This window comes from Grammomys surdaster, unplaced genomic scaffold (assembly GCF_004785775.1).
Source record: "Grammomys surdaster isolate TR1022 unplaced genomic scaffold, NIH_TR_1.0 310, whole genome shotgun sequence".
NCBI lineage: Eukaryota > Metazoa > Chordata > Mammalia > Rodentia > Muridae > Grammomys > Grammomys surdaster.
In genome coordinates this window covers 1,526,214-1,598,302 of record NW_021604729.1, presented here as the reverse complement: position 1 = coordinate 1,598,302, position 72,089 = coordinate 1,526,214, and the positions used below count along the sequence as shown (strand labels likewise).

At 42.9% G+C, this 72,089-nt stretch overlaps 1 protein-coding gene across 2 annotated transcripts; it reads right to left on the bottom strand.

The window, feature by feature from the left end:
* Window positions 1-27,417: 27,417 nt before the first annotated feature.
* On the bottom strand, window positions 27,418-63,796 carry Incenp (inner centromere protein). Of its 2 annotated transcripts, XM_028777551.1 has the most exons (19): window positions 63,652-63,796; window positions 59,806-59,956; window positions 59,265-59,378; window positions 57,648-58,396; window positions 53,462-53,513; window positions 52,396-52,453; window positions 52,161-52,275; window positions 51,169-51,220; window positions 50,642-50,756; window positions 50,436-50,570; window positions 49,954-49,965; window positions 42,967-43,076; window positions 42,774-42,894; window positions 42,292-42,411; window positions 41,043-41,248; window positions 33,088-33,166; window positions 32,811-32,918; window positions 32,195-32,345; window positions 27,418-30,634 (listed from the first exon to the last, which is right to left on the bottom strand). In XM_028777551.1, the coding sequence occupies exons 2-19, from the start codon at window positions 59,943-59,945 to the stop codon at window positions 30,438-30,440; spliced, it is 2,634 nt and encodes an 877-aa protein (XP_028633384.1). In that variant the 5' UTR covers window positions 59,946-59,956; window positions 63,652-63,796; the 3' UTR covers window positions 27,418-30,437. The 2 variants fall into 2 exon arrangements, with proteins under 2 accessions (XP_028633384.1, XP_028633385.1); XM_028777552.1 differs by lacking the exon at window positions 49,954-49,965 and having other exon boundaries at window positions 30,110-30,634.
* Between the last annotated feature and the right edge of the window lie 8,293 nt (window positions 63,797-72,089).

The window sequence follows — 72,089 nt, the reverse complement described above, 5'->3', positions numbered from 1 at the left end:
GGGCAGGGAATCTGCTTGTATTTTTGACACAAAAGAAGGGGGAGCCCAATGGCTCCCTGAACACTTGGTTAAACAAATGAATGATGATAAAAATGCCTTAGATCATGATGATAGTTCCAGGGAGTAACTTTTCCTGAGACCTTTCTTTTCTCTCTCTCTCTTCCAGATAATTACTGAAAATGGCCACAGTTTTCATCACTCTTGGATGCATCCTACAAATGCTGAAAACACAGACATCTGAAGATTCAACGTCTCCCTTTGCATGGTGATTTTATTTAGCTGAGAATTGGACAGATCATAAACAGACTGAGTCTAGAAGGGAGACATTGGCTACTGACAATTGCCCCCCTTCAGGGTGCTGAAATGCCATATATCTAAATTTTACAGATTTCAAGTTCAGGCCAGGCAAAGTGGCACCCACCCTTTGTTTTCTTTATGACAAATCTTACTTGCCATGCTCTATCAAATGGATAAATGAAAATGTGGGGTGTCCCCGGAGTAGCTGCCACATACATACAGCCATTCACTTGAGAAACAAAGAACTTATCAGCCAGCGATGTTATAATCAAGATAAGTTCTTCAAGACATCCACAGGATATACTTGGGTTATTTGGGACCCCTGGGATAGCCACTGGACTACTCCTGTAAGAGGTACCATGTATATGACCAAGTCAGAAAGATGGCCTAATAATAAAATTTATATCTGGCATTCTCTTGTTCAACTATAGTCCACCATCTATTTTAACATTCTAAATAAGGAACAAGAGCATTCTAAATAAGGAACAGCAGCCATCTTTCTCTTTCCTCTGCTACCCATCCATTTTCTTGGATTTCCCTTCTGACGGAGGGGCTAATGTTGGCCAATAATATTACCAGACTAGGAAACCTATCCTCATGTTTTCTTTGTGCCATGCTGGGCCGTCCACCCTTGGTGGCTGTTTCCCTTTCTTTTGCATTTAATTCTACAACAGTGAGATCCATGGTGACTTCTCCTATTCCTAAGGTTGAAGTCTACTGGCCACTTCCCAGATCTCCTTTTTGCTATTCAGATTCTAAAGGAGGGAGATGCAACATTACTCATCCTCCATCTTCTGATACTTTTGCCCCAGAAGGATACTTTATTTGGTGCAATGGCACCCTCACTAAAAATCTGTCAAGAAACAAAGATCCCTCCAGGTTGTGCCTCCCTGTTACCTTAATTCCCCAACTTATTTTTTGTAGCCCTGCAGAATTTTTGATGTCCTCTAAAATTTCCAGTAGAGAAAAACATGCCTTATTTTTACCCTTTTTAGTCAGTCTTTCTATGACTACAGCCATGGTGGCTGCTGGGTTGGTGGGTGGAGCATTGGGACATTCCATCCTGGCCACCGACAAGTTAGCTGAACAATTTCAATTAGCCATAGAAGCTTCTGCTGAATCGCTAGCCTCTTTGCAAAGACAAATAACCTCGTTTGCCCAGGTTACCTTACAGAATTGCTGTGCCTTAGACCTTCTCACAGCAGAGAAGAGTGGTACTTGTCTTTTTCTTAATGAAGAATGTTGCTATTACATTAATGAAACAGGTCTGGTAGAACTACAAGTGCATAAACTCCATAAGCTAGGTGAAGATCTACAGAGAAAAAACTTTTCTAGGGTTGCCAATAATTGGTGGGAATCCCCCATGTTTTCCCTCCTAATGCCCCTTGTTGGGTCCTTGATTTGTTTGCTTTTGATAGCCATTTTAAGACTCTTTATTTTAAATCAGTTAATAGGCTTTATAAAACAACAAATTGACTCCTTGGCATCTAAACCTCTACAAGTATATTATCACAGACTTGATCTGGCTGATAGAGGCTTGGCTGAACCATGCATTGACATAGCTCCTTTAGGAGCTGCATAGAACTCAGATCTATGCACATTGGTTTGCATGGCATGAACACAACATGGGTACCTGCAAGGGGTGTGTGACGAAGTATTGCAGGGGGAGGACCCAAATTGTCCGCATCTGAGCCCCCCAAAAAGCAAATGTGATTGCATAGAGGTTGATGTTAATTTCTTGTGTCTCAAAGCGGCCCACTAGGACCCTCCATATCCTACGAAGTCTATGAGACATTTAAGCCTCTCCTCCCCAAAAAGGCACAATTTCTAATGATACTGGGAGGATCAGGTCAATCTTCCCACCTCTGGTTAATTCCTGCTCATGTATCAATGAGATTTCCAAATGTCCACTTTCTCAGACCAGTCTCTTTAAAACTTGATGAAAGAGGAGATGCCAGGAGCCAAGACTCCCTCCTGCCTGAGAGCAAATGCCAGTTAAGTAAACAGCCTGAGTTAAGATACACTTTATTGCCCTTCTGCCTGAAAGCAAATGTCAATTAAGTAAATAGCCTGAGTTAAAGAATACTTTATTGCCCTCCTGTCAGAGAGAAAATATTAATCAGATAAGCAACTTGAGCAGAGAAATGTTTTAATTGCCCTCTTGCTTGTGAGAAAATATTTAGATAAGTAATTTGAGCTAGGAATCCTTGTGGGCTTAGAGAACTTTGCAATTATGGGATGACCCTGGACCCTGACTGTTAGATGACCCTCCCATCTGCTTGTCTTTATAACAGCAGCCCGAACAATAAAATTTAAGCACTTGATCGGACATTCAGAAATGTGCTTCTCTTGGCCTTTCATTATTTTGCCCCCTTCCCTAGGATCTCATCGAATCCCTGTAGGCCAGAACAATAAATTATCCAATAATAATTAAAAAACAAAACAAAAAAAGAAAAACAAACAAAAAACAGACAATGGAACTGGTTATCATAGACAAGCATTTGAAACGTTTTCAAAACAATTTAATTTTACCCATATTACTGGGATTCCTTATAATTGTCAAGGACAGGTACTGTGGAAGAGGCCCATGAAACTTTAAAAAACAGTATCTTCATAAAATAAAAAATGGGGAGGTATATCCCAGTAGACCACAAATTTATTTCAATCATGTTCTTTTTATTTTAATTTTTTTTAATTTTGGATGTCAAGGAACTCTCTGCTGAGTGTCTATGGCACTCTACAACTAGGGATATTTATGCATATGTTAAAGGGAAGGATCCACTTACTGGCATATGGCATGATCCTGATCTGGTATTTAATATGGGGAAGAGGGCATGTTTGTGGTTTTTTTTCTGCAGGATGCTGAAGGAACATGGTGGCTGCCAGAGCAACGGGTGAGACATGCTGTTGCCCAGACAAAGAATGATGCTGACCTGTGAGCTTGCTGAGTGCCCTGACAAGGGTGACTGGGAAGCTGCATTGGACATATGTTCCTGACCCACCTTTGCTTACCTATACCCCTGATGGGACAAGTTGCCTTGCCTCTAGTTTTTAGACCTTGTGGAACATAGAATCAAAAAGAAATGTTATAATGACTCTTGTATTGTTCTTAAATGTGATCATTTATTCAGACTCAATCATGTACTGGTCTAGAAATCAATCCAATATTGGAAATAACAGTCTTCATTTGGAAGTCTGGTTGTGGACATTTTCTGAGACACATTTGGAAGTTAGCTGCAGTTCTCTATGATGTTACTGTAGCAAGAGATAAAGTTGGGGCAGGATCTGGATTTCAAACAAGTGTTAGTACAAGTATTAAGGCTCTTTTAATTGTCAAGTTAAAAATATTTTTGTTTATTCTACAGTATTTAATGTAAGTTGTATTGACTGAACACTTTCTAATTGTGTTAGTGTGTTGAAATCTGGCATGTCAGTTATGGAGATCTATCATCTAGCTTTTGTTTTAGTGCCCTGAGTATCACAGAACCTTCGTCTTCTGAAAAAAGCATGCAAGTACTGAAAGAAGTGAGTCAGGCTTTAAGCATAAGCAAAAGGGTAGTGGGCTTGATTATTGCTGGTATAACAGCTTTCATTACATTAATTGCTAGCACTACTACTTCTGAAATTGCTTTTCTTTGATGCAAAAAGTTAAGACAGCTACTTTTGTTAACCAGTTAGCAAAAAATGTTACTAATGTTTTGAGTATACAAGATGATTTATATAGGTGTTTGGAACAATAGATTGATGGTTTTTAATCTTATTCAAATCATTGGGAGGTTCAGAGTTTAAGAGTAAGGAGCCATCTCAAGTGTCATTTCAAATACCATTAAATTAGGGTTACTTCTAAAATTTACAGTGGTAGTCATCATAATTAGGAAAAAGTTTAAAGACACTTCCAGTGTATTTGACATAACACCTCTCTGGATGTTTTAACTTTGCATAGTGAGATTATGAATTTAAAGAATGCTGCTTTGTTGAGCTTTGATGCAGCAGATACTGCTGATAAAATTATTCATGGCCTGAGGTCTGTATTTCTATTTTGGTCAAGCTTCAAGAATGACATATTTAGCTTGATCATGCTAGCCCTTTTTTGTACTGGGAATAATTTATTCCTGCCCATTGTGTTAAAGCTTGTCTTTAATAACATCAACATGTTGGCAACCAAAGTATATGACTTGAACCTGAAAAAGGATCCCCAGACAGAGTTATTAAATTAACAGGCTGGCAAGCTAAGGACTGGTAAGATTATACACAGAGCCTTACCAACCTAAGACAGAAGTGTGTTGCTTTTGATAATGCATATTCCTTGATGGGTAAGGAAGGCATTCTTGGCAGAACAACCTAAGATAAACTCAGTCTTGTTAATGAAATTTTAAAAAGGGGGGGAGGGAGGCGGAGAGTTTTGGGTCTACTCGGCAAGAATCTGACATGGGCCAAGGACAAGGAAATAGGCTTCAGGCAGGAATCTGACATTAGACTAGAACAAAGAAGTAATTTCAGGCAGGAATCTAAATTTTAGGCTAGAACAATGAAGTAGGCTTCAGACATGAAAATGACTTTGGGCTAGGACAGGGAAGTAGGCTCAGACATTTTGGTCATCCTGGTAAGCCCTTAGAAACAATGATCATGAGAGTGATCATGGGACTTTGTTTATTGCCTTGCTTGCTCTTTGACTATTTGTGTTTATTGTCTTGCTTGTACCTTGACTATTTGCATCTACTGTATTGCTAGTTCCTCAACCTAGAACTGACCTTAATACTTGCATGTAATTAAAATGGTATAAAAACAAAAAAAAAGAAGTGGGATGGCATAGGGGGTTTCTAGGGAAGGGAAATGGGGAAAGGTAATGGCATCTGAAATATAAATAAATAAAATATCCAAAAAGAAAAAGAGTTCCCTGATAGAATACTTCAGGTTATTTATGTATATGCTTATGTATCATCTGTGAATAGCAATACTTTGCCTTCTTCCTTTCCAATTTGTATCTCCTTGATCTCTTTTATCTTGTTGCTCTAGCTTGAACTTAAATTACTATATTTAATAGATATGGAAAGAGAGGGCATCCTTGTCTTGTTCCTTATTTTAGTGGGACTGCTTTTTGAGTTTCCAGTTAATTTAATATTGGCTATAGGCTTTCTCTAAATTGCCTTTATTGTGTTTATGTATGTCCCTTGTAATCCCTGATCTCTCAAAGAATTATATCATGATGGGGTGTTGGATTTTGTCAAAGGCTTTTCCAGCATTTAATGAGATGATCATGTGTTTCTTTGTTTGTTTTCATCTAGTTTTCATGGTGGAATACATTAACAGATTTTCATATCATAATGAGTGATCTTTTTGCTGGGTTCTTGGACTCAGTTTGCAAGTATATTGTTGAATATTTTTGCATTTATGTTTGTGAGGAAAACTGGTCTATAATTCTCTTTTGTTGTTGCTGCTGCTGTTGTTGTTGTTGTTGAATCTTTGTGTGGTTTTGGTATCAGGGTGACTGTAGCCTCGTTCAATAAATTTGGCAATATTCCATTTCTGTTTTGTTTAGTAATTTAAGGTAGATTGGCATTAGCTCTTCTTTGAAAGTCTGGTAGAATTATACACTTACACTGTCTGGTCCTTGGCTTCTTTTGGTTGGGAGACTTTTAATGACTGTTTCCATTTCCTTAGGGGTTAAATTGTTTATCTGGTCTTGATTTAACTTTGGTAAGTGATATTTATCAAGAAAATTGTTCATTTCTCTTAGATATTTCAATTTTGTGAAGTATAGGTTTTTAAAATATGACCAATTCCCCTTCTGGCTGGTCATTTCTGCTGGAATAGACTGCTACCTAGTCTGCTCCCCTGAAAACACCACATTCTGAGGCATCCCAGGAGATCTGCTGCACTCAGAGCATTTGGTAAGAACCTTTCAGAAGTCCCACAGCTGCTTCTGGGAGCCCAGTGGACTACGGACCCATCACCACCCAAAATCCACCAGTCGAATTCAACTCCCCCTCCAGCCAGACTTTTCTGCCAGCAGACTTCTAGCTAGTCTGATCCCCTTAAGACACCACATCCTGAGGCATTCCAGGAGATCTGCTGCACACAAGACAACTGAGCAACTGATCACCAGCTTGTCTGTTCTCTGGAAGACACCACATTCTGAAGGCATCCCAGAAGTTCCTCTGTACACAGGGAAACTGACCATCGAACACTACAGTCTGAAGAACTCCCAGGGGCTCTGTGACAGACTCCAGACAGAGTCGCCCAGACCAGCAAACACCAGGGATAACCATATGGTGAGAGGCAAGCACAAGACTGTAACTAAAAGAAGCTAATGTACTTGGGCATCATCAGAACCCAGTTTTCCCACCACAGCAAGCCCTGAATAAAATCTAAAAATCAGGAAACTGACCTAAAATCCTATCTCATGAAGAAAATAGAGTCCTTTAAGGAGGATATAAATAACTCACTGAAAGAAATACAGGAAAACACAGGTAAACAGGTAGAAGTCCTTAAAGAGAAAACAAATAAATCCCTTAAAGAAATACAACCACTCTGGAAATCAGTTCCTCAGAAAATTAGACATGATATTACTTCAGGACCCAGCTATATATGCTCCAACATATAACAAGGACACATGTTCCAATATATTCATAGCAGCATTATATATAATAGCTAGAAACTGGAAAGAACCCAGATATCCTTCAATAAAGAAATGGATACAGAAAATGTGGCACATTTACACGATGGAGTACTACTCGGCTATTAAAAACAATTAATTCATTAAATTCTTAGGCAAATGGATGGAGCTAGAAAATATCATCCTTAGTGAGGTAATCTAATCACTTGAGAACACACATGATATGCACTCACATATAAGTAGATATTAGCCCAAATGCTCTCAATACCCACGATACAATTCACAGACAACATGAAGCTCAAGAAGAAGGAAGACCAAAATGTGGGTGCTTCAGTCCCTCTTAGAAAGGAAAACAAAATACTCACAGGATCAAATACATAGACAAAGTGTGGAGCAGAGACTAAAGGAAAGGCTATTCAAAGACTGCCCCACCTGGGCATCCATCCTATATACAGTCACCAAACCCAGACACTATTGTAGATGCCAAGAAGTTCATGCTGACAGGAACCTGATATAGCTATCTCCTGAGAGGCTCTTCCAGAACTTTATGAATACAGAGGGGATGCTCGCAGCCAACCATTGGACTGAGCACAAGGTCCCAAATGGAGTCCCCAATGCAAAAGTTACAGAAAGGACTGAAGGAGCTGAAGGGGGTTGCAACCCAGGGACTAAACCACCAACCAAGGAGTACACATGGAGAGACCCATGGCTCCAGCCACATATGTAGCAGAGGATGGCCTTGTCATGCATCAATGGGAGGAGAGGCCTTTGGTCCTATGAAGGCCCAATGCCCCAGAGTAAGGGAATTCAAGGGCAGGAAGGCAGGAGTGGAGGGGGCAGTGAACACCCTCATAGAGGCAGGGGAGGGGATATAAGATAGATGCTTTCCAGTGTGGAGGGAAACCGGGAAAGTGGATAACATTTGAAATGTTAATAAAAGAAAATATCCAATAAATTTTTTTAAAAAAGGAAATACAGGAAAACACAATCAAACAGGTGAAGGAATTGAATAAAGCAGTCCAAAACCTAAGAATGGAAGTAGAAAGAATAAAATACAAATGGAGGAAACCTGGAAATGGAAAACCTAGAAAAGAGGCCAGGAATTACAGATGTAAGTATCACCCTCAGAGTACAAGAGATAGAAGAGAGAACCTCTGGTGTAAAAGATACTGTAGAAGAGATTAACATAACTGTCAAAGAAAATTCAAAACATAAAAAATTCCTAATGAGGAAAGTTAGGACACAATGAAAAGACCAAATCTAAGAATAACCAGAATAGAAGAGAATGAAGATTCCCAGCTCAAAGGACCTAAAAATGTCTTCAACAAAATCATAGACGAAAACTTCCCCAACCTAAAGAAAGAGATGACCATAAAGGAACAAGAAGCCTACAGAACACCAAATAAATGGGACCAGAAAAGAAAATTCCCTCATCACATAATAATGAAAATACTAAACCCAAAGAACAAAGTGAGAACATTAAAAGATATAAGGGGAAAATCTCAAGAAACATATGAAGGCAGACCTATCAGAATTACACCAGACATCTCAACAGAGACAATGAAAAGTAGAAGATTCTGAGCAGATGTCATACAGACCCTAACAAATTCCAGCCCAGGCTACTATACCTTGCAAAACTCAATTACCATAGATAGTGAAACCAAGATATTTCATGACAAACCCAAATTTACACACTATCTACCAACAAATCCAGGCCTACAAAGGATAATAGATGGAAAATTCTAACACGGGGACGGGGGGAACAATACCCTAGAAAAAGCAAGAAAGTAATATACTTTCAATAAACCTAAAGAAGATAGCCACACAAACATAATTCCACTTCTAACAACAAAAATAACAGGAAGCAACAACCACTATTTCTTAATATCTCTTAGCTTCGTTGGACTAAATGTCCCAATAAAAAGGCATAGAATAACAAGCCAAATACATATACAGGACCCAGAATTTTGCTGCATACAGGAAACCTACCTCAGTGTCAAAGAGAGAAACTACCTCAGAGTAAAGGGCTGGAAAACAATTTTCCAAGCAATTGGTTCCAAGAAACAAGCTGGTGTAGCCATTCTAATATGAAATAAAATAGACTTTCAACCAAAAGTTATCAAAAAAGATAAGAAAGGACACTTCATACTCTTCAAAGGAAAAATCAATCAAGATGAACTCTCAATTCTAAACATCCATGCTCCAAATGCAAGGGCACCCACATTCATAAAAAGGAACTTTAATAAAGGTCAAAGCACACGTACCTCACACAATAATAGTGGGACACTTCAACACCCTACTCTCAGCAATAGACAGATCATGGAAACAGAAACTAAACAGAGACACAGTGAAACTAAAAGAAGTTATGAACGAAAGTTATGTTTTTGTCATCCCAAAACAAAAGAATATATCTTCTCAGCACCTCATGGTATCTTCTCCAAATTTGACCATATAATCAGTCACAAAACAGGCCTCAGGCCTCAACAGATACAATACATTTGAAATAATCCCATGTATCCTATCAGATCACCATGGAATAAAGCTAGTCTTCAATAACAACAAAAAACAACTGAAAGCCCACATACACATGGAAGATGAACAAAGAAGAAAATTAAAGACTTTTTAGAATGTAATAAAAATGAAGGCACAACATACTCAAACTTATGGAACACAATGAAAACAGTGCTAAGAGGAAACCTCATAGCTCTGAGTGCCTCCAAAAAGAAACTGAAGAGAGCATACACAAGCAGCTTAACAGCACACCTGAAAGCTTGAGAAGAAAAAGAAGCAAATACACCCAAGAGGTGTAGATGGTAGGAAATAGTCAAACTCAGTGATAAAATCAAACAAGTAGAAACAAAAAGAACTATACAAAAAATCAACAAATCCAGAAGCTGGTTCTTTGCAAAAATCAACAAGATAGATAACCCTTAGCCAGACTAACCAGAGTATACAGAGACAGTATGCAAATTAACAAAATCAGAAATGAAGATGGGAATATAACAACAGAAACTGGGGAAATTCAAAAAATCATCAGATCCTACTTAAAAAGCCTATACTCAACAAAATTGGAAAATCCAAATGAAATGGACAATTTTCTACCAATATAAATTAGGATCACATAAACCATCTAAACAACCTCATAATCCCTAAAGAAATAGAAGCAGTCATTAAAAGTCTCTCAACCAAAAAAAAAGCCAGGACCAAATGGGTTTAGTACAGAATTCACTCAGGCCTTCAAAGAACACCTAATACCAATACTCTTCAAATGATTCTATGAAACAAACACTACTCAATTCGTTCTATGATGCCAAACTACACAAAGACCCAACCAAAAAAGAAGAGACCAATTTCCCTTATAAATATCAATGCAAAAATACTCAATAAAATTCTTGCAAAACGAATCCAAGAACACATCAAAATTATCATCCAAAAAAAATTATCATTCATGATAATCAAGTAGGCTTCATCCCAGGGATGCAGAGATGGTTCAATACATGGAAATCCATCAACATAATCTACTATATAAACAAACTCATAGATAAAACCCACATGATCATTTCATTATATACTGAGAAAGAATTTGACAAAATTCAACATCCCTTCATGATAAAAGTCTTGGAAAGATCAGGAATTCAAGGCCCATACCTAAACATAGTAAAAGCAATATACTGCAAACCAGTAGCCAATATCAAATTGGAAAGGAAGGAGTCAAAATATCACTATTATCAGATGTTATGATAGTGTACTTAAATAGCCCCAAAAATTCCACCAGAGAACTCCTAAACCTGAAAAATAGCTTCAGCAAAGTGGCTGGATATAAAATTAACTTAAACAAATCAGTAGCCTTCCTCTACTCAAAGGATAAACAGGCTAAGAAAGAAATGAGAGAAAAAAAGAAATGAGGGAAATGATACCCTTCAAAATAGTCAAAAATAATATAAAATACCTTGGTGTGACTAAGCAAGCAAGTCAAAGATCTGTATGACAAGAACTTTAAGTCTCTGAAGAAAGAAATCGAAGAAGGCAACCAACAGATTGGGAAAACAGCAACCAACAGATTGGGGAAAGATTTTTACTAATCTTACATCTGATAAAGGGCTAATATCTAATATATACAAAAAACTCAAGAAGTTAGACTCCAGAAAAACAAGCAACCCTATTAAAAATGGGGAACAGAGCTAAAGAGAGAATTCTCAACTGAGGACACTTGAATGGCCAAAACCACCTAAAGAAATGTTCAACATCCTTAGTCATCAGGGAAAATGCAAATCAAAAAGACCCTGAGATTCTAACTTACACCAATCAGAACGGCTAAGGTTAAAAACTCAGGTGACAGCAGATGCTGGCAAGGATGTAGAGAAAGAGAACACTCCTCCATTGCTGGTGAGATTGCACACTGGCACAACCACTCTGGAAATCAGTCTGGTGATTTCCAGAAAATTGGTGATCTCAGAAAATTGGACATAGTACTACCTGAGGACCCAGCTATACCACTCCTGGGAATATACCCAAAAGATGCTCCAAAATATATAACAAGGACACATGCTACACTATGTTCTTAGCAGCCATATTTATAATAGCCAGAAGCTGGAAACAACCCAGATGTCCCTCAACAGGGGAATAAATACAGAAAACATGGTACATTTACACAATGAAATACTACTCAGCTATTAAAAACATGAGTTCCTGAAATTCACAGGCAAATGGATAGAACTAGAAAATATTATCCTGAGTGAGGTAACCCAGTCAGAAAAGAACACACATGCTACGTAAGTGGATTTTAGCCCAAAAACCTCAGAATAACCAGGATACAACTCACAGACCCTATGAAGCTCAAGAAGAAGGAAAGTCAAATAGTGGATGCTTCAGTCTTTCTTAGAAGGGGGAACAAAATAATCACAGAAGGTAGAGTGAGGGAGGAACTTCAAAGGGAGAGAGGAAGGGGATAGAAAGGGGGTAGGATCAGGTGGGGGAAAAGTTGGGGTACAAGTACAAATGCTAGGAAACTGAACAGAGGTGTGTAGCAGTGAGTGAGGGAAGGAGAATTGGAGGGAGCCACTAGAAAGTCCCAGATGCCGGGGCAGCAAGAGTTTCCCAGGACCCAACAGGGATGACGTTAGCCAAAATACCCAACAAAGGGGAGAAAGAACCTGTAGAGACCATATCCAGTGGCTAGGAACAGCACCTGGTTGAGGGATGGGGCCACCCACCCATCTTAAAAATAAATATTAACCAAGAATTGTTCCTATCTAAAGGAAATGCAGGGACAAAGAGTGTAGCAGAAACTGAAGGAAAGGCCATCAAGAGACTGCCCCACCTTGGAATTCATCCCATCTTCAGACACCAAGTCCAGGCAATATTGTTTATTCCAGGAAGTACTTGCTCACAAGAGCCTGGCATAGCTGTCCCCTGAGAGGCTCTTACAGAGCTTGACCAATACATATGTGGATGCTCACACCCAACCATCAGACTAGGCACAGGAATCCCACTGGAGGAGTTAGGGGAAGGATGGTGAAGGGGTTTGCAACCCATAGGAAGAACAACAATATCAACCAACCAGACCCCACCCCAGAGCTCCCAGGGACTAAACCACCAACCAAAGAGTACACATGGAGGGACCTGTGGCTACAGCTGCATATGTAGCAGAGGATTGATTGCCTTATCTGGCATCAATGGGAAGGGAGGCCCTTGGTCCTGTGGTGACTAAAAAATGCTCCATCATAGGGGATGCTAGGGCAATGAGGCAGAAGTGGGTAGATGAGTGGGTGAGCATCCTCATAGATGCAGGGGGAGGGAGAGGGGATAGCAGGTATGCAGAGGGAAGATTAAGGACACATGCCACAGTCACCTTCACAAAAGTGCATAGGATTGTACTTTCTATCTTCCTCTAAATAACTTTCATTCTTGGCAACTTAAACTTCTACTGAATGATGGAAATCATCACAGGCAATCCACAGAGAATAATACTTTCATGACTAAACAAATGTGTCATGTGCCCTTTATGTTCTTTTTTTTCCAGTTAATTTTAATAAATTTTTATCTTCTTTTCCTATTTTCTCCAGTTGTCCCCAACTAAACAGAGAGAGGTTTTTCTATCACACGAGGCCATCTGATCTGTTCTTAATTGACCATGCATGCTGCAATACCAACCCGCCAGCCAGGCAAGATGTGCCTACTGGTACAATAGAGAAACTGTTACAAGATAGCTAACTATTTTCTGATTGGATGTGAGGCCTGTTCCACATGAGGAAATATCAAACCTGTACTATAATCCTAGAAAAAAGGTCATGGACCTTACAGTAAGTAAAACCTATTAATGTGATTTTTCACATCCTTTTCAAATTACCTTCTTTTACTCATAGACCTGGGCTTCTCTTAGCCTTGGTCAGAGAAGCTTCATTACTGCAGTGGGCAGCAGTCAATAGATGTCCAACACATCAAATCATGAAGAATAATATACTTAGTGCTTAGCCTTAAACAAAACACCTACATTTATCCCACTACCACCAAAACTCAAGAAATACCAAGGAAGAGATACCAGAAAGAATGCAAGCACAAAAACTTGGGAAGGAGTGCGTTCAGATCCTGTCTCCCAGACTTGACACAGCTATCAACATTCATGAGCTCACAGCAGTCGTGGCTGTTTGCACAGACCTACACAAAGCCAGCCAAACTCCTGGCACAGAAGGCATAATCTCCAGGCTGCATCCCTTACAAACTAGCTATTGGCAGTTAGACAGTTGCTAAGAGATCAAGAATCATTTGTTAATGAATGTGTGACCACTGATAGTTTACCTGTGCTTTAGTGGATGCCCCTACACCTATAAACACATAGGCAGGACTAACTGGACTCAGTAGTTTATCCACAAATATTAAGATTTAAAATGTATTATTGTTTGTACGTGTATGGATGCTTTGCCTGCATGTACGTCTGTGTATTACATGTTACCTAGCAACCACAGGGGACAGAAGAGTGCTTCAGATCTCCTGTACTCCAACCACAGACAGTTTGAGCCACTACATGGGTGCTAAGAATCCACCTCAAGTTCTCTAGAAGAGCAACCTGTGCTCCTAACTGTTGAGGCATCTCTCCAACCCTCTAAAATTTTATTTTTAAAGACATGAAGTTGGGAGGAGGTTCAGGGATAAAGAGGAGGTTGAAAGTGAGAAATCAGGGGTAGATATGATTACCTTTCAGTTTGTACAGGTATAAAGTGTTTGGTTTTAGACCTGGGACAAGGGACTGAGTTGCATATTTTACATACCAAAGCAGACCTGGCCTCCAGATTCTTCCAACATCCTTCAGTCCCTACCTAGCATAACCTGGCCCCAACCTTGAATTTTCCAGTCCAGGGACTAGGCTGCCCTTCCCCTAGAGGCTCCTCCCTATATGATCCAGACATGTTGGTCTCTCTCTCTCTTCTTCGCTCTCTAAGCATACACCCCTTTCTCTCTCCCTCTCCTAACTACTCCTTCCCTTTCTCCATGTTGACTTCCCAAGCCTTAGTCCTTGGGGCCAGTGAACTTGCCCATCCAAGTGCAGCTTCCCAATAAACCTGCATTTAATATGATCTAATCTGGCTTGTATTGGCTCATTTCACCACTGGCAGAGAAATAACCTATCATGAAGTACTAAAAAATACTTTGAAAACATAAAAAGTAAAAATACATAAACACTATACTGATTAATATGGGGAAAGCTATGGGCTTCCTGGACATGGCATTTTACTTCAACTTCAAGAACTGGGTCTCAGGAGTGGTTAATAAAATCTTCCTTAGAACATTGCAGTACTTGGCAAGTCCGGGATGTGATATCACACTTCAGGCTATAGATATCAAACGAAAAGTTGTGGGACAGTGAAAGGATAGCATGGTTTCTGGTCGAGCACTGGATAGAGATGGCTGGAGACTCAACAGGTATCCCTGCAAGGGACAGCATGCATTTAGCCATGCTTCCAGACTCCAGGCTCTTGACACAAGGCCAAAGACCTCCATTGATCTGTGCATTTCAGTAACTACAGTAACCACACATGGCTTCAGATAAAATAGATCCCAATGTATTTGCCAAGTCACTAAGCTGGTGGGCCAGAATAAATTTATATGGCCATCATTTTTATTATCAGCATGATCTATTTTCCTGTTCTGCTCTATTTCTCCTACTCTTATTCATTGTCCATGTTTTTTTGTCCAACTTTAAGTACAGCAGCCTCCTGTCATATCTGAATCGGCAGCACTGGCACAAGGGACTAGACCTGGTACAAGATTTTAATCATCAACTGGGAGGCAGAAATCACTCAACTATAGATGCTTTCAGAGGGGTGTTTTCAGTTTTCTATAGAAATTATTAATGGCTATTAATGTCTAACATTCCAAAAGGTATGTATGTACATATACACCATGCAACGCGTTTAACTTCACAAATTTATTCTGTTGCAAGTTTCAGCGCTTTAAAAAAAATGTTGACATTTCTGCTTTGTTTTGATTCTTGCTCGTTTTTGAAAGAACATAAAGCTAGGTGAAGAGGAATGAAGTTGGGTGAGAAGGTAGATAGAGAGATTCTAGGAGGAATTGAGAGAGGAAAACATAATCAGAATATACTGTATGAAAAAATTAAGTGAAAACTAATAAAATTTAAGAGAGAAAGAAAGAAAGAAAGGAAGGAAGGAAGAGAAAGAAAGAAAGGAAGGAAGGAAGGAAGGAAGGAAGGAAAGAAAGAAAGAAAGAAAGAAAGAAAGAAAAGTGGTGCTGAATGTGAACAGGAATGGAATTTGTTCTCATGTAAATGTAGATCTAGAGGAGGGATGTGGGACTGCGTAAGGGTATCCTGGTTCTTGGCTGGGCATAGGCCTGGAACCCCAAGACTCCAAGGGAGAAACGGCAGGAGTTCGGACACGTCCCCAGAACCCAGGGTCCTTACACACAGTCCAGTCTCCATGGACCTACATTGTTCAGTCACGTAGGCCATTACAGCCCCTCCCAAAGTGCACAGGTAGAGGGCATGACCACAGGTCTCAGGCCCTAGGGATTTACATACTAATGAAGGCCAGAGGGCGGAGCAAATTAAGCATTCTTCCCCAGATCCTCCCCCTTTCTCCCTCCCTATTTAACTCAGGTCTGCCCTGAATTTCAGGGGGGTACTTCCAGATCCATCCACCATCCGCCATGACAATAAACCCTTTTGGAACCAAGGACTTTCTCGTGTCATTGGGGCCTGCTGTCACCAAAGCCCCAGCTTTCGGAACTCCAGACGTTTCTTGTATATGTGGGACCTGCCATCGTGAAAAGTCTCCAGGCTTCCTCCGCCCACTGCGGCCCCATTTTTACTCACAGAGGGAGGCACCACATTGTCATAATGTGACTTGTACCAACTATAGGGCTGCTCTCTCTGAACTTTGTTTCTCATTTGTAAATGATGCTATGCTACATTCTGTAAGAATGATAGACGCTCTAGGTAAACTCCCTTATATTATAGCATGAGACAATCATGAATAAGTGATCACTCATGTACAAATTTTGTCCTACTGGACTCCTCCAGCATGGCAGCCCTAAGGAGGCAGAGCAAAGGGCAGTACAGGTAGTCCACAGCCCATGTTTCCCTTTGGGCATCAGATGCAGTTACACACCAGAACAGACAGGAACAGTGGTGTCTGAAATGAATGTTGTGGTTCCCAATGGTCTCCTTTCTGGTTCAGGAACAGGGGTCTACATTTCCTGTCAGGGCATCTACATACCAGGCAGAAAAGGGGAAGCAGAGCCTAGATGAGCAGAGTTCGATCAAATTGGGAGTGAGTGCCTAGTACCAGAAGGGAAGGAAAAAAAATCCTTCGGGAGTCTTAAGAGTGACTCTTTAAGCAAAGACCTTACCTGTGGCGATCTAAATGAAGCAGCTCTCTAGGACGATCCTTGCTTGCTCATATTGCTTTATATAGAATGGATGTGGGACATACACTTTATTAGGGGTGAACGCTTGAGGGAAGAGGGAGAGAAAACCCAGGAAGGGAAGATGATTGGCTGAAAGCTCAAGGCTACCTAGATACCTCATTAGTGAAGTGGCAGCCTCTGGTTTCTTTGTAAAGTTATGTCAAATGATGTTTGCTGAGGCAAGACCAGTAGAGCACATGTGATGTTTGGAGGGAGTATAAATAGGACTCGACAATGCTGGGAGGCTTGAAAGCTAGCTTTGCAAGGCTTCATTGGAATGGAGTCTTCACTTCACTGATTTTCACTTAGTTGAGGCACAGAAAACTTCTCATGGTATCCCTGCTGATCCTGGTCACTCCCATTGACTCATTCCGGTTCCATGGAGGCCTAGGGGTTTCTGCTGTGTCATACCACCACTGCTGATTCATGTTTGCTATTCCGACACTACTAAACTGGACTGTCGGCATGCTGACAATGCAGACTGGATTTGTTCCAAAGAACGTTTTCTAAACAATTTTACTTTCCCTGTATCCTAATAACCTTTCTTTTCCACTGCCTCTGGTAGGTGGTGAGCCAGAAGAGAGGATTAAGCATTTAAGAACCTTTATTAAAATTAGGATTTGAAGTTTTTAAGACAACACATTAGTATGGAGAAGAATGCCAGGAGCTATTCTATGTGGCTGAGTACCCACTGTTCTCTTGGTTAGGTGTGTAGTTACTTATTCCAGAACAGATAGAGACTGTAAACTGCCATTCTCATATCTCTCAGATTCCTGGGACTTGTGCTCACTCAACCTTACCAGTTCTTACGCTTGTCGGGTAGCATGGTCCCACATGCACTACAGAAGTGTACCTTTTTCAGTATGTAGATTATATATAACAGCCAGAAGCAGTAGATGACTAAAAGGTGTTTTCTGAACAAAGCAGGGCAACCGCACATATAAAATAGTAATTGGAAGGTATACACAAGCTCAACCCATCATGAAGCCAGAGGACTTATGGAAATGCTTAGTTACTGAAAGAAGTGTCAATTTCCTCTACAAGTATAGCTTCTAATAAGTAACTCAACCATGCTCCAGTGGAAGGCTATATCTCCAAGAATATTTGCAGAGCAGGAATTCATCTTGAGGTTTTTTTTTTTTAAGACACAAAATTGTATGGGTAAATGAGCAGATCTGGGAAGGTAAAATTCTTAAAGAAATATGCATACTAAGGTCACTCCCACTGAGTCCTGGGAGTCTCTCACATTGCAGGTCTCTGGGACTTTCTAGAGGGTCCCTCCCCCCACCTCAAACACCCAGAAGCTGCATATTTCCAATAATTCTCCTAGTCCTCTGGGCTTCTCTGTCTCTCTGATATGGTGTACCTGATGCTGTTCCCCTTTTCTCCTCCCCCTCCCACTCTCCCATCCAGACCCCTTACGCTCTCTGCCTCCTGTGATTATTTCCTTCCCCATTATAAGCAGAATTGAAGCATCTTCACTTGGACTTTCCTTCTTGTTAAACTTCTTATGGTCTGTGGGTTGTATCCTGGGTATTCTGTACTTTTTTGCTAATATCCACTTATCAGTGAGTACCTACCACATATGTCCTTTGGAGCATGGTTACCTCACTCAGGATGATATTTTCTAGTTCCATCCATTTGCCTGAAAAATTTATGATGTCCTTGTTTTTAATAGCTGAATAGTGTTCCATTGAGGTCTTCATCAATTTCTTTTTTCAGGGATTTGAAATTCATGTTGTACAGATCTTTGACTTGCTTGATAAGAGCAAGATATTTTATATTATTTGTGGCTATTGTAAAGGGCGTTGTTTCCCTAAATTTCTTTCTTTGTCTGCTTATCATTTGTATAAATAAAATATCCAATAAAAAATAGAGAGAGAGAGAGCTGGGAATATGCTGTTCTGTCAAATCTTTCTCTGATTCATCACTTTGTCTGCCACTCGATTAGACATCACTTTCAAACATGGGTGCTTCCTTCAACAAACTAATTTACCTTCATTGTTTGGGATTAAAGGTGTGTGCTAAGGGCTGGGTCAAATCACAACTAGAAACAATTTTTTTTCAGTAAATAACTCAATCTCAGGGTTCACAGTGTGATCAAATATCCTGTAACAATAGATCAACAAAATTCTTTCAGTTTGTTGGTCGGGGAGTCCCAGAGTCTCCCAACACAATATAGGCTATTGTAGTTGCCCTTGGTCATCTTCTAGAATTCAAAAGTATAAGGCCCTATTGTTTAGGTAACCACACACTTCAGACATGAGACTTGGAGGAATCTAGTTAGAACTTACCTGGAAGTCTCCTCCCAGAGAATCGGCTCTCATATTATCCAAAGATGCTGGGTACTGTGCAAGTTGCCAAAAGAAAATGAAACTACTTGTCCTACCCAACTGGAATGACATGGACTGTAACAATAACCAGACTGGCAGGATATATTGAAGAGTAGAATAATGGTGCCTATATGTAGGAGTAATCAATGCCCATCTAATTATACTTAAGACCCATTCAGTAAAAGGGATTCATGCCTGTTCTTACAAATGGAGCCAACTACTCATGGCTGATGGGGGTCATGGACCCTATTACCACCACTTTCTTAAAACAGAACAATCACACAAGGAAGATGGTAGTGCACACCATTAAACCCAGCACTTTGTAGCCAGAGGCAGGCAGATCTCTGAATTTGAGACCAGCCTGGACTGTAGAGTGAGTTCTTGAACAGCCAGAGGTACACACAGAAAATCCTGTTTCAAATCAACCAACCAATCAACCAACCAACCAACCAAAAACCGAAAAACTCAAACCCTAAACAAAACCCAAACCAACCAACCAACCAAAAACCAAAACAGTGTAATTCAACAAGGCATTCCAAGTATTTTCACCTACTACTATGCCAACACATTTCTTTGTGCTTTTAAAAGTAAGTTATTATGTTCTGTACTTCTATAGACCTGTCTAGTAGAATTGCCATGATTTGCTGTCTCTGTCAACAAGGTCTTTGAATGAATTCATGCTGTTTGATTGGTCATCTACCTGTCTTTTGCTGACTCAGATTTCATTGTTCTTCCATGTTGCAACCTTCTTTACTGCCTGAAGTGTTCTTTTGTTCTTTCCTTGTTTCTTTACTCTTACTGTCTGTATTTTTGTCCCAGTGATTTTTGAAAATGATTTATTTGTATGTTGTATGAATTTTTTATAAATATTTTTTTAAATTTTTAATTATTTTATTTATTTACATTCCATCCATTGCCCCCTCCCACAGTTCCTCATCCCATTCCTCCTCCCCCTTGCCTCTAAGAGGGTGTTCTCCTCCTGTGCCCCGCACAGGCATCCCCCTTTCCTGGGGCCTCAAGTCTCTCGAGGATTAGGTGCATTTTCTTCCACTGAGGCCAGACTAGGCAGTCTTTTGCTATATATACATATACTGGGGGCCTCAGACCAGCCAATGTATGCTGCCTGGTTGGTGGCTCAAGTCTCTGGGAGCTCCCAGGGCTCTGGATTAATTGAGACTGCTGGTCTTCCTATGGGGTTTCCCTCTCCTTCATTTCCTTCAATCCTTCCTCTAATTCCTCCATAGAGGACCTTGACTTCAGTCTAATAGTTGAGTGTAAGTATCTGCCATCTGTTTCAGTCAGCTGTTGGTGGGGCCTCTCAGAGGACAGCCATGCTAGGCTCCTGTCTGTAAGCACATCCTAACATTAGTGATAGTGTCAGGCCTTGGTGCACCCCCTATCTCCCCACCCCCAATAAGATGGGTCCCAAGTTGGGCAGCCTCTCCTTTAGTCTCTTCTCCATTTTTGTTCCTGCAGTTCTTTTAGACAAGAACAATTCTGGGTCAGAAGTTTTGACTGTGGGTTAGTAACCTTCTGTTTTTCCACTTGGGGCCCTGTCTATCTACTGGAGGTAAACTCTTCAAATTCCCTTTCCCTACTGTTGGGCATTTTGGCTAAGCATTTTCAATATATGGTGTTGGTCTAACTGGTGGTCCACATGTAGAAGATGAAAATAGATCCATATTTATCACCTTGAAGAAAGCTCAAGTCCAAGTGGATCAAGGACCTCAACATAAAACCAGATATACTGAACCTAATAGAAGAGAAAGAGTCTCGAACTCATTGGCACAGAGGGAAACTTCCTGAACAGAACACCAATGGCTAAGTTTCTAACATCAAAAACTGATAAATGGGACCTCATGAACCTGAAAAGCTTCTATGAGGCAAAGGACACTGTCAATAGGACAAATGGGCAATCTACAGATTGAGAAAAAAAAATCTTCACTAACCCTATGTTTAATATCCAAAATATACAAAGAATCCAAGAAGTTAACCTCCAAAAATCCAAATAACCCAATTTAAAAATGGGGTACACCCTGGGAGCTCCCAGAGATTGAGCTACCAACCAGGCAGTATACATTGGATGGTCTGAGGCCCCCAGCACATATATAGCAGAAGACTGCCTGGTGTGGCCTCAGTGGAAGAAGATATGCATAATCCTCTAGAGACTTGTGGCCCCACGGAAGGGGGATGCCTGGTGGAGTGGGGAGCACCCTCTCCAAGGCAAGAGGGAGGAGGAATGGGATGAAGAATTGTGGAAGGACAATGACTGGAATGTAAATAAATTAAAAATGGGGTACAGAGCTAAACAAAGAATTCTCAACTGAGGAATCTCGAATGGCTAAGAAGCACTTAAAGAAATGTTCAACATCCTTAGTCTTCAGGGAAATGCAAATCAAAACAACCCTCAGATTCCACCTCACACCAACAACTAAGTTCAAAAACTCAGGTGACAGCATATACTGGCAAGGATGTAGAGAAAAGGGAACACTACTCCATTGTTGGTGAGATTCTAAACTGGTACAACTGGTCTGAAAATCAATCTGGCAGTTCCTCAGAAAGTTGGAAATAATTCTACCTGAAGACCCAGCTATACCACTCCTGATCATATACCTAAAAGATGTTCCACCATATCATAAGGATGCATGTTCCATCATGTTCATAGCAGCCTTATTTGTAATAGCCAGAAGCTAGGAATAATCCAGGTGACCCTCAACCGAAGAATGAATACAGAAAATGTGGTTCATTTACACAATGGAATACTATTCAGCTGTTAAAAATGAGGACATCATGAATTTTGCAGGCAAATGGATGGAACTAGAAAATATTCTGTATAAGGTAACTCAGGCCCAAAAGAGCATGCATGGTATGTACTCATTGATAAGTGGATATTAGCCAAGAAGTACAGAATACCAAGGATACAACCTACAGACCATAAGAAGTGTAACAAGCAGAAATGCCCAAGCGAGGAGGCGTCAATCCCACTCAGAAGAGGTAAGGAAATAATCATGGGAAGCAGAGAGAGGAAGAGACCTGGGTGGGAGTGGGGGGTAGGGGGAATAGGATCAGATATGGGGGTAAGGGGACAGAAGAGAAGCCCAGAAGGCCAAAAGAATGACTGGAGATACGCAGCCTTGGAGGATGGGAGGTGGCGGGAGGGGGGGACCCTCTAGAAAGTACCAGGAGAGAAAGTACCCAGGAGGTAAGAGATTCTCAGAACCCAATGGGGGTGACCTTAGCTAAAATGCCCAACATTTGGGAAAGGAAACTCAAAGAATCTACCTATAGCATGTAGATAAAGAGGGCTTCAAGAGGAGGAACTGGGTTAATAAACCACAATCAAAATTCCTGACCCAGAATTATTCCTGTCTAAAAGAATTGCAGAGACAAAAATGAAGAGACTGAAGGAAAGGCAGTCCAGTGACCAGCCCAACTAGGGACCCATCTCATGAGGGGACACCAATGCCTGACAATACTATGCTATGATGTGCTTACAGATGGGAGCCTGACATGGCTGTCCACTGAGACTCCCTACCAGCAGCTGACTGAGACAGAACCAGGTACTTACTCCCAACCATTGGACTGAAGTCAGGGACCCCTATGCTTGAATTAGTGGAAGGATTAAAGAATCTGAAAGAGAAATCAATTCCATAGGAAGAGCAGCAGCCTCAACTAACCCAGACCCCAGGGAGCTCCCAGAGACTGATCCACCAACCAGGAGCATCTACTGGCAGGTCCAAGGGCCCTGGCACATATGTAGAGGTCTGGCCTCAGTAGGAGAAGTTACCCTTAATCCTCAAAAGACTTGAGGCCTCAGAAAAGGAGGAAGCTTGGTGAGGGGAGAGCATCCTCTCTGAGGCAAGGGGGAGGAAGAGGGAGAAGAATGAGATGAGGAACTGTGGGAGGGAAAACAGAGAGGGGGCAATGACTGGACTGTAAATAAATAAAACAATTCTAAAAAATAAAGTAACTACCATGCTCTGAGAGAAAGCAATATAATTATGCTGGTCATACAAGACTTCCAGACAGCTCAGGAGCTATTTGTTCTTGACAGCTACTGAAAATTCACTGACAGCAAATGCAAACTTTAAAAAAACAAAGGCATTTAAAAATAATTCCACTTAAACAATACCTATATATCTCACTAAACACAAAAGTCAATCTGGTGCTTACTTAGAGCCATCACCCCTACTGACTCATGGTACTGGAAGAGGCTCTGTATGCTACCAAAGAAAGGTAAGCATAAGCCCTGCTACAGACCCTTTGATCTACAATGGTAAACTGCCTGCATGATTGCATGACACAAATTTTGTGGGAGTAACCAACCATTATGAGTAGATTTAAGGCCCGCTCCAAGATGGAACCTGTCTCCAACATTGCTTGGATGGTCAAAAATCTGAGACTAGATAGGCCATGGACCTAGAGGAAAACTGAATACTGTTGTTTTGCTAAAGTAACATAAAGTAATTCTTGATGACATTCTGCTATACCCATAGATCAGTCTAAACCAGCTATCATCAAAGAAGCTTCCTCCTGCAGTAGATAGTATGTAATGGGGACACCCACAGCTGGACAATGTGCAGAATGAGAGACTTTGGGACATTTAGTCCTAAATGGGATTTCTTCATCAAAGACCTCCCCTCAGGGCTTTGCAGCCCCATGGGTGGAGAGCAAGTGAAAACTCCCTGGAGCTCCCAGGGACTAGACCACCAACCAAGGAGTACACATGGAGGGACCCATGGCTCCGGCCACACGCACATGTGGCAGAGGATGGCCTTGTTGGACATAGGTGAGAGGAGTGGCCCTTGGGCCTGAGGGAATTCAATGGCCCAGTGTAGGGGAATGCTATGGTGGGAAGCTAGGAGTGGGTGGGTAGGTGGGGGAGTACCCTCACAGAGGCAGGGGGAGGAGGGATGGGATAGGGGGTTCCAAAGGGGAGACCTGGAAAGTAGATAACATTTGAAACGTAAATAAAGAAAAAAATGTGTGTGTGTGTGTGTAATATATATATATATAACACACACACACACATACACACACACATACACACACACACTTCCCCTGAGGATTCAGGGAGCTCTACAGAAGAGGCAGAAAGATGTTAAGAGCCAGAGAGGATGGAAGTCACCAAGGAAACAGTGTCTTCCAATCACAACAGGACTGCCACACAAATGAACTTAGAGATAGTAGCAATATGCATTGGGCCTGCATAGATCCAAACCAAATTTGCGGGGGGGGCAGCACTAATAGGACAGGGAAGTAGACATGAGCTCCCATCCCCAACCAAGAAGATGCATCCAATTATCAGCAACTCAAAAGGGAGAAATTAGTTTCTCCAAGTCTCACTGGGTACAATTTAGGGCAGATTCCATGTCCAGCTATGACCAACAACATAAGGTATCTTGGGGATACTTTTTTTTTTAAATCTCATATTGCTTTGTTTGGGCTTTTTTAACACTATAGGTCTTATACTTGTATAGTATGCTTACAATTTTGGAGTGTGTAAGCATGTTGCTCTTGGTTTGCTGTACTGCTGTTCTTTGGTCATTTTGTTTTATCATTCTTTTCTATTTGCCTGCTTTCTTGAAAGAGAAAAGTGTGGAGTTGAAAGGGTACAGAGGCGGGGAGGATATGGGGGAAGATAACCATCATCGGAATATGCTGCATGAAAATAACTTTTTAATTTTTAAGAAGTTTAAAAACAATAAATTTTAAAGGGGCTGGAGAGAACTGGATTCTGTTGTAGAGGGACTCCCAGCACCTAGTGGCTCACAACTACTTGCAACTCCAGTTCCAGGGCATTCGATGCACTCTTCTGACCCACATGGGCTGTTGCCCCCCCCCCCACACACACAAAATACTCTTTAAAAAACTAAACAAATCCTCTTGTATACTCAACACATTAGTAACATTTGAACTTGTAACATAGTGAGCTTGCTGAGTACCCTGAAAAGGGTGACTGGGAGCTGTATTGGACATATGTTTCTGACCCACTTTTGCTTGCCTATATCCCAGATAGGACAAGCTGCCTTGCCTCAAGTTTTTAGACCTTGTGGGACAGAGAATCAAAAAGAGAAGTTATAATGACTCTTGTATTTTTCTTAAAGGTGACCAGTTAGTCAGTCTCAATCATGTACTGGTCTAGAAATCAATCCAATATTGGAAATTAAAGTCTTCACTTGGAAGGTGGGATCTGGACATTTTCAGAGACATATTTGGAAGTTAACTGCAGTTCTATATTATGTTATGATAGTAAGATAGTTGGGACAGGATCTGGATTTCAAACAAGGGGAGTAGTGCAGGTGTTTAGGCTCTTTTAATTGTCAAGCTAAAATTGGTTTTGTCTCTTCTACAGTATTTATTGTAAGTTGCATTGACTGTATACTTTATAATTGTGTTAGTGTGTTGAAACCTGGCATATCTGTTACAGGGGTCTATCAACCAGCTTTTGTCTTATTGCCCTGAGTATTAGAAAACCTTGATTCTCTGAAAAAAAAAGCTTGAAAATGCTGGAAGAAGTGAATTAGGCTTTAAGCAGAAGCAAGAGGGTTGTGGGTTTGATTATTGCTGGTATATCAGCTTTAATTACATTAATTGCTAGCACCACTGCATCTGCAATAGCTTTGACACAAGAAGACAGCTACTTCTGTTAATCATCTAGCAAAAAAAAAAAAAAAATGTTACCGTCATCTCCTGCCCCTTTCTCCCTCTTCATGCTACTTGAGGACAACAGCCTATTCACTCTTCATCTTATATAAGCCTCACAGTGAATGCTAAACAAAAGAGAAAGGATCTGCCTTTGGCAAGCTAATTTTCAAAAGAATACACTAATAATAATTCTTGGTTTAATTCTATATCCAGTTGGAAAGTGTAGTTTCATCAAAACTCTAATCTTTAATTAAGAGAAACATCAGACCCCACACTAAAGGCAGATGTCTCATGATATTCTGCGCACTAGTAAGTGCTCTTTACTGTGTTAGATGAAGGCTTGGTGACCAGGAAGGGAGGAGTACAGACTGCTGTTATGATATGCTGTAAGCTGGACAACACATACACACATACACACACACACACACACACACACACTACAAAAAACAAAAACAACAAATAAATCCCCAAACTAAAATTAACACCTTTGGTCAGAAATCTAATTCTGAAGCACAGCCAAAGCCATGTAATTAGCCTCTGGCTTCTTCTCCATGGCATAGTTACCAATACTGTGAATTTTACCAGACTTTTGAGGGACAACGGTATGTAGTTAAACCTTTAATCACCACCAATATAACAGATTATTTGATTTCTCAGGTGTGTACCTTGATGTGTTATCCAGTTAGTCATGACCACTCTTCCATTTCAATGACAAGCCTTTTCTATGAAACATAAGGAAACCATAGGGTTGCTTACAGTCCTGAAAGATGGGGAAAGAAGGGAACGGACATTGAATTCTACCTCTGTGTGTTCTCCACATCCCCCAAAGCCCTGTAGACATTTTCTAGAGATGTATCATTGTTAGAACTAGATGTTGGTGAGTATGGTATTGGCAGTACATGTTTAGAAACCTGCTACACTTCCCACCTACACAAGACTGTCTCAAATATCATCAGTTTCAGTTAAGACAACTTTTGTGGGGTTGCTTGGCAGAAATATGACATTGGCCAAGAACAAGGAAATGGACTACAGGCAAGAATCTGACATTAGGCTAGAACAAAGAAGTAATTTCAGGCAGGAATTTAAATCTTAAGCCAGAACAAAGAAGTAGGCTTCAGACATGAAAATGACTTTGGGCTAGGACAGGGAAGTAGGCTCAGATATTTTGGTCATACTGATAAGCCCTTAGAAACAGTGATCACAGAAGCAATCTGTTTATTGTCCTGCTTGTCCTTTGACTATCTGGGTTTATTGTCTTGCTTGTTCCTTGACTCTTTGCATCTATTAAATTGCTAGTTCTTCAGCCTAGAACTGACCTTAATACTTGCATGTAATTTAAACAGTATAAAAGCAGAAAAGGAGAAGGGATGGGATAGGGGGTTAATGCAGGTAGGGGGGAAATGGGGAAAGGGGTTAACATCTGAAATGTAAATAAATGTAAAAAAAATACTGAATAAAATATCAAATAAATAAATAAATAAATCATTCTGCTTGACCTATTTATCCCAGCAAAACAGATTGAAAGAGAATACTTTCACATTGCAAACTCTTTGGCAAAGTGAAACAAACACCATCTTCTAAAATATAGCTAGACCACAATTTAATGTTCCAAATACTGTATTTTATTTTATACACTTCTGTACAAACTCATACCACTGTGGACATCAGAAGACAACTTTTGAGAGTTGGTTCTCCCCTTCCCCCATGTCCCAGGGATTGAACTTGGGTCAGCAGGCTTGGCAGACTAGAGCCTTTACCCCGTGAGCCATCTCTCCTGCCCAGAATTCCAAATGTAATGTTAAGAGTCTTCTGTTGGAGACTTCCCCATCTAGCCTTGGTTTTTTTGTTTTTTTTTTTTTTTTAATTTCTTTCTTCCTTTCTTTCTAGCTATGACCACCATTCCTGTGTTTTCGTGTCCTGGGCATCCTCCTAATATGTGAAGGATAGATGCAGACACTTGCGTGAAAGTCCTAACTGGCTTACTAGTTCAGTTACAAGCAAATATTCTTTGAACTTACATAGAAAACGGATAATTTTTATATTCCACCCCCTGCAATTATGATACAATTAGAGAAAAGTGTTAGAGGTGTACTTAGTGTTGGTAGTAATGTTTGAATGGCAAGATAAGGAAGACACATTAGGGTTCTCCTGGGCAACAAAACTCTCTCTCTGTGTGTGTGTGTGTGTGTGTGTGTGTGTAGATGCACCATCCCTCCCCAAGATGGGCAAAAACAGAGAAACAGCACTGACTTTAAAAAACAGAAGTTGTGAGTTGTTTTTTTTTTTTATCTATTAGTCCTTTTCTTTTTTTATAGTTCAAAATTTCAAAAAATTTTGAATAAGAAATCTCTGAAAAATACTTTTTGTTGAAGGTGGTAGCAGTGGTCCACTTATGTACGTCATGGGAGGTGTACACATGCCACAGCACACACGTAGATGTCAAAGGACAACTTGCAGAAGTCCGTGCTCTTTCACTCTCTAGGTCCCATTCATCAAACTCAGATCAGGCTTGGTGGCAAGTGTCTTTCCCGTGAAGCTATCTCCTAGCCCTGTCCTTCAGTTTTTATTTTTAGCTACAATGTCCATCCTTCAACTGAGTTAAACCTAGCATGCCTTATGAGAAAGAGCTGCAAGTTTTTAATATATCCAGTACTTCCTGAGAACATGTGAGCAATGCTTGCTCCCTATTCTGAAATGACTTTCTGCCTTTGTCAAAAGCTAATGGATCAGGGAAGCATAGATCTACTTCTAGAAGGCACACAGTTCCAGACTTGTGTCTGTCTTTATGCCAAAATCACTCTGACTTCAACATCTCAACTACTGTGATGTCTTACTTTGTAGGTCTGCTGCAGTTAAAATTTTTAAACCCATTTTTCATAAACTACTACCCTGCCCCCACCATAAGCCAAAACAAAGGTATTGGACTTGGTGAGGCATCTGGAGGTGGAGACCTGAGATCTTCTTAAGGATTTCCACCCATGAGTATGGTATCTGTCCCACCGCCCCCGCTTGTCTGTTAATTTCTCTCAGCAGTGTATTTAGTTTTCACTGAGTTTCAGAGTCTTTTGTCAAGTGTATTCCTAAGATTCTCCGACACTATTATCCTATGATCCTAACACGTGAGAGGCTCGTGCAAGAAGTTCACTCGTTTTACTAGATATACTGAATTCCCTTCAGTATTTCTCAAGCGTTCCATGCTAGGGACTGAACCCAAAGCCCTGCACATGCTAAGCACACTCTCTGCCACTGAGGTACACCACAACCCCTGATGAATTTTAATTCTTACCTTTTTCTTTTTGTCCTATGGCACTGTCTACAAATCCATTAGATATTTAGAAAAGTTGCCATCCTGAATTGAAGATGGAAGAACTGGTGCATTCACCAAGAGAGGTGTTACTTGCCTTCCTTTAGTTTCCTAAGCACTGGATAAATGTGCTAACGAGTTTGATTTTGTGGTTTTAAGCAGACAGTTACTAGTGAGACTACATGGAGTAAGCTGCACTGTGTGCAGCATATCTGAATGAACTCTGCATTGGTGGGAAGAGTCTAGACTTCAGACTTCTGTGTTCACTGTTCCCTGTTTAAAGCACTATTGCATTTGTATTTAATATATTTTGACCAAAAGCAATTGGCAAAAGTCTTCTGAACAGGTTTCCATAGTAAGCCTGTCAGCTTCTCAGGCCACATAACTACCTGCCCTCAGAACAGAGTTAGAGGTAATGGGAAAACAAACTGTTTTTACTATAGCTGTATCTAAAACAACTGTACTTTGATTTAGCCTTTCTACCACAGGTGGCTAAGCCCAGTCCCAAGAAAAAGAGCTTTCAGGACCAAGGCCACCCTTCACATTTACGTAGTAGCTGGTGGTTTTGAGGGTTAATCTCCTCCACCCCTGTTTGCAACCACAGGTCCCAAAGTCAGTTTGAGGAGCATTCCTTTCCTGATTAGCTCCCAGCAAGAGGACTTCCTCAAGTTCTTCCAATCTCTATGCAGCAAACATGGCAGAGTTTGTGAAGTGGTCAGGCTGAGGGACTACGTGGCAGAGCTGTGTCACAGGACAGGTCTTTCCAAAGGAATAGTCTCCATTTACAAACAGGAAGCATGTTCAACTGTCCTATCAGGACATGCTGACGTGTTTACCAGGGGTTGTCTGGCATTAGAACCTCTGGATGGGACCCCATCTGGCCCAACCAAGTGGTCTAGGCACACACTAAAGGTAAAGGCACAAGACATACCGCTGCAGACCAGTATTCAATTGAAGCCTGTAGTCTTCACAATATCCACAGCAGACTTCATGCTATATACTTTATTAAACTACCTCACAAACGCTAGAAACTAAAATTCACTCAACTGAACTGTAACAATCTATTTACAGAGTACTGCCTACGATCCATCAGTGCTGAACCTGGTTCTTCCCCAGGCATGAAGCTCATCCTTCAAACAAGTCTGTGAATACCTGTCAAACAGAGGACACTGATATCCACCTGAACAATGGCATGTCAGACAGAAGGGCCCCAGCCCAACACAGAAACAGACAGAGAAACAAACAGAAAGACACACATGGGCCCTGTACTGCAAAAAGGTTGAGGGCCTGCCTCATGGCTTCTTCAGACTATAGGCTAGTCCCCACTGCTGGAGACCATGGTGGCTTTCAGGGGCGGTGAGTTCCAAACAGCAGAGCTAGTGCGCTTGTGGTAGCGAGTCTTCCTCTTCTTAAAGATGTCCTCCAAGTCCAGCGGGAGAATAGATCCGAAGAGCTCTAGAATGTTTGGGGGGTGGTAGTACTGGTGGACAATGGCCTGGCTGAGTTGGGTGCCTGAAGAAAGCAGAGGCCTGGATCACTGCTTGGTGCTCTCTGGGAGCATCCCTGAACCCTACACCAACCCACAGAGCCCAGCCATCCTTTCCACATCAGCATGCCGTGCTCCTACACTATCTGCTCCTCTAGTGGCCTCCTGCCCACCTCCACCTAACGATTTTCCTCTTATCTCCATCTTCTAGCAGCTGAACCCAAACAAAGGCCCCCAGGAGTTGTCTTAGGCAATACTTTATTCTTCCTATTTTGTAGTATGAGACTTGTCTCAAGGCACATGGTAGATAAATGGCAGAGCTAAGTGTGAAGACAAGCCTCTCTCCAGATCTTAAGCCTCCTTGCCTGGCTACTCCACCAACCTCAAAGACTTTAAGGAACAGCACACAGGCTAAAGGAGCAGAGCTGTGGGAGTCACAGTCCCACCAACCAGGCTGCAGAGGGCCCTAGAGGGTCAGGAGGGAACACACGTCCAGGGCTTGCTTCCTAAATTACTTCACTGATAATCATCTCAGTTAGGTCCTACTATCACTGACTCCCTCTTCATAGATACAAAAACTAAGTCATCTATCTGAGGTCAATTACCATCAGGCAACTTTGCTGACCACACTGGCCCCTGCTTGCTGTTCTCAAGTGAGTTGACATGAGTCAGTCATCAGTGACTTAGTAAAGTAAGATTCTGGTTATGGTGGGGTCCAAACAAGGTCAGTCACAAAAGCAAGTTGCCTTTCTGTCAAGTGCTGACCTGCTGTGGGATTTAGGACCATTCTTCTAAGGTCAACACCTTGTGCTAACCTACAGTTCAGCAAATCCAAAGAAGCACTCTAGCAGGCCCTCATGCCCAGGCCAGAGACAGCATCAAACCCATCCACATCCTGTATAAATCTGAGACCCCCCCAAGACTCAAGGCAAATCTTGCTCAAGCACCAATGCCCTTGCTCGTGATCTTTCCTAGTTCTAACATTCCAACCAAACCCTGCTACCCTCTCAGTTGTATGTCCACCCATGGGTGCTTACTTGGGACCAAGCCTCTTGAGCCCTGCTGGGCCAGACTCTGAGGAGAGGACTTTTGAGTCCATGTCAGATTACTTAGCAGCATGTTTTGCTTGAACCAGACACAGCTACATTCAACAAGAACAAAGGAACTCAACACCCTTCATCCTATTTCCTCAAATGGGTTGGGCAGTGGTGGTGCACACCTTTAGTCCCAGTACTTGGGAGGCAGAGGCAGGCGGATTTCTGTTTGAGGCCAGCCTGGTCTACAGAGTGAGTTCCAGGACAGCCAGGGCTACACAGAGAAACCCTGTCTCAAAAAACAAACAAACAAACAAACAAACAAACAAAACCTATATCCTCAGATGGGTCTTCAGGCCAGAGTAAGCCTCCTACCTCCAGGTGCATGCTCAAAGCCATAAGTCCTCAGGTCAATGCTACAAGCCACTGGGCCCTAGCATGTCAGCACATCAGCGTGTACACCTGCAGCAGTTAAGCTACCACTTCCACATCACACAAAGGTGAGGAAGAGAGGCAGCCCAAGCCTCTTCATGAACTCTGGGCCCCACTCACCTTTGGCCCAGGAAGGGATGGGTTTCCGGGGATGGGCCTCATCATCTGTGGAGTCATCACTATTTAAGTCCATCCCATAGTCATCTACGTTGATCTTGGGGACGGATTTGGGTCCTTGTGGAGTCATTTGATATGAGGTACAAACAGGAGACTAGAAGAAAATCAACAAGGTCATTAGCTTCCCTTCCCTGCATTCCTGGAGGACACTGACACTCTGGCCATCTCCCGTCACTTCTCAAGGAGAATAGAAAGGTTTAGGGTCACTTTGTCATTTCAATAAGTCAGGGAATATAAGCCACTTTGTATCACGCAAGCTTTCTTTCCTATTGGCATTTCCCTCCCTCAGTGATGCTTCAAGACACATCATGATCTTCAACTAGCTTTCTACTATGGATGGTCGGTCCCTTAATCCCTACAACTGGGAGGGTAAGGTAAAAGGATTACAAATGAGGCTAGCCTAGGATAGACAACCAGACCCTACCATCAAAGAGAAAGAAGAAAAAAAGAAACAAACACAAGTGACTCGCTCTCTTTCTTCAGACTCTAACACAGCCTGAGTTTGTAGACAAATGAAGAGTGGTGTCAGAGCCCCTCCCGACAAGGGCACAGGCCTCACCTGCACATCCACAGTCATGTTCAGGACTTTGTTGGCTGCTGCCGCCTCCTTAGCTTTCTTTGCCTGCTCCTCCTGCAGTTGCTGCTCAGCCAGACGCTGCTGCTCTTCCTGGGACCCAGGCAGCAACAAGATTAGGTGTGTCCTTCCTCTCCTCTTGACACACTGCTACCCCATGTGGCAAGGCAGAGCTGCCTGAAGAGTATAGCCCAGGTTTCCAGCTCTCAGCTCTCAGCTCAGCATAGAATCCATATGGGGCCCATTTTTCCAACATCCCTACCTTCCGCTTCTTTTCCTCCAGTTCCTTCTGAAGTCGTTCCTTTTGGAGCCGCAGGGCTTTCTCTCTCTCCTGCATCTCCCTGAGGATCACCAAGAATCTGTCAGGCCAGTAGTGGGGTTCAGCCCTGTTCCCACCCCACAAAGGGAAACTAGGCTTGGTTGACATGCCTTTAGGGAATGGGACATCAACTTAGAGCCAACAGCTGGATTCTCCAAAACCAAGCACCAGAGCCTGACTTTGCTGTCAAATAGCATACAGGACCTCCCCCATGCACATGAGGTCCACAAACCTCACCCTTCTCTTTTTCACAATAGGAAGATTAATACCTCTCCTCCAGCCTTGCTATGACTACTGCACGAGAGAGACAACACAGAACACTCAGCTCCACCCACAGTGAGGAGGGGTCAGGTCTACAGTCAGGAGCTTGACCTTAAACAAGTCATTTAGCCTCACTCTCTAACCAGATTCCTTTGTAAAGCTGATTGTCTCTATGCCACAAGAGCTTCAAGTAAGAATTAAATAAACCGCTTCCGCCCCTGCCTGGTCCTTTGGGCTGGAGCAGACACAGAGTCGGTCTGCTCCTGTCCTGTGGAGAAACTGAATCCTGAGTCATCAAGGAGCCACTGCACTCAGAGCAGCTGGTAAGAACTCCATCTCACTCCCTAAGCCCCAGAAATACATCTGGGAGCCAGGGACATCTAGGGCACAGCAGCTACCCAAACCCTGCCCCTCCGGAATTCCACTTCCCTTCGGCCCCTGCCTGGTCCCTGGGACTGGAGCAGACACAGAGTAGGTCTGCTCCTGTCCTGTGGAGAAACTGAATCCTGAGTCATCTAGGAGCCACTACACTCAGAGCAACTGAAACTGAATTCTGAGTCATCAGGGACCCACTGCACTCAGAGCAGCTGGAGCCACTGCACTCAGAGCAGCTGAAACTGAATCCTGAGTCATCGAGAACCCACTGCACTCAGAGCAGCCGAGGAGCCACTGCACTCAGAACAGAAGGATTACCAGATCCAAGAGGTGGCCTGAGTCCCAGGAGTTCTTCCACCCGGGAGATTAGGGGCATAAGACCACAGAGACCTCTGGACTCCGAGGAGCTCTGCAATAAGCAAGATAACTGGAAATACAGATTCCAATCTTACACAGAGAGGGCAGGTACCACTAGAGCTAACCAGATGGCGAAAGGCAAGCGCAAGAACATAAGCAACGGAAACCAAAGTTTCTTGGCATCATCAGTGCCCAATTCTCCCAATATAGCAAGCCCTGAACACCCCATCACACCTGAAAAGCAGGATTCAGAATTAAAATCACTTCTCATGATGATGATAGAGGATTATAAGAAGGAATTAAGTAACTCCCTTAAAGAAATACAGGAGAGTACAAGTAAACAGATAGAAGCCCTTAAAGAGGAATCACAGAAATCCCTTAAAGAAATGCAAGAAAACACAAAGAAGGAATTAAACAAAAACATTCAGGATCTGAAACTGGAAATAGAAACAATAAAGAAAGTTCAAAGGGAGACAACCATGGAGATAGAAAACCTAAGAAAGAGATCAGGAGTCATAGACGCAAGCATCACCAACCGAATACAAGAGATAGAAGAGAGAATCTCGAATGCAAAAGATACGGTGGAAAATATCGACACAGTTGTCAAAGAAAATGCAAAATGCAAAAAACTCCTAACTCAAAACATCCAGGAAATACAGGACACAATGAGAAGCCCAAACCTAAGGATAATAGGTATAGATGAGAATGAAGATTCCCAACTTAAAGGGCCAGTAAATATCTTCAACAAAATTATTGAGGAAAACTTCCCTAACCTAATGAACAAGATGCCCATAAACGTACAAGAAGCCTACAGAACACCAAATAGACTAGACCAGAAAAGAAATACCTCCCGTCACATAATAATCAAAACATCAGATGCACAAAACAAAGAAAAAATACTAAAAGCAGTAAGGGAAAAAGGTCAAGTAACATATAAAGGCAGACCTATAAGAATTACACCAGACTTCTCACCAGAGACTATAAAAGCCAGAAGAGCCTGGACTGACATCATACAGACACTAAGAGAACACAATTGCCAGCCCAGATTACTATACCCAGCAAAACTCTCAATCACTATAGATGGTGAAACCAAGATATTCCATGACAAAACCAAATTTGCACAATATCTTCCCACAAACCCAGCACTTCAAAGGATAATTGATTGAAAATGCCAACACAAGGAGGGAAACTAAAACCTAGAAAAAGCAAGGAAGTAATCTTCCAACAACCCCAAAAGAAGATAACTATACAAACATAACTTTACCTCTAATAACAAAAATAACAAGAAGCCACAATCATTTTTCCTTAATATCTCTTAACATCAATGGTCTCAATTCCCCAATAAAAAGACACAGACTATCAGACTGGATACACAAACAAGACCCAGAATTTTGCTGCATACAAGAAATGCACCTCAGTGACAAAGACAGACACTACCTCAGAATAAAAGGGTGGAAAACAATTTTCCAAGCCAATGGTCCCAAGAAACAAGCTAGAGTAGCCATTCTAATATCAAATAAAATCGACTTTCATCCAAAATTAATCAAAAAAGATAAGGAAGGACACTTCATACTCAAAGGAAAAATCTACCAAGGTAAACTCTCAATTCTGAACATCTATGCTCCAAATGCAAGGGCACCTACATACATAAAAGAAACTTTACTAAAGCTCAAAACACACATTAAACCTCACACAATAATAGTGGGGGATTTCAACACCCCACTCTCAGCAATGGACAGATCATGGAAACAGAAACTAAACCGAGACACTTTGACATTAACAGAAGTTATGAACCGAATGGACTTAACAGACATCTATAGAACATTTCATCCTAAAACAAAAGAATATACCTTTTTCTCAGCACCTCATGGTACCTTCTCCAAAATAGACCATATAACTGGTCACAAAACTAGCCTCTACAGATACAAAAAGATTGAAATAATCCCTTGCATCTTATCAGATCACCATGGACTAAGACTGGTCTTTAATAATGACAAAACCAATGGAAAACCCACGTGCACATGGAAACTGAACAGCTCTCTACTCAATGATGACTTGGTCAAGGAAGAAATAAAGAAAGAAATAAAAGACTTTTTAGAATTCAATGAAAATGAGGACACATCATACCAAAACTTGTGGGACTCCATGAAGGCAGTGATAAGAGGAAAACTCATAGCTCTAAGTGCCTACAAAAAGAAACTGGAAGGAGCACACACTAACAACTTGACTGCACAACTAAAAGCTCTAGAACAAAAAGAAGCAAATACACCCAGGAGGAGTAGAAGGCAGGAAATAATCAAACTCAGGGCTGAAATCAACCAAATAGAAACAGAAAGAACAATACAAAATATCAATAAAACCAGGAGCTGGTTCTTTGAGAAAATCAACAAGATAGATAAACCATTAGCCAAATTAACCAGAGGGCACAGAGACAGTACCCAAATTAATAAGATCAGAACTGAAAAGGGAGACATAACAGAAACTGAAGAAATTCAAAAAATCATCAGATCCTACTACAAAGGCCTATACTCAACAAAACTGGAAAACCTGGATGAAATGGACAATTTCCTAGACAGATACCAGGTACCGAAGTTAAACCAGGAGCAGATAAACCATCTAAATAGTCCCATAACCCCTCAGGAAATAGCAGCAGTCATTAAAAGTCTTCCCACTAAAAAAAGACCAGGACCAGATGGGTTTAGTGCTGAATTCTATCAGACCTTCAAGGAAGACCTAATACCAATTCTCTTCAAACTATTCGACAAAATAGAGACAGAAGGAACACTACCCAATTCGTTCTATAAAGCTACAATTACACTCATACCCAAAGCCCACAAGGACCCGACAAAGAAAGAGAACTTCAGACCAATATCCCTTATGAACACTGATGCAAAAATACTCAATAAAATTCTAGCAAACCAAATCCAAGAACACATCAAAACAATCATCAATCATGATCAAGTAGGTTTTAGCCCAGGAATGCAGGGATGGTTCAATATTCGGAAATCCATCAATGTAATTCACTATATAAACAAACTCAAAGAAAAACACCACATGATCATCTCACTAGATGCTGAGAAAGCATTTGACAAAATTCTACATCCCTTCATGATAAAAGTCTTGGAAAGATCAGGAATTCAAGGCCCATACCTAAACATAGTAAAAGCAATTTACAGCAAACCAGTAGCCAACATCAAGCTAAATGGAGAGAAACTTGAAGCAATCCCACTAAGATCAGGGACTAGACAAGGCTGCCCACTCTCCCCCTACCTATTCAATATAGTACTGGAAGTCCTGGCCAGAGCAATTAGACAGCAAAAAGAAGTCAAAGGGATACAAATAGGAAAGGAAGAAGTCAAAATATCGCTATTTGCAGATGATATGATAGTATACTTAAGTGACCCCCAAACTTCCACCAGAGAACTCCTAAACCTGATAAACAACTTCAGCAAAGTGGCTGGTTATAAAATCAACTCAAACAAATCAGTAGCCTTCCTCTACATGAAAGATAAACAGACTGAAAAAGAAATTAGGGAAATGACACCCTTCACAATAGTTGCAAATAATATAAAATACCTTGGTGTGAATCTAACCAAGCAAGTGAAAGACCTGTATGACAAGAACTTCAAGTCCCTGGAGAAAGAAATCGAAGAAGATCTCAGAAGATGGAAAGATCTCCCATGCTCATGGATTGGCAGGATTAATATAATAAAAATGGCCATCTTGCCAAAAGCAATCTACAGATTCAATGCAATCCCCATTAAAATCCCAACTCAATTCTTCACAGAGTAAGAAAAGGAAATTCTCAAATTCATATGGAATAACAAAAAACCCAGGATAGCGAAAACTATTCTCAACAATAAAAGAACTTCGTGAGGAATCACCATCCCTGACCTCAAGCTGTACTACAGAGCAATAGTGATAAAAACTACCTGGTATTGGTACAGAGACAGGCAGGAAGATCAATGGAATAGAATTGAAGACCCAGAAATGAACCCACACTCCTATGGTCACTTGATCTTTGACAAAGGAGCTAAAACTGTACAGTGGAAAAAGGACAGCATTTTCAACAAATGGTGCTGGTTCAACTGGTGGACAACATGTAGAAGAATGAAAATTGATCCATTCTTATCCCCTTGTACAAAGCTCAAGTCTAAGTGGATAAAGGACCTCCACATAAAATCAGATACACTGAAACTAATAGAAGAGAAGGTGGGGAAGAGCCTCGAATACTTGGGCACAGGGGAAAAGTTCCTGAACAGAACTCCAATGGCATATGCTCTAAGATCAAGAATTGACAAATGGGACTTCATAAAATTACAGAGTTTCTGTAAGGCAAAGGACACTGTCAACAGGACAAAACGACAACCAACAAATTGGGAAAAGATCTTTACCAATCCTTCATCTGATAGAGGGCTAATATCCAATATATACAAAGAACTCAAGAAATTAGACTCCAGACAACCAAATTACCCTATTAAAAAATGGGGTATAGAGCTTAACAAAGAATTTTCAACGGAAGAAACTCGAATGGCCGAGAAGCACCTAAAGAAATGCTCAGCATCCTTAGTCGTCAGGGAAATGGAAATCAAAACAACCCTGAGATTCCATCTCACACCAGTCAGAATGGCTAAGATTAAAAACTCAGGTGATAGTAGATGCTGGCGAGGGTGTGGAGAAAGAGGAACACTCCTCCATTGTTGGTGGGACTGCAAGATGGTGCAACCACTTTGGAAATCAGTCTGGCGGTTCCTCAGAAAACTGGAGATAGGATTACCTGAGGATCCAGCTATACCACTCCTAGGCATATACCCAGAAGATGCTCGAACATATAACAAGGACATATGCTCAACTATGTTCATAGCAGCCTTGTTTATAATAGCCAGGAGCTGGAAAGAACCCAGATGTCCTTCAACTGAGGAATGGATTCTAAAAATGTGGTATATTTACACAATGGAGTATTACTCAGCTATTAAAAACAATGAATTCGAGACTTTACTAGGTAAATGGATGGAACTAGCAATTATCATCCTGAGTGAAGTAAGCCAATCACAAAAGAACACACATGGTATTCACTCACTGATTATTGGATATTAGCTCAGAACCTTGAAATGCCCAAGATGCAACTCACAGGCCACATGAAGCCCATAAAGAAGGAAGACCAAGTGGGGGTGATTCGGTCCTTCTTAGAAGAATTCTCCCCTTGATCTACATTCTTGTAGTTCCTGCCTGCTGCAGAGAGTTGAAGGATTCCCCAAGGACTGACATTATTGCTTTCCCGGTATTGACGTCTGCTTCTCACTGCCCAGTGGAAGCTGGGAGGTCCTGGCTTCATTTGCTCACTGGCAGCCATTTTGCCCGGCCAAGTCATAGTTAACTACCAGTTTGCAAGGGTGGATGCTGAAGCCACCCAGCACTAGGAGGAGGGTTCACTCACCGTATGCCATGAGGGGAGCTCCGTTCCAAGGAGCAACAAAATACTCAAGGGAGCAAATATGGAGACAAAGTGAGGGACAGAAACTGAAGGAAGGGCCATCTCAAGACCACTCCACCTGAGTATCTATCCCATGTGCATCTACCAAAGGTAGATGCTGATGTGGAAGTCAGGAAGTGCATGCTGATAAGAGCCTGATATGGATATCTCCTCAGAGGTCTTCAAGAGTCTGACATACTCAGAGGCAGATGCTCACAACTAGCCATTGAACTGATCATGGAGTTCTCAATAGAGGAGTTAGAGTGAAGACTGAAGGAGAGCTGAAAGGATTTGTGGCACCATTAGGAGAGCAACAATACCAACCAACCACAACTCCCAGGGTCTAAACCACCAGCCTGGGAGCACTTAGGGAGGGATCCAGCGCTTCAGTTGAATATGTAAGAGTGGAGGGCCCTGCTGGGCATAGGTGGAAGTAGAGAACCTTGACCGCATGAAGGCTGGATGCCCCAGGGGGTGGGAATTTTGAGGGTGGGGAGGTGGGAGTGGGGGGGGTAGATAGAGGTTACATCCACAGAGAAGAAGGAGGAGGGGTGAGGGGATTGGGGGTTCCTGGGTGGGTGGGGATGGGGTAAGAGGACAACATAGGAAATGTAAATAAAACATCCAATAAAAATTTTTAAAAAAAGGATTAAATAAACCTACAGAGCAGGTAGCTCAGAGCAACCCTCAGAGCTACCAACCAAATACCCCATCACTCCTCAGGGGTAATACACCTCTGACCACCCAGCTCTGAAGCCACAATAGCAGCCACCACCCACTCCCTCCCAGACTCTTATCTCTGATTTTACCCAGAAAGACCAGGGGCACTTTTGCATCAATCTACATGTGCCCAATACTGTCCTGAGATCCCAGCCCTCTACCTGAAGTCCTCAGTTCTCCATTAAGTCTGTACCCATCTCAGGAGTTGGGAAGGAAGAGGAAACAGTTGCTGGGCCTGTTGGTCTGCACACATATGTGGGCACAGTCCTAATAAATGTCAGTGAAGGGAAAACCTCACCGGATTGTCATCACTACCAAGGGAAACACAGGGGCTAGGTGCTCAATGTCCTATACCGCAATACAAATGTCTCTCATGCCCAGGATGCCTGGGGCAGGCCCATTGAGAAGTACTATCCATCTAAGACCCTCTCACTTTACTGTATCCACTGAGAAAAAGACACCAAAGGAGTCACAGCACATTCTGCTGAAGCAGAACAAAACATGCGAGTGACCCTGAGCTATTACCCCTTGAATCTCCCACAACTAACATATATCCTATTTGGTGGTCCACCAGCTGTAGGCATGTGGTTTTGAAGAGAAGAGAAAGCCTGCCAACCTTCAAGTAAACAGATGTCAAGAAGCAGCCGCAATGGTCATGTTGTCTGTCACTCCCGACACAGGACAGTAATAAATGCCCAGCAGGTGGCCTCACCTCTTGGCTCGAAGACGTTCCTGCTCCCTCCGTTCCTGCTCCTTCCGTTCCTGCTCCCTCCGTTCCTGCTCCTTCCGTTCCTGCTCCCTCCGCCGCTCTTGCTCACGCTGTTCTGCCAGCCGCCTGACCTCAGCTGCTTTGCGGCGCTCCTGTTCTTCCTCCTTCTTCCGCTGTAGCATTTCTTGATGCCGCCGCTCCTCTTCCTCCTAAGTTGGCAATGCATGGAAATGCAGAACACTCAAGCCAGGCTGGGGCCCATAGGGAGAAAGCTAGCCAAGGAGCTGCTCCTGCCCATACCCCTCCTAAGGCACTGGCCACCACCATGACATCATCTAGGACTGAGCCGCCAGACTCCTTGACAAGTAAAGTTTTGAAAGTCATAGGCAGACAGAAAAGGTATCTGGTTGGGGCTGGCGAGATGGTTCAATGGTTAAGAGCACTGACTGCTCTTCCAGAGGTCCGGAGTTCAATTCCCAGCAGCCAGATGGTGGTTCACAACCATCTGTAATGGGATCCAATGCCCTCTTCTGGTGTGTCTGAAGAGAGCTACAGTGTCCTCACATGCATAAAATAAATAAATCTTATTAAAGAAAAAAGAAAAGGCATCTGGCAACAGCTTCAACAGAACTGACAAGCAAGAGGGGACCTTGGAGAACTAGCTATGTACAATAGACAAGCCATCTGACCCAATGGTCAATTTCTCATCTGTAAAACAGGAAAGACAGCAGCATGTGCATCTCAAGGAGCTGCTGAGTTAACACACATTAAAACTTAAGAAGTGTCTGTGAGAGCATAAATACACCATACTGATTAGTTCTAGAACACCCCTATAGTATTAAGACCGGCAGTTCCAGAGAGAGATGGGGCCCTACTCTTCCAAGCATAAGGCTCAAGGGTGGAGAGTTAAGTACAATCGCCTGCTGGACATTCAGCATATACCAGGCACAACATGCTTCATATGATGCATTAGTGAATCTTGCTTTCAACTATCAGCAAGACCACTCTGTTATTTGAGTAACCTGACCAAGGTCACACAGCTAAGAAATAGCAGATGTGAAGTGAAGCTTTACTCCAGAAGCACATTTAATCTTCAAACTTTGGCTTCTAGAAAAGTCCCCATGACACAACCCTCAAGTCAGCAACAAGATCCAATAGGATCTACTCTACAGAATGGGCATGCCCAGCCAGTCCTCATGGCATGGAAGCAGTGCCTGTCCCACCCTACTTTCCTGTCCCCACCTAATCGCACCTGTTGGAGCCACCTGAGCCTGCGTGCCTCCTCCTCCTGCTTCCTGCGTGCTTCTACCTCTTCCATCTTCTTGGCAGTTGTCTTCTTCTTTGCCTTCTCTGCCAGCCGCTCCTCCTTAGCCTGCAGAATCCACTCACATGTGTCCTCTGGAGCAGCCTCTCACTCAGCATGCAGCATGGAGCCTAGAGCTCTGTGATAGGCACCCCTATTCCCCTACAAACCCTGCCCAGAACTCAGGGAAAAGGCACAAGAAGCCATACCACCTCAGGACTACTCACTCATGAAAGGGTTGCTGGGATAAAAGGGTTAGGCTAGACTTCCAGCATTCAACTTGCCTCAAAAAAGATCAAAGCCCATGAGACAGAAAGCAGGGGTACACAGGCTATCCAGCCAATAACTTACGGAGGAGACCAGGCTGCCAAGCCTAAAGTGTTAGGCCTCCGCTAAGGCTCCACCCACTGGGCCCATCAGCCCAGACTCACCTTTTCTGTCTTCTCATCAATCTGAGCAAACTTCTGCTCAATCTGCTTCTTCTTTTCCTCCTTCATCTGTTCCACCCGCTCACGGGCCTGCAACACCTTGCGGAGGCGCTCTTCACGCTTCCTGTGGACACAGCACAGTCAAGGAGAGCCTACATAGGCTGGGGCACGCTGGGCTGGGAGCTAGGACACTTACAGCTTCACCTCCTCCAGTCGCCGCCGCTTGTCTTCCTCTACCTTCTGCCTGCGCAGCTGTTCGGCCTCCTCCTTCCGTCGCAGGCTCTCTAGGCGCTGGCGTTCCTTCTCCTGAAAAGGGCAGGGTAGCCACTGGGATGTGAATAAAGACACACACCAACCCCAAAGGTTGCCTGGCAGCATGCACCAATCTCAACCAGACACAGCAGCAGACACCTCTCAGGCAGACATCCAAGCATACCCTGTGACCACCCTAGGCAAGCATAGGCATCCAGTTTCTCCTTCAGGTAGACAGAGTGCCTCCCATGAACCTGACTTGTAGGCAACACACACACACACAAAAAAACCAGCCTCAAACTAGATGTGTGTTAATTATAATTATATAAACAGCTTGAAAAGTGACTAAATGTAGGACCTCGTCCAGCCCCGCCATCCTGCTGGGTACCGCCACTGCAGAAGGGAAACACAGGGAGCTTGATTGTACTTATCCCAAGCTGCAGCCCATAGGGTGCTGGGCTTTAGGGGAGCACCAAGACAACACTCCAGGGATGGGAAAACGCAGTCCCAGATGTGGGAAACCGAAGCTGGTATTCCCTGACCCCTAGGCATCTAATCATCGCTAGAAAACCACACAGAGAAGTTGAAAACGAAGTGTCAGGGATCCACTGGCCCTCAATGAGGCGAGGCCAGGACCACTGGGGGCCCTCAGGCTACGGATAGCATCTAGCCCAGGGCCTGAGCTTGGACTGGGAGCTCCAGCTTAGCTCATTGGCAAAGGTAGCAGCTGTTGTCTGGAAGCACAGAAAGGCCTTCTATGGGAGACTTGGGCTGTGGTTCTGTAAGTGAAGGCCTTCTCCATGCTCCCTATGGCAGTGGTGGATGAAAGAGACAGCCCTTTGTTCCAAACTGTTTATTGGTTGTTCATCATGGAAAATGGATGTGTACCAACTTCTCACAGTGGTCCAGAAATTAAATACCTTTTGCAGGGAGGAATGTCCTGGAAGAGACACTTATTGGCTAAACCCTCAGGGCCTCTTGGTACCTTACTAGCATAGAGAACTCTTGTTATGTGAGAGTGTGGCACATGTTCCAGGCCAGGAATCTGGCAGGCAGCAGGGAGCCCCTACCGTCTCAGATGTGTACCTGAATTTTCAGGGACTCAGACCCGATCTACCTTAACAAGTTTCCTGGTAGGTCCACTGTCCCATAAGTAAAGACTACGACTGCAAAGAAAATGGCAGGCAACATAGAAAGTGTCAGTTAATGTTCAATTTGGAAGGGCAAGATGAAGGAGCGGCCATTCATTACTTTCTAGGAGTGTAAATATGTACCACTCTTTTATGCACATTAACTCTTAGAACAGTCTAAAAAAATACAGTACCATCAAATGTTAACACAGTGACACAGGCTAGTGAGCTACATCAAAATGGTATATCTTATCCTTTAGTTTCCAAATATCTTGTGATATGCCTGTTTTAATTTTTAAAACACCATCAGAGGACAGCTAGCTGTACAGCAGATCAGTGCTGACATCACTTTCCAGGCAGACCCAGAAAGCCCCATAGGGACATAGGCACAGCTGTATGCAACAGCAAAGACGAGGGGAGGCTCCAAACTGTCCCTTGCCAAGGATCAGACTAATGCTTTCCAGCACCCACATGGTGGCTTACAACTCTCTGTAGTTCCAATTCCACGGGATCTGATGCCCTCTCTGGACTCCCTGGGTACCAAGTATGCAAGTGCTACATTATATACAGACATAAATGCAGATAAAACACCCATACACATTGTGTATGTGTGTGTGTGTGTATGTGTGTGTATGTGTGTGTGTGTAATAAAAGACTGCCAAAAATTTTTAAAAGACAAGTACGGAGTACAGAACTAAACAGATAGATAGTATAAGTAAAAAACTGTTCTAGGCAGAGGGCCGAACAGAAAGACAGTCTAAACCAGGTGTGTTCAGATGATATAAAGTTATATTGCCTTGGGTTCTGTCTAACGTGGGACCCAGGGAATTCTGGGTTCATTTCCTGCTTGACAAAATAGGGAAGGCCTAAAGAATAGGCACATACAGTATTTTAATTATTAAATTGATTTTATTTTCAAGATGGGTGTGATTTTCAGTTTTGTGGTTATATTTTTCCTCTGGGAAAGAGGTCAAGATAAAGGTTTTTCTGGTTACTGGCCCAAGGATAAGCTGTTTTGAGAAAACGGTTGTCTGTTTTCAGAAGAGACGATTAAGATATTTCTACCTCCCAAAATTATATGGATTAGACATGACAGAGGCAGGCCGCAAGAAGACTAGATTCCAGAACTCAAATAAAAAATTGTCTTGATACTAAAATTTGTTTTGAGAATTGAATATTGCAGAATACACAGCCTTGCTGTATCTATTCATCAAGCAAGCTGAGCAGATCTGCATGAACCTCTTATGTCCTGGCATTTCAGCTAGACGCAGTAAAGACACAGACATCAGAGGCTTATCAATTTACCCTTCCCCTTGCCTCTCTTCTAATATCTTAATGCCCAAATTCAGCTTGAAGAAGTTAATGAAGAGTCAGCACCCCTATTCCATGGGCTTGGGGACTGAAGTGGTTAATATTAGGCTGTCTTTCTAGGGAAAAGTAATGGTTTTACTGGAACAGGGAGGAATAGTTAGAAATGATTACTTAGCCATAACCTATTTGGCAGAAATCCGTATAACTGTTATTAAGCTAAAGCTGAATTTCTTAAATGGTACAAAATTTATTTTGATTTCAAATTCAAGGGTTTCATTGGTATATTTTCTTCGATTAAGTCAAAATTGGTGGGTACAAGGCTTAGACCCAGTCCTTCTTTAATTTTTTTTTTTTGACTGATCTGAGATGGTTAGCCTGTGAGTTAAGGGCCTATAGCAAATTCATGGCTCTGAGTTTATTGTTAGGCTGTTTTCTAGATTTTAATTAGAAATAGCTGAGAGGTATTAACGGACAACAGTCCAGATTGCTTTACATAGATAATTGGTTTTCCAAAACGTCAGAAATCCACAGAACTGACATTACAAACATTTCTGTATTAATGTTCATTTTGATTAGAGACCTGTCTGCTCCTGACAGCTTCCTGTCTTGGATTCTAAGAAGAAATTGAGCATCTTTGAAGTTACTCCAGTTGTGGTAAGACAGCCACTAGGCAAGAATTGCCTCTTTTCATCTACAGACAATATACTGTCCAGAAAAAGGACACACATGCGGAATAGTCGATTGATTATATCTGCCAAGACAGAGTGATCAACCCTTAAAAATTCTGCATCACTAGGTCTGTCAGATGATCATGGGCCAGAAGGCTGAAGACCAGATGCTCCAAAGTTTTGAAGTATAGGGACTTTCCAGGTTATTAGTGGTCTCTATAAATTGGCTAAGCTTTGGAAGCTGTGCTTTGTGCTTCCCATATCTTCAGTTAATTCAGTCATTCTGGATTTCTGATGGGGTTGAAAATGTATAGTCTCATAGCCAACCCAGGCTATTTACTTTGGGAGAGTGATTTTGAGAGGATGGTTTTCAGCTGATATTCATTCTGAAGCCAGGACATAAGCCAGGTTCAGAACTAAATCTTTTAGTTAGGAGAGATGCCAGAGGTTCTGTTTAGTTAACAAAAATAATGGACTGGGTATTAGGTCTATCTTGTACCTTACTGATACAAACTGGTATAGTTGTGCTCTAATTGTATTTTGAGAGAAGGTTTTTTTTTTAAACAGGAAGGGTGATATGTAGTGGGAAATTTTCCCTGCAAGCTGGGAGGAGCTAAGGTGGGAGGAGAAAGGAGAAGAAGAGGAAAGAAGGAAGAAGGGAGAGGGAGAGATGAGAGAGAGGGGAACATGGAAGCAGATGTACATGTGTCTCTAGCAGTCAAAGGCAGTTGATATATCTAGGTTGGGTATTGGGTTACACCTCTGATTGTATGGGCATATTGTTATTGAGCATTACCAAACATATAAAGCCTTTGAATAATCTTTAAAAAAAAAAAGTCAATTATGTACTATTTACAAGCAACTTACTTAAAATGTAATAATTTAGATAGGTTCAGAGACCTCAGCTGGAAGCACAGTGGCTAACCAAAGGTAGCACATGACTCAACACAATTCTGATGATATCCTCCAAAAATATTCCTACTATCTAAGAACAGGTCTATGGCTGCTGAGATTAGAGGGTGAGGAAGATGTGGGCATGAAGGGATAGCTAAGAGCTTCCTGTGAGTAAAGAATATGGACATGGTCTGTATCCCAGTTGTGGTAATGGCTACATAAACCATATTAAAATTCACAGAATCATACATAAAATCCCCCAAATTTCACCATACTGTGTAACTTTTTCTATTTAAACAAAAAACATTTAAGAGAGAAATGGAAAGAAAGAGGGACATCAAGAGCTATTAAAACCAAGCTGGGTATAGAAGAGACTAAAAAAAAAGCACTGGTCTTTGAGAAATCCACATGGAAGGAACAGGTGACCTTTCGTAGGCTCTCCAACCACCCAGACTCAGGAAGAAAAGATGGGAACCACACATAACTGCACACACCTAGAATCACAGGATTTAGGAAGTAGAGGCCGGAGAGTTAGGATGTGAAGGCTAGCCTGGGCTACTTGAGACCACTTCTTAAACAAACACACATGGACATACACACAAGTAGGGAGGGTCACACTCCAACTTTCTCTCCCACCCTACAGTATACAAGTGCTTTTTCCTTGGGAAAAAGTACTTCAGAAGCAAAGGTTGCATGGCACCCAGTGTTCACTAGCTCTTCTTCCTATAGCCAGTCAAACTCCAGCTTTCAACAAGGCAAAGATACAGCCTTTTATCCTTAAGCTTGAATATTAAAATTTCCCACACCAGTCACAGCACTTATTGTACTTATTTGTAACTTGGTGCTTTAAGAATCTTTCATGCTACAGAATTCATTTCTCCTCTGGTCCAGACTTTGAATGAGCTTTGATGTTTCCAGAGCCACAATCAAGGTCCATGCAAAATGGGAGGAAACTACAAGCTGAAGTAGCCTCTTTAGCCTGAAGGCCTTACCGGTCTCCCTGCCTTGTATCCAAAACCTACTTTATATGAAGCCTTACGCTCAATGTGTATACACTCATTCTCCAAGTTACCAAATCTTCTGAGGCTGCTTTCTGCATTTTGTAGCTGAGAAAACTCAGGTATTAAAAGAAGACATCTGCAAGGCCCAGAACCTTTCAACCTTGCTAGGCTCTGGTATCTCAGCTATAAGGACCAGAAGCCCTGTGCAGGGACTTGGGTTTCCCAAAGCAGGCAGGGTATCTTGCAGTGCCTCTCAGCCATGTCCATACCTGCAAAGCCCTGGACAATATAAAGGAGGGGGAGAAGTGAATGGACAATTGAAGAAGAAATAAGTTCAGCCTTCTTCACTGCCAAGCACAAAAATAAGTCCACAAAGCCACAGAGCTAGCTAACGAGGGTACTGGGAGACATGCTGTCACCTTGACCAACCAAAGAGGACAAACAAGCTCAGGATCTATCTGGCCAGCTGCTGAAACCTTCTACCCTACCATGGCCATCAGCTGGAGGCAGAAGCCCTCCAGGTGCCTTATTACTCTTCTCAAAACAAGGGGCTGCATCAAAGTATGAAGCAGGAAGGTATATAGAGAGCTTAGTAACCCAAGATATCCTACATGACCTGAGGAATACAGCACCCCTTTCCTAACAAAGTACTGAGCTGGAGTACACACAAGTCTTTCCTGAGAAAGCAGTGTCCCTCTCCTCCCTAGCAATTCCCTGTTTGTAGTTTGTGGTCAAATGAACAATAAAATAACCTGCATTCTCAGTATGTATGTATGCCTATGTATGACTGGACATACATATTGTTAAAATTATGGGATGTATAATCCATACCTACACAGGTTAAAGTTTCCAACTGTCAATCAAAAGTTTACCAGAGCAGAAAATTATCTATATATCTTGTCCCTAGCAACCAACTCTTCTTTCTCCTGGACCCACTCAGGCCTGCTCTTTTCTTGCAGGGCATCTAACCTTGACTTTCACTTTTAAATAAAATCCTGGACCGGTGAAAAGGCTCAGCAGGCATAAGCACCTACCACCAGCACTGATGAGCTTAGTTTGAGCCCCAAAATCCGTATGATAGAAGGAGAATAGACTCCAAAAATCGTCCTTTAACTTTCCTCCAAATATACCTGTGCATGTGTGGACATACACACACACACACACACGAATAAAACAACTTAAAAGGAAAATCTCACATTATTTATATGTGTGTGCATTTTCAAATCTTTAAATCTTTAAACAAATGACAAGAAACTGAGCTATAGCTGGTCTAGACAGCAACCAACCAGGAGAAGGAGGAAACAGGACAGTGGGCTACTCCCAGGTCCCACTTCTCCAAAGCTCTTGCTCACAGCAAGTGACCCAGCCCACCTCAGCTCTGAGGTATCTGGGAAGAGAACAGCTTCTTTGGTCTTGTTTCCAGATGCCACTTGCCAACAGCTACACTGTAACCTGCATAGCTGGACCCAGCCTCAGTTTAGTTACCAGTCCTATCCTATCAGACATCATCATACCAGGGCTACTGCTTGGGTCTATGACCCAATAAAATCTCAGTGGCTCTGTGGACCAGAGACATGTCTGTTCTTTTCACAGACCCTCAAGCCCCAGTGCTAGGAATGAGGAAGTAGATGGGTGTGGGAAGCACTTCTAGCTGTAGGCAGGATAAACACTGCAGGTCACACCTGCCTGTGTCCTCCCAATAGCAGGGGATAGGCAATCTCTACAGCAGGAGGTTGCAGAGCCCCAAAACTGTTGATTCCCACCAGTTACCATGGTGACTCCAGCGATTCCCACATGCACATCTGCCTTCCTAACACTCCCTTTGCAATGTTAGTGCTTCCACAGGGGCTGTCAGCTACACAGTAACATGGGCATGGTTAAGAACAAGGTGCAGCTCTGTTAAGGGACAGGAAAAGGTTTTACTTACAACAAAGCTGCACTGTGGAGAGGAAACAGAAGAACACCAAGAATTAATGTCAAGTGATGTCCTACGAGGCAGGCCACACACCTATCTACAGTAGTGGATCTACTCAGGGCCTTCTAGCAACAACACACTGGTACCTCATCTCATCTGTCCTCCCTCCCAACAGTAAAGGTGTCTTCACCTGCTCTTCTCAGGTCACACCCACCACTGGTCTGTAGATACGGTAGCCAGTGTTAGGTCTGCTAAGCCAATCCTCCCACTTTCCAGCCTAGGAAAGATGAGCTTCTGAGTTACAGTCCAGGATCCAGAAAGTCAGAGCAGTACCACAGAATTGAGGCAACCCTTGGCTGCAGAGGTTTTAACTGGCCCATCATCAGTGCCAGGCCTCCATATGCCCAGGCCCACATTACTTTCAGCAACTTAAGAGCTTTCAACCACAGTGCCCTAGCTCCAGCAAAGCACAGCCAGGGGACAGGCTCCCTTACCTTAGGGTCCACACGGAGCGGAGTGTTGCGTTTAATAAAGGACTTCATGACACTGCTGCGGGAGGGCAGAGTGGGGGTCATGAGCATCTGGTTCTTCTGCACTGTGTGCAAGAAAGTCCGGAGGGGCCGTACCACCTGCAGACCAGGGCCAGGGTCAGGATGGAACAGGCATGGCAGACACCAAGCAATGGCAGGAACCTGCTCACCTTGTTGGCTGGACAGGGTGGGGAAGGGGTCTTGTTCCGGGGGAACTGCAGTTCTTCATCTTCTAGTTGCTCTTCATCTGGTTCACTCATTGCCTGCTTGTAACTACGTTTCCTCCTGCCCAGGACAGACGGTGACATGTCATAAAGTGAAGTCAAGAATCCACCTCATAGCCCTACTACATCCCATAAAAATCACCCCTGCAAACACATCTGGGCTTAAGCCTCAGAACTCTAGACCTGAAGAGACTGCAGACCAGCCCTTTGCTGCCCACTCAGGAAAAGGCAGGTGGCCAATGAAAGGTCACAGAGCCAAGAACGCAGGGGACATGATCATTCCCAAGACAGCATCTACAGCATCAAGTTGCTCCCTCTTTTAAGTCAGAGAATCAAACACTAATAACAGTCAAGAAGCAGAATGCCTGGCCACACCCCTACATAGCCTCTCCATACAAAGACCCCAGCTGGATTCAAGCCCCTCTGGGATCCTCAGACCACAGCTGCCTACACATCCTTTTCCAGATGCAAACCTGACACTCTGGGGTGGTTCTCTGTGTCCATCTGTTTGGTCAAGCTCAGCTTCTGTGAAGAGAGAAATTTCAATGAGTTTTTTTGAGAAGGGGTCCAGCAGCACTAGCTACAGCAAGAGTAATCCCCAATCCTGGCAACCTCAGGGTGGTCAGTGGCAAAAGCACCAACCTTAGCAGTAACTGGCCTTGAGCCCAAGATACTGGCCCCCAAATCAGATCCTCCAGCCCTAATCCTTGGCAAATGTGACATAAATCACTGAAGCCTTAATCTATATGTCGCTCCCTCTACCACAAAAAGCTATGTGCACAAACCTTACAGGACAAACTGCCAACACTACTACAGTTAAACTCACCTCTCCTGGCCTTCAATTGGTACCACATGATAAAAAATGAAGGTTCTTTTCATGGGGTTATCACACAGGGCACAGTCCATCTTATTTCACACCAAGAGGAAGCACCCTTTACTCCCAAGGATCTTTGCAGCAGTCCCGGCAGCTTTCAAGTTACCACAACTATCCTGACCCCTTCATAAAGGGGATACTTTGCTCGAAACCTTACAGTGCCATTTCTTCACATCACGGAAATCACTCTCCAGAGAGAGACATGAGCCAGACTCCAAGAGCCTACTAGTAGCATGGGAAGCCAGGCAAGGGCTCCTTGACCAACTCCCAAAACCCACAGTAATCCTGCCCTTTTTGAACTAGAGAAGTCAGAAACAAGCCAGGCACAAGAAGCCAGGTAGACTTCAGACCCCAGCCTGTACTTCTTCATGAATCCTTCGGAGTGGGCTTCGAGACCTTCACACGGCTCTCTCACACCTGTACTTCCCTCGGGCCCTTCCCTGTTCCCTACTCCAGACAGCTAGACTTACTCATGTGACATTCAGCAGCAACCTCCAGCCAAAAGATCATGGCTGCTCCAGGTTTATCTCTGGCCCATCAGATTAGAAAAATGGGGTGCCATATCCCAAGACACAGGACCAAGCAGCTCACCTTGCTCTTCAACAGTCGTCGCCTGGCCAGTGGCCACAGGCTTCAAGGTGGGCGTACTAATCGCAATCTTGGTGGCACTGCAGGGTTTGGAGGGACACCCACTGTTCTTGGAAACCTACAAGAAGAACTAAGACTTGAAGAAGCCCACACAGATCCTGAGGCTCGGGCTGGCTATGGCACAGAGCTTTAGACCTGGAGGATTCAAGTCCTACCCACCTCTGGCCTACGGCCTTACCTCTTGCTCCTCTACTGCCTCCTCAGGCTCAGCCACCTCAACAGGCTCCTGCTCCAGGCTGAAAGCAAAGCAGGCGCACTGTGAAAACTCTTAATCCAAGTTTCCTCCAGCTCCTCAAGTTAGGGCCAATATTAGGTGGCCAGACCTGGATCATAAACCAACAGCCTAGGCTGGATCAGAAGACAGCAGCCATCACCAGTGGCTTCCTGAGTAGAAAGTTATGTGACTTTCTTATTAGAGGTCAGTTGCTTATTAGGAGTGTGCCCATGAAGGTGACGATGGGTCCATAGCCCTTTTCCTTTTCTCCCTTTCTCCTTTCAAGTCCCAGCCATGAGATGAACAGTTTTGTGGACCAAACTCCCATCATGATGTACTGCTCCCCAAAGCAGCAGAGCGAACATGGTTGTAGGCTTAGCTCTCCAACCATGAGCTATGACAAATCATTTTTCTCTGTAAGCCGAATAACTTTTAGGCATTGTTCCAGTGATGCAGAGAAGACAAATATTTTACTCAACTGTCCCAGTCTATAAGGTCCAGAAAAGTCTCATCTCTTTTGATGGCTGCTCACTACTTATCCAGGGGCCAGCTAACCCAAAGGCATGCACAGACCCCATTTCCTCATCCCAAGTACTGACCCTCTGCCCCAAAGTAAAGAAGGACTAGCTCATGATAGCAGAATATGATCTCTGAGAAGTCAGTGTCCTGGGCCCAAGCAATGCTAGGTCTAATCTGGAGACAGAAAGCACCCCTCAGCCCCAGATTGCCACACTCTACTACACTTCATTTTAAATGGTTGTTCTGCATTATTTAGAGCCATGGAGCTTACACACTCAAGCTGACAAGTGATACTGATAGAATGTTGCCTAGAGACTTGATAGTCATGTTGCTTGCTGCCTGGTTACATGAGGACCACGCTAAGGGAGCATGGCTGTCAGCAGTGCTATGGAGAGATGGGATGAGAAGGATAGGCTTAGTCTCAGTAACAGCTTTCACTTGGTGGTCACCTCCACTCCCTCCTGCAATATGCCATTACCACCCCTGCAGAAAGCACTAGCATGGAACTTACCCAACATTCTGAGGCACTTCAACATCCAGGAGCCTCTCCAGGTAACTGTGACCTGAAGGACAAACAAAAACGAAAGATGCCATCATAAGCCAGTCAGGAACCAGCCCAGAGGTACAGGAAGTTTTGGCAGGGACATGATCACTGCCCCTTTCATGGACACACAGGCCTCACTGTATCCTGGGTCTTTCCTCATTCATCCCTCACAACCTCAATGAAGCTATTAGCTTTATGTAGCCTGCATAACAGGCACACCTCCACCTCTTCACTAGGCTAGGAGTGTCTTGGAAAGAGCAATGTCTGACATTATACTGGACACCAACACAAGCAGCCTATTCACTCAACAAACATTCATCAAGTACCTACTATGTCCTGGGCTCTGGGCCAGGTGTTGGAGCCCCAGTGGTAAGGAAAAGAACAAAGCCACTGTCTGGTCTTTTTACCTTCCAGCATCAAATAATCTTACACAGCAAATAAGGATATGTGCAACGACCAAGTCAAGGATGCTAAAGCCTAGATGGAGACTGAACTGATGTGAAAGACTTGATGTGATGAAACAACCAAAGGGGAACTGGGAGGTGGTGTTGCACACCTTTAATTCCCACACTCCGGAGGCAGAGGCAGGAGGTTCTCTAAGTTTGAGACCAGCCTGGTCTATAAAGAGAGTTTCAGAACAGCCAGGGCTACACAAAGAAACCTTGTCTCGAAAAGAAGAGAAAATTTTAAGGAGGAAGAGGTAGATCAATATATATAAAAGAAGGAGGATAAAATAATAGTAGGATGTCAAAAAAGTCATAAAAATTCATATTATGTATTTACCTAAATCACATGTAATATATATAAATCTATTTATAACACACACACATAGTTTGAATAAAATCTGACTCCCTACAAAAGCTATAAACCATCTAATAAAAACCTCAATACTGGGAATGAGAAGCCCTCTTTTGAACTGTTGGTCAAGGTTGTCTAAAAGACTCATATTGCTATTGCCCTTGGTTGCCTCCAGAGCTTCAAAGTTAAGTCCCTATTGCTAAAGACATGCACTTAAAAAACTAGACTTGGAGGATCCAAGTTGGATCTGACCTGAAAGCCTACTCTTTAAGAACTAGCTTTCATATTACCAGAAAATGCCATGCAAGTATTCAAGAGGTAAGCAAGCAAGGAATATTACCCACTTATGAAATCTATGAACTGTAACAATGACCACTATGGCACCATAACCCTAAGGGTATACCAATAGCACCCATGAAAGTAGCCAACAGCTCTCCTAGTTGGACTTAAGGCCCATTCAACAAGAGGGAAATTGTGCCTGGTGCTAGAAACCCAGCCAACCCAGGGCTAAGAGGTCATAGATCTTGGAGGAGAACCCACAACTGCCACTTTACTAAGCAATACAATTCCTAACTGCAATTTAAATATTTATTATACTCACAGACAACTGTAGTGCTCAACCATCATTAAAGAAACTTCTCTTTGCAACAGATGGAAGCCATTACAGAAAAGCACAATAGAACAAAATGCAAAGAACAAGTGACCTTATGTGGTGCCCAGCCCCAACTGATGTATCTACAACTTCTACGCCTGAGGGTCAAGAACACTGGGAAAGAAAACAGTCAAAAGAGCCTGAGAACAGGAACTATCAGATGAGACTACATCTTCTAGAAATGTCAAACAAGCTACAAAGACCCATGAAGTCTTAACAGCATGGCTGCCTAAACAAGAGCTGAATGAGGACAAGAGAAAGGCATGCCAACATAGAGGAGGAAAGCTCATTGGACCACAACCCTCGACAAAGAACTACAGCAACTAAGTAAAGCTGAAACTGGGAGAAAATGGTCTTCCCCACGGAAGAGGGCCCCACCACATCATGTACAGTTGAGCAACACTGTACAGACTGAGCAGGCTGTATATATATATATATATATATATATATATATACACACACACACACACACACACACACACATATACACACGCATGTGTGTGTGTGTAACAACAATTAAAAAAAGAGAGGCCATGAATTTGAGAGAGAATGGGGTTAGACAAAGAAAAGGGGAAGGGAAAATGGTGTAATATTTTGACTTCAAAATTTTTTTAAAAAGTTTTCATGCAAAAAAAAAAAAAAAGAATAAAAAGAACTACATGTCTGATGTCTAACACCAAAGCATGAAAGAATCTATGAGGTTCTCCCCAGTTCCTCGTATCCCTCCCATAGCTCCAGGCTCACCTAACCCTATCGGTCCCTCCCCAGGACCAACTTCAGACCTGAAGAAATCTCAAAAGGAGCTGTGACACTCACCCCACCCCAGGCCACCTGACAATCAAAGACAGACAGTGTACCAGACCTTGTGCTGCACATGGCCTACACTGTCTCTCCAGGCTACACAGCCCAAAGCTGAACCAAAGAGAACCTTCCAAGGTATGGTGTTTTCATGTGCCCGACAAACCCAGTCCTTGAGCTTCTCACCAGCCCCTCAGTAACTGCCTTCCTAGATGGAATGCAAGTGGGCTCAAATCCTAACTTTTGGACTCTACATCTTGTCTACTTCAGTTTCCTCTTCTGTTAAAAGGCATAAACCCTGAGGAGAAAATATAGATTTCCTCCATAAATCTTACAAGACCCAGATAGATTTACTTCCTGTTTACTATGAAACTTAGCTTGTCCTCTGACCTGGATCTTGCAGAAACCTGGTATTTTTGCAGGATGCCTAAGAACTTTCAACAGCCATCACTGGACTAGATTTGCTTTAATGTTGGCCCATCACTTACTGCTTGAAGTCTCCAAGTCTTTGTGCAATCCTTTCCTTGGTCAGGATTGCTATGCTATACTTTTTCTCCACCTGGCCCAGGCACAGCCATCCTTCAAAAATCTTACTAGCAACCCTCAGGCAGCCAACCCCAACTCTCAGGATTGCCTATTTTCCTCTGAGGCTCATTAAGATCTACCCACCAGGGCACTGTGCCCTGGGCTTAGACCTAACCATAATGAAAGCAGCTACTGGGTACCAGCCCATATGCTGTATGTGGCACCACTAGGAGTTAAATACAGGGTTAGTGAGTTTAAGTCCATCACTCCAAGACAGCAAAGAGGGACCAAGGGATATACTGACTCTGAGAAAAAGACCTTTGGAACGCTGGGGCCAACAGTTTAGCTTATTTATGAATTTACAAAACCATGTTGACCCAAGCGGTGATGGAACATGCTTTTAAATCCCAGCACTCAGGAAGCAGAGACAGGTGGATCTGATTTCTAATACAGTCTGAGCTACAGAGTGAGTTCCAAGACAGCAGAGCTACACAGAGAAACCCCATCTCCAAAAAAGAAAATAAAACATACAAATAAACAACAACCAATGTTGAACTGATATCAATCAACAAGTAGTGGCAGCCATTGAAATCTAAATTGGTCAATGAAACTTAAAACAGTGAGAGGACTCAGGTAAAGGCACCTGCTGACTGGAGTTCCATCTTCAGGAGAGAACTGACTCTTACAACTTCTCTTCTCTCTCTCTCTCTCTCTCTCTCTCTCTCTCTCTCTCTCTCACACACACACACACACACACACACACAAACACACACACACACTATAGCAAGTGTGCACATATGCATACACATACTATTAAAAAGAAAAACAAAGGGCTGGAGGGATGGTTAAGAGTACTGTCTGCTCTTCCAGAGGTCTTGAGTTCAATCCCCAGCAACCACATCGTAACTTATAACCATCTATTTGACCAGATGCCCTCTTCTAGCATGCAGGTGTACATGTAAATAGAGCACTCGTACAAAAAAATAAATCTCAAAAAAATTAAAAAAAAAAACCTTAAAATTCAGCTCCTTAGTGATGCACACTTGTCATCCTTAACACTTTGGATACAGAGTCAGGAGGACTTTGAGTCCAAAGCCAACCTAAGCTACATAGCAAAAGCCTTATCTCAAAAACACAAGAGCTAGGGGATACTGCCCAGTAGTTGAGAACTTGCCTTCCTGGAGTGGGGGCCAGGGGTGGGGGGATCAGCTTCATCGACTATACATATTTTCAATAGCCAGGCATGGCTAGCTAGTAGCTCCATTCAGGAGATTCACATGAGAAACATTTATCACTGAAGTGTCAACGGAAACATCCCAGCTGAGCAGACACCAGGGCCTGCCCACCACACCATCACCCCAGCACTGCCCCCACACTCACAAATGATACGAGCAGAGGCCTCTGGCTCTTTGCCGGCCTTCTTGGCAATCCTGCTTGATCTGTGACTGGCTTTTTCTTGTTCGGCCACCAAACAATACTTTTTGTCTAGTGGCACTTGGGAATCCTGGGAAATCAGGCTTCTCCGCACTGACCGAATATTCCCAAGAGGGCTCTTGGCTGTGGTGGGCAAGATATTATTTGGCAGGATGGGAGAAAGTACCCGCTCTTGCCATGGAGAGTCTGTAGAGCCAGGAGAGTCCTGCAGGGCCCGGGAGGCCCGAGCAATCTTGAGCTTGGAAACAGAACGTCCTTCCCCAACCCCTCGGTTCTTGGGGCTCTGAGGGGTAGCCTTGAGGGAGTTCACTGTGACAGAGTCCAGCCTCCCAGCCTCTGATTTCTTGGGTGTTGATTTCTCCTCTGCTGTCAGGGTGCCTTGGGAAACTGAAGATGGAGGAAGGCCAGCTTTGAGCTTACTGAGTTGTAGTTCTGCACTCAGTTGATCACTGGTGCTTACCTCCACAATAGCTTTCTTCAGCAGCACTGTGGGAGGAGACTCAGCAGTGGGAGAGCAAGAACCTGATGCCACAGACGCAGATGCTGATGCTGCTGCTGCTGCTGCAGCAGCAGCTGCTGCAGCCCGGGTTATCCGCTGCAACACAGGGGAGCCATTCTCCTCAACAATAGTAACCGGCTTGCTGCGGAGGTGCCGGGTGCCTACCTGACTGCTCCGAGACTTTCTGCGAGATAACCTGTTGGGGCAATAGAACAGAGGCTGAGACAGCCCAAAGGAAGGGGCACCCTAAAATTATACTAGAGTATATCAATCTCCCCAGTAGCCTCCAACTTCAATGAAGTATGAGCAAAAGGTCCAGAGGCAAAACCTTGAAGTTCCAGAGCAGACTACCACTTCTAGCCATGAGACCCCAGTTGTTCCTCTCTGAGCCTCAGTCTTCCCAACTATACATGGACAGTTGCAAGTTCAGCATATTCTGCAAGTGACAATGAGTTCCTTTACTCACTGAACTGCTGGGAAGATTAAATTCATACCAACTTCTTGACTGTTGTTACACTGTGCTAAACACTTTCTGCAAATGTCACTCATGCTCTCATCTGCAGGACTGAGATAATGGCCCAGGGAGGTAGGTACCATTTACTCAACTTTGGAAGATGAGAAAACGGAGATGAGGATTTCATTCCAAGGATGTACAGCTGTTGCGCCAGTTGCGATTGACATACGTAGGGCTGTCTGATTAGAATGACTAGCATGTTTATCTGAGTGCTGCAGTCACCACCATTCCTACAGGGAATTATAACAAACCCAACAACAGAGGTAGGAACCAGCAACCTGGGCCACACCTCTGGTGCCTCTCCCCTCCTCCAAATCCCAAACTCCCTGCCTCCAATCTCACTGCCAATGCACAGAAATCCACACCTGTACTCTGAACTGGGTTAACAGTTTATTTTATCCATGGCATCTCAACTGTCAGGGTCAGTGTGAGCCACCAATCACTATTGCCTTCCAGCTGCTGCACCTAACAGCACATTCAGGAACAAACTCTCCCAGAAGGTACCAAGTCTCCAGACACCCTCCAGCACAGCCTCCCAAGCCTTTCTTACCTTTTCCTCACGGGATCTCTGTTTTCATCCTGAATGTTAGACACTCGTCTCTTCTTCCGACGGTTTTTCTGAGAAGGAGTTTTGGGCATCAGCTCTGGCTCATTGCTGAATTCTCTGTTAAGTACAACGAGGGTGAACATGAGGCTTCCTAAGAACTACTAGGCTGCTCCTTCTCTCACTAGACTACATTCCACCCTATTCTCGGCAATGACAAATCAAGCTAGAGAGACCATCGCCAGGAAAGCTCTCCAAAGCTATGTGAAATCAGCAGCTGGACTCTCAGAGAACTTCCTCCTGAACTTAAAGCAGGGAAGTAAGTAAGTTCCAAGACAAGTCATCACAGGCCATACACTCAGAGATACAGCTAACCACAGTGAGCCAGGAGGAGGGCTCAATCTCCTCTTCCTCTGGCCACTGCACTGGGTTGGCCCCATCATATGAGGCACTTAGGAAGGAACCCTGACAGGCTATTTGTCTGACCTATTGGGACACCCACCCCAGCTCCCTCACCACCACCACCCCAGCATGTCCCGGCCTTTACCTGATAAACATGCGCTCAGCCTCCTCCTCAATCTCCTTAAGCCACATGAAGTCCTTATTGTCCACATTGTAGACAAAGTCCAGGAGTTTCTGGTCACATAGATCCAGAAGGTAAATGGGCCCTGGGGCTGTGGTCCCCATGATGGCACTGTCTGGTTAAGGAAGAGACAAAAGGCATAAGGACTCAGGGCTAGGAACCAGGACCTTCTCCAAGTCTGCCAAATCCACAATCACACAGAATACCCTGTGCCTAAATCCATGCCATCTCCCTGGACAGAGCCACTTGCCAATGTACAATTCTAATACCAACCCAATGACCTCATCGTCACAAAAAGAAATCATGTTGCAGCAATCCCAATCTCTTGACACCCCCTCAACCCAATACAAATACAGAGTATGACTGTCCCTACAGGTCCACCCTTCCTGACCAATTCTGATATAAACTTTACAAACTGTCCTTCAAGGACTGAATATGACCACACACTACCTTCCTGGATCAAGGAGAAACACCAAGCTGTCATACTGCCTCTCTTTACCCAAGTACAGACCTGTTTACTTTCTTGTGGGCTCTCTTCCCACTTCTCATGGATGGGAACTAAGACATGGCCATCCTGTGTTGACCCCAGATACCAGATCATCAAGACACCAAGTCTAACTGTCTCTTTAAAATGACAGTGGATGGCTAGCAGAACAACTCAAGCACTTGCCACCATACCTGATGACCTGGGTTCAATCCCTGGGACCCACATGGTAGGAAAGAAATGACTCCTTCAAGTTGCCCTCAGACCTCTACACAAACCATGACACACTGCACATTTGTATAACACTTTCTTCCCAGACTGAACCATTCCATCTGCAGGGAAGCTCCTTAAACAGGAAGGTCAACAACTTAAAAAAAGCTTCAGGAATTCCCTGAAATTGACCAAATTCATTAGACCTCTGCCAGAGTCAACAAATGAAAGCTGAGAGTCCCTCTCAAACAAGCAGAGCTGAGCTGCAAAAAGTGGAAACCAGCCAAGCTTCCTAGACAAGGTTTAGACTGACTATGTCACTTGGAAAGGACACTCTCTAACCTGTTAAGCTAGCTGCAGGCTGTGCAGTGTGCTGCAGGTTTCCCAGTTTTTATGAGCTGTTACCAATGCTGGGGTGGGCCTAAGTGATGCAGCTGTCTGTGAGTCAGTTCTGCTCCTGAAACTTTATGCCATTATACACTGTAGCCTCAAGGGTCTTCTTTGAAGTTCTTCAGCCTGATTTGTGGGAGCATACTACCCCTCTGTCCTTCAACCTGTAACTCCTCACTGATACTACTGTAAGTAACCCAAAAAATTTTCACTGGTTCACAAAGTTGGACTTTAGTGGTGGGTATCCATACTTTGGCCTACTGTGGGTTCCCTAACTAGGGTAAATAGACGTGTGTGTTGCATCTCCTCAGGTAAAGCTTTGTCACACAACATGTTCCCATATATACCCATATATATGCACAAATAAACAAGTAAATAGACACTAGAACTGAACATAGTTCATGCTATGATCCCAACATTTGAGAAATTCAGGAGGATCATTTCAAGGTCATGCTTAGCTACATAGCAAGTTTAAGACCAACCTAGACTACTTGAGACTCTGTCTTCAATTTGTGTGTGGGGGGGGTGTGGGGGAGGGGAGTCAGTAGATAGAAATGTGCTATACATTCCACAGAAATGAATAAGAAATGAGGGGTCCAGAAACATGTTCTCCAAAGAAACTTCCAAAACCCTCCCTAGAGCCAAAATGCCCTATGAATGGATGAGGGGGAGTGGAGTGAGTGAGTACGAAATGTGCTGCTTTCAAGACCTGGCTATAAATACCAGGCAAAAGACCAGGCAGTGCCAGTTTACCTAGTGTCTTAAAAAGCTGGGGAGCTTGGATATCTGCCTTATGACCTGGCTATACAATCCTAACAAAGGTCCTACACTAAGAGGAAATATTCTGTTACTGTCATAAAAGGGCCCCATAAGTGGTAAACACATGAAAGAACAAGAGTGGGTGACAGCTATGACCAATAATATACCAGATCACACCTTACCACCGTGACTTACACTTTCAAAAGCAAGAAGCATGCACGCATACTTCAGCCTCACCTACAGAGAAAAGTCAGGGAAGGAAGGGCTAGATTACTGAGCCTCTTGGAACTTAACACTAGCTTATACTGTGGCCTCTAGGATCTTCCTTGAAGTTCTTCAGCCTGGTTTGTGAGGCACACACTACCCCTTTGTCCTTCAAACAAGTTCTGGCCTCTAGGAACTCTGTCTCCTGTTTTGTACACCTTCTTCACTTAGCTTTCAGATCCTTAAGGAGGATCAACCTCCAATCCAAGCGAAGAGCTCACACACAGATTCCAGTTATGTGCACAGCAAATGAGTGATTGTTTATGTTTGCTTACTGCTAGTCTCTACCCACTAAGCATTGCTAAGGTTAAGCCTTGTGCCTTACTCATCAACAAAAAAAGTCTGGCACTTGTAGAATGAGTTCATCCATCCATCAACAAATCCCAAAGGTTGCTTCACCATCAAATACAGGGACACTCAGTGAGCAACTCACTAGGCACAGGTTAGGACAGGTCAATACACACCCTGATCTAACCGCCAAGGGCAGCACTAACTGGGACAAAACCAAATGGATAGGAGCACTGAGGCTTTAGGAAAAAAACATTAACTGTACCGCCAGCTAATCATGGGCATGGCCTTTCCACTGATTCTCCCTATCCCCCAGCACCAGAAAACAGCCCTAGCAAAGTCCAAGAGAAAACTGTTCCAAGGACTTCAAAGACTTGCAGAAGAGCTACAGAAAGTAACAAATGGGAAATTTTACAAAATGTTTGTTCAAGCTACAATCTGAGTGAGCGCTTCTTTCACCAAGTCCAAAACCACACTTCTACCATGGGGAAATGTGTTTTCTAGCAAGCCCTCGCTGAAAAGATAGAAGAGGTGACTCTGAGGAAAGGAGGGATGTAACAAGAACCAGACACCTGGGTAGCTTCACCTTCAGCCCATGAAATAACCAAATCCCACCATAGAAGAAGGAAGGTCACTTCCTCTCCACAAATACTTCTTCCGTGCCATTCACCAGATTAGCGCCGCCATTGCCATCTCCTTTAGGGGTGCAGGAAATGAACTAACCACTTCTCCCCACACACCTCCAAGCAGGAAGATCGATCGCTAAAGCTGCTCTTCCATTCAGAGTCCTACTCCATGCCAAGAACCCTCTCATTTCCTTCTTGCCACATACTCCAAGTTAACCATGCACATACAAGATACCCATGCACATACAAATCTAGGTCAAGTCACCCAGTAAATCAGAGGGCGGCCTGGATTTAAAACGCTTTTTAACCACTAGCCATAGGCCTCCAGGACAATAGCTACAAACTCAGAATGACACAATTCCAACGCTGGGCAGCAGGAAGCTGGATGGAACTGTGCCGCTGACAAGAGCCTACGCTTGTGGGGATGACAAAATAAGTAGCAGGACCGGCCTCCGGATCTGGGACAGTTTTTAAATGCTGCTCAGCTGGGAAAAAGATGAGCTGCCATTGCCATACGGAGACACAAGTCCGGGTCTATAAAACAGTTCAGGCTCTGCACAGGTGTTGGGCCCGGCGTGGGGGAGAGAACTGACCATTCTCGGATCCCAGGACTCAGGTGCAGGGGCTTGGAGTTCATCTCCAAGCTCAGAACCATTGGAAGTGATTCCCCACACCCATAGGCAACGAGGGACGAAGGCGACTCCCTCGGCCCACCCTGGCAAGAAAAGCGGCCGGGACCAGTAGCCGAACACCGCGACCCTGCGACGCCGGCCGCCCGCGCTCACTCACCGGTGGGCGCCGCGTCTGCCCGGACCACTCCTATTCCAGTCCGCGGCTTCTGCAGATAAAGCTTCCCGCCAAGCCGGACCGGCTGGACTCCCGGTTCCGCGAGCTCGCCACAGGCGAGGACCAACCGGGCGGTGAGCGCGGGCGAATCTACGATTTTCAAAATTGTGGCTCAACCAATTCCCCTTAAGTTTGTCTGGGCGGTTACAAAACTCCAAACCAATCACATAACGGGACGCACGAGTCCGTTTATCTGTTGGCTGTTAGTACTGTCAATCTGTGGGACCAAGAGGCGGGGGAGAAGAACGTAGACGCTTTTAACACGCCCCAACTTCCGGAAGCCGAGGCATTCTACGCGGTGAGGAAGTGGTTGCGCAGTCTCGGAGAGAGCGCAGCTCCGAATTACAAGTCCCAGCGTGCTCTGCGAAGGCAGGCTTGGTGTGGGAGGATACCTATTTATCTTCGAGCCAGCGGCTTCATTGGTTTCAAGTCTAAAATGCTTCTGCGTTCGGAATGACAGCTTTGTCACCTCTGCTACTTTTCAGTAGTAAGAAGAAACACATTGCAAATCTCACAGAGACTTCCCTCAAAGAGCAGTCAGGCATATAACTACAGAATGTTTCCTTAGAACTGCGATTGTCACCCGGAAGTGTTTACTAAGTACCCTCCAGATTGGACGCCACATGCAACAATTTTCTGGCCACATATAAAGGTAAAGTCTTGAGTTGAAGGTGTGTCACCACCACCTGTAAAATAAAACACTTCAGTCTCCAACATATTTACACTTTCACCTTCTTTACAGAATCATTCCCAGTAGCCAAGAGGTGGGAGAAAATGTCCCTGAACAGGTAAAGAAGGGTTTTTATTTATGTTTAAATTGTTTTTCCCTTTATTGAAAATAGATTTCCTTACTCACATAATATATCCTGATACAGTTTCCCCTCCCTCTACTCCTCCCAGTTCCAACTTCCCCTTCCATCTGGATCCACTCCCTTTCAAAACAGGCTTCTAAGGTTTAATAAGAAAATAACATATAAAATATAAGATAACGAAAAATCTATCATATCTGAATTGGATAAAACAAAGAAGAAGGCACAAGAAACAGAGACCCACTTGTTCAAACACTAGGGAATTCCATAAAAAAAAACAAAACAAAAAAAAAAAAAACCTGGAAGCCATAACATATGCAAAAACCTGATGCAGACCTGTGCAGACTCTGCAAGCTGCCTCAGTCTCTGGGTTCATATGAGCTTGATCCTGCGTCCTCCATTCCCTCTGGCTCTCATACTCTTTCTGCCACCTCTTCCACAGTGTTTCCTGAACCACGACGGGAAAAACTTAATAGAGACATTCCAATTAGATTTGAGTATTCTAAGGTCTCTCACGCTGCATGTCTGGCTGTAGGTATCTGACACTTGTTCTATCTGCTGCAGAAGGAAGCTTCTCTGATGATGGCTGAGCAAGGCACTGCTCCATGAGGGTAGCAGAACGTCATTAGGAGTCATTTTATTGCTATGTTCCTTTAGTAGAACAGTAGTATTTGATTTAACCCTAGGTTCCTGAGCTATCTAGTCTCAGATTGTTGGTCACCCAAGCAGGATTCAATCTTGTGGAGTGGGCCTTAAGTCAAATCAAATATTGGTTGGTTACTGCCACAGGTTTGTACCACTATTGCCCCAACATATCTTGTGGGCAGGAAATCATTGTAGATCAAAGGGTTTTGTTAACCCCACCAAAGGAGAGTAAAGACCATTAACCAAATTCTGTAGTTGAATTAAGCAAGTTTTATTTTCTATCACACAAGGCTATCTCCCTAAAGCAGAGTTTGAAAGAACAGCATCAAATACAAGAGAAGGTAGGATTTATATTAGCTCAGGAACTGCAAGACTAGAAAGGTTTTAATGGTTGGGGGATTTTCAGAGAATCTTATCATGGGGTGGAGGTCAGGGTATAGGATGTGAAACATGTCAAATTCCAAAAAATAGGTCAAGACATGTTCAAACTCAAATTTTACAGAAATCAGGAATGAACTTAGTTTGACCTTGTAACAAGATAGCTTCTAATCCTTTTGGGGGCAGGAGGAGGCAGTCTCTGAGATAGGGTTTCTCAGTATATCCTTGGCTGTCCTGGAACTTGCTCTATAGACCAGGCTAGCCTTGAACTCAGAGATCCACCTACCTCTATCTCTTAAGTGCTGGAATTAAAGGCATTCAACACCATTAAGTGGCTTCTAATCTTAAAATCGAGTCAAGCTAGCCCATCAGTTTATGGCTGGGTTCGTGTTTATGTTTCTTTTGGTAGCATACAAAGTAACTTCCTGTACCAAAGATGCTAGAATATACTAGTGAAGGCTCTATGTAGGCACCACCTCAACTTCTTCATGTTCAATGAGTTTTATAGGTGTTATCATCAGCAATGGGGCTTGCCATTGGTTAATGGAAAGCAACCTATAGTCTTGGCAACAACCTAAGTTGTTTGGGGATTCCTGTGAGATCCCTTTGGCCAACAACCCAATTAGATGTAACCCAATTCCAGTACTGGAAGCTCCATTTGGTAACAAGAAATAGTCAATTAGGGTCTGTCTCCCCCATTATTTGAAAGTTTCATTTAGATTGCCTCCATATATGTACGTGTTTTAGGAAGATTTTACTGTATTGGGTTTCCATACTACTCCTCAAATAGCCCTTAATTTTAGCTGTCTCTCCCTCTATTCCCTCCCTTGCCTCCCTCTCCCCTTCTCCTCTCCACTTGATCCTCTGGTTCCAGACCCCCACCCATCCGTAACTATCCATTCTATTTCCCTTTCCTGAAGAAATCTCTGTCCCACTCCTATGTATGGATGAGGAGAAGGGTTTTTATTGTAGATATGAGGAATAATTTAACCAAAGGCATCAAGAAGCGTCCAGAGCAGAGAAAGAAGGTTCTTCTGAGTGTAGCTTGGTTGTTTTTAACTTAACAGCTAATATGGTGTTTTGGGGGAAAAAAAGCCCCCACAGGCCCATAGGGAGTGGCACTAATAAGAGGTGTGGTCTTGTTGGAGGGGGTCCATGACTGTAGAGTAGGCCTTGTGGACTCAGAAGCTCAAAGCAGTTCTCTCCCTACTGCCCAGGAATCAAGATGTAAAACTCTCAGCTCCTACTCCATCACCACGTCTGCCTACATGCCACTGTGTTCCCTGCCATGACAATAATGAACTAAACCTCTGAACTGTAAGCCAGCCCCAGTTAACTGTTCCTTTAAAGAGTTCCAGTGGCCACAGTGTCTTTTCACAGCAATCAAACCCTAACTAATATCTACATATAAGTGAATGCATACCATCATTTTCTTTTAGGTCTGGAATACCTCACTCAGTTTTTTTTCTTTCTCTATTTCCATGAATTTACCTTTGAATTTCATGATTTTGTTTTCTTTTTTTGGCTGAGTCCATTTTTTAATGACATACTCCATTGTGTAAATGCATCACATTTTATTTTCTTTATGTATTCTTGGGTGGAGAGGCAATTGGATTTGGTTGTTTCCAGTTTCTTGCTATTATGAATAGAACAGCATTGAACATGGCTGAGCAAGTGTCTTTCTGGTAAGATAAAGTGTCCTTTGAGTTTATACCCAAGAGTTGTATGGCTGGATCCTGGGGTTGATGGATTCCATCCTTTCTAAGGAACCACCATACTGTACAAGTTTGTACTCCCACCAGCAATGAATGAGTGTTCTCCTTACTCCACACCCTAGCCAGTATAAGCTGTCACTTGTTTTATTGATCTTAGCCATTCTGACAGACATAATATGGAATCGCAAAATAGTTTTGATTTGCATTCCCCTGATGGCTAAGGATATTGAACAATGTTTTATGTGTTTCTCATCCATTTGAGTTTCCTATTTTGAAGATTCTGGTTATTTGTTTTCCTCATACCTAGTGTTTTTACTTTTATATATTTTGGATATTCGCCCACTATCAGATGTATACTGGATAAAAATCTGTTCCCAACATAGGCTGGCCTGACCACCCAGTTCTTCCAAAGACTAGACTACGGACCAAGGAGTGTATCTAAAGGTATCTTTGGCTTCGGATACATATGTAGTAGAGAATGGTCTTGCCCAACTACAACAGGAGGGGAGGCCCTGGGTCCCGAAGGGTGGGGGAGTGGGGTTTGATGCCCCAGACTAGGGGGATACTGGAGTGGTGGGGCAGGAGAGTGTGGGTGGGTGAGGGAGCACTTTCATACAGGCAAAAGGGAGAGGGGAGGGCAGATGTGGGGTGGGGGGGATAGCAGATGGGTAACCGGGAAGTGGGATATCATAGGATGGGGGAATTGGTGGAGGGGGTAATTGGGATATCATTTGAGATGTAAATGAATGGAATGATTAATAAATTTAAAAAAAACTGTTCCCATTTTGTAAGCTCCACGTTATCTGAATGACAATATTCTTTACCATACAAAGGTATCTCAGTTTCATGAAGTCTCATTTATTAATTGTTGATCTTTTTTTTTTTTTTTTTTTTAGAATTGGACCAGAACTTTTAATTGTTGATCTTAATGCCTGTACTATCAGTGTTCAGTTCAGGTCTTTTTCTGTGCCAATGAGTTCAAAGCTATTCCCCACTTTATCTGGTTTTATTTTTTTAAGATTTTATTTTTTTAAGATTTATTGTATTTATATGAGTACATAGCTGTCTGTAGCTGTCTTCAGACACACCAGAAGAAGATATCAGATCCCATTACAGGTGGTTGTGAGCCACCGTGTGATTGCTGGGAATAGAACTCAGAACGTCTGGAAGGGCAGTGCTGCTCTTAACCACTGAGCCATCTCTCCAGCCCTTTACCTGGCTTTATGTTGAGGCCTTTGGTCCATCTGGACTTGAGTTTTGTGTAAGTTGATAATTATGAATCTAAGAGGCAGGCAGATTTCTGAGTTCAAGGCCAGCCTGGTCTACAGAGTGAGTTCCAGGACAGCCAGGGCTACACAGAGAAACCCTGTCTTGAAAAAAAAAAAACAAGATAATTATGGATCTATTTAGATTCTTATACATGCAGCTATCCAGTTTGATAAGCACTATTTGTTGAAGATGATGTCCAGTATTTCTGACTTCTTTATCAAAAATCAGATGTCCATAGGTGTATAGATTTACATCTGCGTCTTCAGTTTGATTCAATTAATCAACATGTTTATTTTTGTGCCAGTGCCGTGCTGTTTTTATTACTATAATTCAGTTGTACAACTTGAAATCAGGGATGATAATATCTCTAGCAGTTATTTTATTATTCAGGATTGGTTTATCTCCTCTGAATTTTTGTGTAATTCCACATGAAACTGAGAACTGTCCTTTCACAATCTGTGAAGAATTGTACTGAAATTTTTATGAGAATAGCATTAAATCTGTACAGTGCTTTTGGTAGTCTATTGTTATATTTATCCTACAGAACCATGAGCATAAGAGATCTTTTCATCTGAGCTCTTCGGTTTCTTTCTTCAATGTCTTAAAGTTTTATCATACAAGTCTTTTACCTGCTTGATTAAAGTTACCCCAAAATATTTTATATTATTTGAGGCTACTGTAAAGTGTGATTTTTTCTTTCTTAGTCTGTTTGTCATGTGTATATAGGAGGGCTACTGATTTTTGTAAGTTAATATCATATTCAGCTACTTTGTTGAAAGTATTTATCAGCTGTATGAGCTCCCTGGTGGAATTTTTAGGATCACTTATGTATGCCATCATATCATCTGCAAATAAAAATACTATGATTTCTTCCTTTCCAATTTGTATCCCCTTTTGGTCTCCTTCAGTTGTCTTACTGCTCTAGCTAAGACTTCAAGCATTATATTGAAAAGGCATAAAGCGAACAACTTTTTTTTTGTTCCTGATCTTAGTAGAATTGCTTTGAGTTTTCCATTTAAGTTGTTGTTGGCTATGGGCTTGCTGTAAACTGCATTTATTATGTTGAGGTGTGGCCCCTGTATCCCTAATCTCTCCAAGACTTTTATCATGAAGGGGTGTTGGACTTTTGTCAAAGGTCTTTTCTGTATCTAATGAGGGGATCGTGTGCTTTTCGACTTTCAGTTTATTTATATGGTGGATTATGTTTTTCACTTTATATATATTGAACCATCTCTGCAACTCTGGGATGAAGCCTACTTAGATGATCTTTTTTCATGTATTCTTGAATTCAGGTTGCAAATATAAGGGAAATAGTCTGTAATTCTCTTTCTTTGTTGGTTCTTTATGTGGTTTGAGTACTAGGATAACTGGGGCCTCATAAAACACACTCGGCAGTGTTCCTTCTGTTTCTGTTTTTGTGGAATAATTTGAAGTGTTGGCATTAATTCTTTGAACGTTTGGTAGAATTCTGGCCCTGGGTTTTGGTTTGGTTTGGTTTTGGGGGGTGTTTAGTTTAGTTTTGTTTTGTTTGTTTTGTGGATTTGTTTGTTTTGTTCTTTGTTTTTATTTTTGGTTGTTTTGGGGGATGAGAGACTTTTAATTACTGTTTCTATTTCTCTAGGGGTTAAGGTCTGTTTAAATTGCTTATCTGGTCCTATTTTAACTTTGGTAAGTGGTACATATTGAGAAATTTATCCATTTCCTTTAGTTTTTCAATTTGGTGGTGCACGGTTTCTAAGTATGTCCTTATGATCCTTTGGATTTCTTCAGTGTCTGTTGTTACGTTCCCTTTTTCATTTCTGATTTTATTAATTAGATATCCTCTCTCTGCCTTTTAGTTAATTCAGATAAGGCTTTGCAAGACTTACTGATTTTCTCAAAGAACCAACTCCCTGTTTCATTGATTCTTTGTATTGTTTTATTTGAGTTTTTTTTGTTTGTTTGTTTCTATTTTATTGATTTCAGCCCTGAGTTTGATTATTTCCTGCTGCCTATTCCTTTTGGGTGTGATTTCTTCTTTTTGTTCTAGAGCTTTCAGGTGTGCTGTTATTAATATGAGATCTTCCCAGTTTTGTTGTTGTTGTTTGTTTTGTTCTTTAATGTAGGTCCCTTAGTACTGTAAACTTACCTCTTAAAATAGCCTTGGTTTAAAGCCTGTTTTGTCAGGTATTAAAATTACTACACCCGCCAGGCGGTGGTGGCGCACGCCTTTAATCCCAGCACTTGGGAGGCAGAGGCAGGTGGATTTCTGAGTTCGAGAGTTCAAGAGTTCGAGGCTAGCCTGGTCTACAGCGTGAGTTCCAGGGCAGCCAGGGCTACACAGAGAAACCCTGTCTCGAAAAACCAAAAAAAAAAAAAAATTACTACACCAGCTTGCATCTTAGGTCCATTTGCTTGGAATATCTTTTTCCATTCTTTTACCCTGCAGTGATACTGTCCTTGAAGCTTATGTATGTATCTTGGATGCAACAAAAGGATGAATCCTGTTTTGCATCCAGTCTTAGTCTGTGAATTTGGGAGAGAGGGGGGTCAGATTAAAACCATTGATATTGAGAGATATTGATAAGCAGTGTTTGTTGATTCCTGTTATTTTGTTGTGGGTTATGTGTGTATTCCACCTCTTGATTTTCTTGTGTAGGATTATTTATTCTTTGTGGGGTTTTTTGGATGTAGTTATCACTTAGGTTGGAGTTTTTCTTCTAGTGCCTCCTGTAAGGATGGATTTGTAGATAGATACTGCTTCAGTTTGGTTTTCTCATGGAATATCTTATTTCCTCCATCTACTGTGATTGCTGGGTATATCAGTCTGGGCTGGGATCTGTGATCTCTGAGTCTACAGCACATCTGTCTTGGCCCTTCTGGATTTTAGAGTCTCCATTGAAAAGTCAAGAGTATTTCTAATAGGTCTGCCTTTATATACTATTTGGTCTTTTCCCCTTGTAGCTGTTAATATTCTTTCTTTGTTCTGTGCATTTAGTGTTTTGGTTTTTTTTATAATTTATTTTTTCACAAATCGTAATTCATTCACACAGGGGTTATAAACACAGAAAGGCAGGATGTGGGGAAGGGAATGACACTGGAGTGTGGGTGATCAGGAAGAATACAGGTATCATCAGAACCAGGTATTGGCTGGGTGGAGGTTCAGGGGACAAGTCACTATGACTCTGCCTATGACTCACTTGTCCTTATCTAAGTTGGTATTGTCTGCCAAGGCTACCTATTTACAAGGTCTATGACTACTCAGGCTTGTAAATTTCCACAAAAGCTGCCTATTTACATTAGCTTATAGCCATCTGTTTCGATGTTTTTCCACTGAGACCCAAGACTTGGTGTTAGTATACATGTATGACAGGCCTATTGCTGATTTTAGGCCTATGACTGATTTTAGGCCTTCAGTGGGTAAGCAGGGCTGCCCCTGACATCTCCTCCCTTCTCTAAGTATAGAAGGGCTGTGGCAATTCTAAACTTGTGAAGGCGGGGATAGAGGCCTGACCGCCAGTATTTGAAGGGGACCTTGTAATGGCTCCAGTCCCCCTGTCGTTGTCCAGTGAGGCATGAGGGCCAT

Bases quoted from the DNA above. Each gene is read 5' to 3' on its own strand.
- Incenp (XM_028777551.1), bottom strand. From the start codon at position 59,945: ATGGGGACCACAGCCCCAGGGCCCATTTACCTTCTGGATCTATGTGAC. The intron at 53,514-57,647 runs GTGAGTGTGGGG...TTTGTCCTTCAG, and splicing joins GGCCTCTGCTCGTATCATTT to GTCACAGTTACCTGGAGAGG. The intron at 52,454-53,461 runs GTAAGTTCCATG...CTTTGCTTTCAG, and splicing joins GAAGTGCCTCAGAATGTTGG to CCTGGAGCAGGAGCCTGTTG.